This window comes from Lissotriton vulgaris, unplaced genomic scaffold (genome assembly GCF_964263255.1).
Source record: "Lissotriton vulgaris unplaced genomic scaffold, aLisVul1.2 SCAFFOLD_1642, whole genome shotgun sequence".
Classification (NCBI taxonomy): Eukaryota; Metazoa; Chordata; class Amphibia; order Caudata; family Salamandridae; genus Lissotriton; species Lissotriton vulgaris.
The window spans coordinates 159,909-231,685 of NW_028248131.1; the positions used below are offsets into that span (position 1 = coordinate 159,909).

At 48.0% G+C, this 71,777-nt stretch overlaps 1 protein-coding gene across 1 annotated transcript; it reads left to right on the forward strand.

Annotated features, from left to right (window-relative positions):
* The first annotated feature begins 31,094 nt into the window (after positions 1–31,094).
* LOC147664924 (ornithine decarboxylase antizyme 3-like) lies at positions 31,095–60,425 on the forward strand. The gene is made up of 5 exons (XM_086949886.1): positions 31,095–31,117; positions 37,839–37,890; positions 42,143–42,315; positions 48,294–48,379; positions 60,116–60,425. Exons 1-5 carry the CDS (start codon positions 31,095–31,097, stop codon positions 60,244–60,246), a joined length of 465 nt encoding a protein of 154 aa, XP_086806012.1. The 3' UTR covers positions 60,247–60,425.
* Positions 60,426–71,777: the final 11,352 nt, after the last annotated feature.

Sequence of the window (71,777 nt, forward strand, 5' to 3'; positions counted from 1 at the left end):
CAATAGCTTACATTTTTGTAAATAACTTTTGGGAAGATTATGTTCATTGTATTTTATTGTGATGAAAATCAAAGAACAGCAGTGAAATATTAACATCTTTTTGTGACATTTGTAATAAAGCTTGAAACATTGAGAGAACATTTTAGAACCAGTGGTTGTTGAATGGTTGCACAGAGTGATGCTGTGGTGTTCAGTGGTGCTGAGTGATGCTGTGGCCTTCAGTGGTGCTGAATGATGCTGTGGCACTCAGTGGTGGTGTGGCGTTGAGAGGTGTTGTGGCGTTGAGTGATGCTGTGGCATTAAGTGATGCTGTGGCATTGAGTGATGCTGTGGCCTTGAGTAATGCTGTGACGTTGAGTAATGCTGTGACGTTGAGTGATGCTGTGGCGTTGAGGGATGCTGTGCGCTGAGTGGTGCTGTGGCATTGAGTGGTGCTGTGGCATTGAGGGGTGCTGTGGCATTGAGGGGTGCTGTGGCATTGACGGGTGCTGTGGCATTCAGTGGTGCTGAGTGATTTTGTGGCGCTGAGTGATGCTGTAGCGTTGAGTGGTGCTGTGGTGTTGAGTGGTGCTGTGGTGTTGAGTGGTGCTGTGGTGTTGAGTGGTGCTGTGGCGTTGAGTGGTGCTGTTGCGTTGAGTGGTGCTGTGGCATTGAGTGGTGCTGAGTGATGCTGTGGCGTTGAGTGGTGCTGTGGCATTGAGTGGTGCTGTGGTGTTGAGTGGTGCTGTGGTGTTGACTGGTGCTGTGGGATTGAGTGGTGCTGTTGCATTGAGTGGTGCTGAGTGAAGCTGTGGCGTTGAGAGATGTTGTGGCATTGTGTGATGGTGTGGAGTTGAGTAATGCTGTGGTGTTGAGTGATGCTGTGCGCTGAGTGGTGCTGTGGCATTGAGTGGTGTTGTGGCATTGAGTGGTGCTGTGGCATTGAGTGGTGCTGTGGCATTGAGTGGTGCTGTGGCATTGAGGAGTGCTGTTGCGTTGAGGGGTGCTGCGGCATTCAGTGGTGCTGAGTGATTCTGTGGCGCTGAGTGATGCGGTGGCGTTGCGTGGTGCTGTAGCGTTGAGTGGTGCTGTGGTGTTGAGTGGTGCTGAGTGATGCTGTGGCATTGAGAGATGCTGTGGCATTGAGTGATGCTGTGGCGTTCAGTAATGCTGAGGCGTTGAGTGATGCTGTGCTGTTGAGGGATGCTGTGCGCTGAGTGGTGCTGTGGCATTGAGTGGTGTTGTGGCATTGAGTGGTGCTGTGGCATTGAGTGGTGCTGTGGCGTTGAGGGGTGCAACACCAGCAATTCTACCAGCATAGAGCAGCAAGATTAATCCAATACAAACCAAAAGAAATAACAAAATCTACCCTACAGATTCAGATACACCACCAAGCAGGCTTGCAAACGGAACACTGAGCGTGTTCAGGTTATACCGGCTTCGAGGCCAGAAACGTGCAAATGCTACGTTCGGCGCACACCTGCTAAATGCTGTTCTCGCTTGACTAGGTAAGTTAATGGACACAGCGGTGGAGCCCTGCGTTGTCCGGAGAAGTAAATTGAGCTGCCTTTGAAGTGCGGCTCGGCCGTGAGGAGGCATAAAAGGTTGATTGTAGTAAATAAAAGCCCACGCCTGAATTGCTATCCAGTTAAGCGGAGCCCATGAGGAATGTGAATGAGTACTATGTAAAGTAAACTGCAAATGACATTTCGCAAATAACAATTCGCAAGAATGAATGTTTATGCACTCTGGTGACACAAGAACATATATTTACACATAAAATGTATGATGCGTTCATTATGGCTGCAGATTAAGCTCGCATGCGTCGTAAAACTATGAGGTAACATGAGGAATTGTAGAAGTGCGGCTCGGCCGTGAGGAGACATACAAGGTTCATTAAAAATGAACGTTAGCAAAAAAAGCGCACACAATGCTCGTAAAAGGATTGTGTGAAACGCACAGTAGTTGGATACGTAGCTATAATGACATTTCCGCTGAGGTGCGCGAGGAGTGGACGCCGAACATGAAACGCAACCTTCCAAGCTTCCATCACTCGCAACAGAAAGCGCTACTCCAGAAAGAAAATTCAGCAACTCTTCAGAGCAAGATGGTGCTAAACAGGTTAACTCGGGATTAGGAAGGGACTGGGCTCAAGTGTTGCGAAAGGGCTGATGGGGTTGAAGGTTAACTGTGAAGCGTATTTTACATTGAAAGGTAAATAAAAAAAACTCTTACCCTCGGAAGCATCTGGTGAGTCAGGGGGCGGGTGAGCGCGAGGCATTCCTTTGTAGTCTGGTGGGGGGGAATGCAAGGCACAAATGGTGTAATGGTTGTGTGATGGGGGGCAGGGGAGCGAGCGAGTGGGAGGGAGGAAACTAGGCATTCCATTGAAGTCTGGCGCGAGGCTGATGGGTTTGACGTGCACGCGCATCACATGAACTGCACGTAATCCGCGCTTGTTCAAAGAGTTTGTTTCAACTTCTATAGAACTCGACATCTGAAATGCGCAAGCGCATTGGCAGAGTTCGAGACCTAAAAAACAGGTCTTGAGACAGGTTCCTACAGGGCCCTCCGTTTCTATCATCGCTGCCCTCCCAGGAGAATAAAAATGCGAAAGACAGAAAAAAAAGTGAGTGGTAGATTTGGAGTCTGTCTGTAGACATGGCTGACCCCAAAGTGAAGGGGCTTTGAGGCATGGATAAAGGAGAAGAATTAGAAGGAGGCACGGGGTTAAGATCTCCAATAGGGAATGACGCCCTGGGCCAATTCCTGTGGGGGGGCTCCACGGCGAGAGTAGCATTACGAACCTGTATGCAATGTACATACTGCGGGGGAATTGTCACGGCCGACATACACTCCTACTATGTTGCATCACAGCTACAGATCCTGAACGAATGGTGGTATGGGCCCAGGGATGAACCTGCCTATATATGTTGGAGCGCTGGGTCATGGGGGAACCATCCTTATACCCCCTCCTGTACAGCAGGGCTGTCCCGCGGGTACTTTCTCCTGCCACATCGGTGGTCCTTCTGTCCCGATGGCAGGCATCACAGCATATGGTTTGGTGGGGACGCCTCACTCAGAAGACCCCATTGTGACAGAACCGCCTACTTCCTCAGGTCGCAGACTAGCAGGGGTTTAGCAGCTGGGACACTATTGGTATCTCAACCATGGGTGATGTCATTCGGGGTCCCACCATGAAGTCCTTTCGAGATCTCCAAGAGACATTCTCTATGCCCCATTCTCAATTTTATAAATACTTACAGCTGTGCCATGCTTTACAGCCCTACATTAGAGGCCTGTCAACCTTGCCAGAGTTCAGCAGTCCACTAGAGGGCAAGCTCCTGATGGGGGACTTAGGGGACAATAGAATTTCTAAAATTTACCAAACACTAGTTACACACAGCCCTACCACCCAAACATCCTTATGGGCCTCACGGGACAAAGATATAGGGCCCATTGACAATGACGATTGGTCCAAAGCGCTCCAATCACCGCGGTGTGCCGCTATCCCCCCCATCTCGTTACATACAATTTAAATACCTACACAGAGTGTACTACACTCAACATAGATTATGTCGGGCGGGGTTGATCGCCTCTCCCCTCTCCCCTGTCTTTGCAACCACATAGATGAGGGCACCTTCCTGCATACAGTCTGGACTTACCCCACCCTGGACAGATTTTGTCGGGGGGTTATACAATGTTTATCAGACATATTACATTGGAATATCCCACGATCCCCCAATCTCACACTTCTGCATTGCACAGATGAAATTGGTGGCGATATCTACAAAAGGCACCTTTTATTTCTGGGCATGATACTAGCCAAAAGGGACATTGTACAACACTGGAAAGCCAAAAATCCCCCTCACCTATCGACTTGGAAGGGGGCTTGGACTATGCCATGGAACTCAAACGGCCGGTGTTTACTGCCTGGGCTGTCCCCACAAACACACCAAAATCTGGAAGCCGTGGGCCGCATACATCCCTATACCCTTTGAGACACAATCTACGGGGGTCCCTTATCACTTCCAGAAACGGGTGCACATAGCTAATACTGTCTCAATTCAAGGCTACTTTACACCCGCTATAGGGGCACATCTTACCATGAGACGTGGGCACGGAAACATGCGCAGGTTCTTGCTTGGTACGATGCGGTTGATGATGTTTTTGTTCAAAGTATTTTTTCCTTCGATACTGGATATGCAGTGGAATGCCATTTCCGTTAACTCACAAATGCCATTATTCATATGTCCTGTATCGTACTGTAATCTTGTATTGATCTTTATAAAATCAATAAAAATATGTTTATATAAAAAAAGATCTCCAATAGGTTCAGTACCCCCGGGAGATCTAGGACCAGGAGGACAGTAAAAACCAGATCAGAAAGACTATAGCAAAAATACCAAGACTAGTAGCCAAGAAGACCAGGGCCAGAAGGCTGACAAGGAGGACCAGGAGCTTCTTATAAGATGGCTGCCACCCAGTTGAGGATGTGTGAAGATCTGATGTGATCAGCATGTGTGAAGATCTGATTTCACGGTCTGGTAGGACCGGTGTTAGTTGAGGTATTGATGTTGCTCTGGATATTTGTGGTTTAAAAAACATAAAGACTTGCATTCCAGCCCTGTGGAGGACACTTTCCGAGGCCTCAATATCTGCAAGCTGAAGGAAATGTTCTTGTTCCAGATGGCAGGAAGCAGACGGAACTCCCATCAATGTCTGAGCAAAAGACTCTCCCTTTGGGATGAGCGACCCCCAGGGTAGGCAGCCCGCGTGGGCTCCCTACCAGCTCTCAGATACACTAGAAGAACAAAGGAACATCTTCCCGCTCATTGACAATCCTGCCACCGGTTCAAGCCAGTCAAGAGAGCGCAGATCCCAGGCTGCGGCAGATTCTCAGAGCAGAGGTGCAACATATGACAAGAGGCTGAATTTGTGGCCCAGCAACTAAGCAGACAAAGAAGGCAGCAATATCTGGAGCGATTGCCTAACTTTGGACACCAAACCCTGTGAGGAACACTCAGCAGTTGCCTTTGACAGGTGGTGGAGCAGCAACAGCGGACAAAGGGTGGAGCGGTGCATGACATAGTGGAGATTGATGATGGTACACCGGGCCAAAGCGGCCACTCTGCCATTTGTCCAGTGAGTTGCAGACAAAGGGGCAACTTTCAGAGCATCAATGACACAGCAGTGCTCCCATGGCCCCATTCCAGTCACTCTTCCTGCACGGTGGGTCTGTTTGAATCTTTTTGCAAGGCCTGATCTTAGTTTCCAGTACTTTCCTGAGAATAAGGAATGGACTGGTATGGAGAACTCTATGTCTAATGAGTGGAAGAGATTGTTCTGTGAAATGCAGACTTCAGGACACAGTGGTTGCCTGCTGAAAGTAACCAATAAGTAACCAATGTCTAGAGAGTTTAACTGTAGTGTCAGTTGGTGAAAGAGAGTAGGCACAGGCTGGACTTGGGCCTGCTGACACAGGTCTACTAATCTTCATGTTGAAAGCCTTCTTTAGACGCTTCTGGAGGGTTCTATGATGGACGTAATCAGTACAAAAAAGAGGGCTGCGTTGTGGCTTTGTGCCTGCTAAAATAGCTCTTTAATAATTTGCAATGATAGCCTTTTTGGTCCCTGGGCTCGCCCCTTGAAAGGTTTTGATTCAGAATTCAAACTTGATTTAGTTCATATGTCAGTGCACATGAGGAACTACATTTCAAGTGGGATTTTTTGAGTTGCAATATGAAAAAACTCGAGGAGCTTGGTGGAAGAAGCGTTCACGAGTCGGCCATCTTGAAAAGTGACCTTAAGAAGCCATCTTGAGAAGGATAGTTGAGTTATTGGAAAATATTATCATTAAATCAATTCTACAAGCTATGAGTTATTTAGTAAAAACTCAAGACAGACACAGGTTCAGAAGCTTTTTAAAGGATTTAACTTTGATGAACAGTAATAATGTATTGTATATTCCTGTTGTGTTGTGCATAGTAAGTAATTAATGTATTGTTTCAATTGGTACAATAAGCAATATGCAATAGATTAAAACATGTATACATTATGATTTAATAGCAACAATAAGGTCAAACGTAATTTTATTTTATTTTTATTTTAAAGGTTTTATATAGCGCTGACTAGACCCGGAGGTATCAGAGCGCTTTACATGAGCATCAGATCATAGTTACAGGTTACATTGTTACAAAGGTTACACAGTTATTAGAGAATGACAACATAGTTACTTGTAAGGTCGCGATAAACAATAAGCACAAATACGAAGGAAAAAAGCAGACAGGGGGAAAGATTCAGGGGAGGGGGAAGGAGCTGGGGAAGTAGACAGGTAATGAAGGCAGGAAAGAGAAGGGGAGGGTGAAGGACACCGCATGAAAAGAGGAGGGGAAGGGTGACGGGGACACAACCGGTAGACGAGTCAAAGCAACGTCCAAAGTCCAGTAAGCAGTGATCCCAGGGGAAGTGGTATCACTTCCCTATCTCTGTTGCAGAAGGCTCCCTTTACGCAGTGGACTCTCTCAGAGGGGTCTCTGAGACTCCAAGGCCTATGAACAATTGTTACTTACCTGTAAACAGGTGGTTCTCCAGTATTGGTGTCTTTCATAGATTCACATGCCCGAACACTCCCCGTCGTCGAAGCGGGAGCCCCACAGCAAACATAATAGCAACAAAATCCCAATAAAATACGCATGCAAAAACACACAGCCAGTGCAATTAAATACTACTAGCAGCCCATCCCAACGTTGTCCGGGTATGAATTGCTGCCGGCCAGTAGTATATTGTTTTGTAGGATTTCGTTTTGATAGCATTTCTTATCTGTGACAGGCCTGTGAAACGCTCCGATTCACAGTGCACTGCTGATGCACTTAAGAGTGCGCGTTCAGTAGTGTGTGAACTCTATTTTCCCTACTTTCTTTTTCCTTGCAATATTATATAGCGCGAACTCGACAACATGGCATGAGCAAAATTTACATTACAGAAGAACACTTTCATTTGTGGAAGGCACAGGGAGACAAAGCGATTTGCCTGGAATCACAGGATGTTAAGCTGATGCCGAGATTCGAACGTAGCTCCCCAGCTCTAAAGTTCGCAATTCTAGAACTTGTGGCGGGAGGTGTGTCTAAAAGTGTATGTCGGTGCTGGCCATCAATGAGAGAGACCTGTGCATTTTTCAAATGGGCGGTGAAAAAATATGAGTATGTTGCTGGAGATGTGGGCCGCCGTGCCACCAATGTACTTACCGAGGGAAGGTAAACACCCATTATTCCGCAACTTTCTTTCCGCATACCATCACTCTGCATACTTTCATTACGAAAGTACCATGACTCCGCAATGCCATTATAACGCATGGCATTACATTTTATATGCTTTTACCACGCATACATTTACAACTAAATTCGTTGTAAATGCATGAATGGTAAAAGCATGTTTTTTATGTTTGGATAAGGTAAATATGGGTATAGGGGTATATGTTTTGGGGTACTGGGGTATATGTTTTAGGGTGTTTGGGTATTTTAAGGGTTCAGATATAGTTTTGGGTTATGGGGTACAGGGGTAGGTTTAGGGATAGGTATGGGTTTTGGGGTACAGGGGAATATGTTTTAGGGTGTTTGGGTATTTTAAGGGTTCAGATATAGTTTTGGGTTATGGGGTACAGGGGTAGGTTCAGGGTTAGGTTTGGGTTTTGGGGTATAAGGGTGAAGGGGTATTTTAAGGGTTCAGGGCTAGGTTTGGGTTTTAGGGTACAGGGGTATTTTTACGTTTCAGGATTATGTTTGGGTTTTAGGGTACAGGGGTATTTTAGGGTTCAGGGGCAGGTTTGGGTTTTGGGGTACAGGGTTATTTTTAGGGTTCAGGGCTAGGTTTGGGTTTTGGGGTACAGGGGCATTTTTAGGGTTCAAGGGTAGGTTCTGGTTTTGGGGTACAGGGGTATTTTAAGGGTTCAGGGCTAGGTTTGGGTTTTGGGGTACAGGGGTATTTTAGGGTTCAGGGGTAGGTTTGGGTTTTGGGGTACAGTGTTTTTTTTAGGGTTCAGGGCTAGGTTTGGGTTTGGGGTACAGGGGTATTTTTAGGGTTCAGGGGTAGGTTTGGGTTTTGAGGTACAGGGGTATTTTTAGGGTTTAGGGATAGGTTTGGGTTTTGGGGTACATGGTATATTTATAGGGTTAAGATGGGTTAGTGTTTAAGGGTGTTGGGGTATTTTAAGGAGTAAGGGTGGGTTACGATTATGGGGTGCAAGGGTATTTAAAGGTAGCAGGGTGGGATTTGCACACAATATGAGACATGGCATGAAGGGCAGAACGTACCACACGCCCCCAACGTTTGTCACGCCCCTGGCACACGCCCACAGCACAACGCAGACACGCCCACAAGGGACTACTTTGCTGGCACGGTTCTTTTACCTTTTAAATGTATGTGGTGGGAGTCTGCATAGCCTATGTCCTTCGGCTGCACCTGCCCTTTCCAACGCTGTATTGGGTGTTGTGATTGGTGCTGTGGTTCCTGAGATTACCCGCCTCAAAGGTTTGGGCTCTCTCTTTATTATATTAGTATGGATTATAAAGTGTTGTACATAGTTCTTAAGTTTATTATGTCCAAATATTATTTTCTATGTGTGCTTTTGTTTTTTATGCTATCCAAGTAAAGAATAGAAATAAAGGAACCAAATAAATAAATGAAATAGAGTCATGGTAGTTTTTCTCATTGCTTGCTTGGAAAATGGGCAATACAATGGACGTACAAAAATCCACGACTTGAACAAGCAACTTTCTCTTCTTCAGCCCAAGCAGAACTTTATGGAAAACTATGCACCCCCTTCCCTGTATATCAGGAGTCTACTGAGATGCAACCTTCTCTCCCACCCCTTCGTCCACCTAATGTAGCATGTGCACTGGTCTAATCTCTTACTCGCGCTGAGATACACCACTTAGCAAGGAGGTCGTTTTCTTTGGTGCAGCAGGTGCAGTGGCACCGGGGCCAAGGAGGCCACTGAATCATTGCGGTATTTTACTATCCCGACAACAGTCACAGGGGCCAGGTTCCTTGCTCGCACCTGGCACACTTGCTGTGCTGCTGCGCCTTAGTATATGGGTTGAAACCCTTTAATTCTGGATGCTAAGTGGTACACCCCCGTTCAGGGCAAGAGATGGGGGTGCACGCAGGTGGACGATGTCCACCCACTATTTTCACAGGGTGGATGCCATCCACCCTGCCAAGAAGTTGGGCCCCACTGAAAAATATGCTGAATTCGTTTCGGTGTAATTTGCAAAGACCAGGACACATTCTGGAGCGCCTGCACGTTGTCTGCTTTCGATACGCAACAACGTGCAGCCGGGGAGGGGGCTTTCTTAGTTCAGACTCCTGCTGGGCCCATAACAAAGGCTAAATCTGAGGGGTCACCAGGTCTCCTTTTGTTGGAGTCTCCTGGCTGGGAGAGGTCAGGAGCCTCACACCCAGAAGCAAATGCAGCAGATGGGAAACAAAGGCTCACACCTTGTTAGCACCTCTCACATACTTATGAGAGGCAGCTTTTCACTTTGTTCAGTCCCTTTTTACAAGATATGCTTTCACAATAAGAAAGTCAGATGTGTTGGTCTTTCCCTGTATTTACACAAAATAAATGTAATTTATATAGTGCTTACTACCCCTGAAGAGGTGTTGAAATAACTTAAGTACCACTATTTTTTCTTGTAAAGCACTATGGGTAGAGAAAGTTTATGCAGACAAACGGCTACATGGTTTTATGTATAGCTTACAAAAGTGTAAATCTTCTGCCTAAATCAGGAAGGTTTCCCTATATACTCGCAATGTGCTCCAATGTACTCATGATAGACATGTTAAACATATATGTAAGGACTTAAGATCTGATGTCACTTCCTATGATGCCACTTCCTGTGATGTCACGCGCCATGAGTCACGTGCTGTGGTGTCACACGCCGTGATGTCACGCGCCAGGATGCCATTTGCATTCTGATTAATTAGGTTAGTCCCCCCCCACTTCTTTTTTAGGTCTCGCCTAAGCAGCGCGCATGCGTTGCATAGGAGGACCTTTAGCCGTCACTCTGGTCAATTTCAAGCACACACTCATGCTTGTGGCGTCATCCACCTTGTGGGAGCGAGCAAGGGCGCGCCACAAGCATGAGTGCAGTGCTTGAAAATGAGCAGACTGCTAGCGCGTGCGCGCACCACTCGCGGATGCACTCCTCCGCCTCTCTCTCCCTCTCTGACATCCCTACTGCTGCAGCCTGCACGCCTTTTTTGTTTTACTCAGCGCGAGGCGCGCATGCGCTTGTTTTACTAATCCTCCTTTTCCTCTCTTACCTTTCCCTCTCATGTACACTTTTTCTATTTCTTCCTCTGTTATCCCATATTTTAATTATTCCTTCATTCCTGTTTCTCGCTTTCCTTTGATCTGCATTCCAGCCCACCACCCACACCTGCATGCATTGTATTACCTAAATTTCATTTATTTGCGTATTGTCTGAAGGCAGAAGAAGCCCACATATGTCTCATCAATGTTTTATTGGGAGTATGACACAGTCCATAAGCCTCTCAATCCCAGGGACAGGCCTTGCTTTTTATGCTGCTTTCAGTGCTTACTTGTCGCCATAATTCACTGTACTTTCCAGAGCCCTGCTGTCTGTTATGTTGTTTGGATGCCAAGTTTTCTCTTTCTTTTTCTGCGCAGTACTTTCCTGACAGAAGGGTATAAATAAGGCTGCGCCTCGAGCTGTCACACTCAAAGTACGACTGGAAGCTAAGGACACTCAGCCTTCGATCCGGAAGTGATCCCTTGACTCCCGAGGACCACCGTCTGCCAAGCCGAAGTAATGGCCTGCGTCCCTGCCTTGAAGAACGAGGCAAGTAGCAGAGATCAGCCGGCAAGGCTCGAAGTAATATTCAATATGCAGGAAATATGTGATCTTGGATGCAAGTGGCGGGGGGCACCAGGGGCGGTGATAGACAGGGAAGACTAAATACCTTGCAAGTATTTTGCTGGTCCGATCATCTGGAGAAGTGTGGCTCAATGATTAGAGCGGCAGACCCTGATGCAGAGGTCAGACCTGGGACCAGGGTTCAATTCCTGACGCGGCAGGGTCTTGAGCTCAAAATGTCCACAGACTTGATAATTCTTGCCTCGGTGCCTACTCAAATCATGGGTTCACACTCTGCAACTCTGGGCAATAGCTTGCTTAATCTCCACTACGGCCCTACCGCGATGGGATGCCTGGTCTTCACCTTGGGGATGCCCAGTAGGGGTTATCTCGCAGGGAAAGCCAGGACGGGTTCCCAAAGCAAGCGCTAAGAGACCTGTCAGTGATTTGGCGCTATATAAATCGAAATTAACATAACATAACATATACACATGCTTAGAAAATATTGGCTGAAACTGCCTACTTACGGATAGTTAAACATGTATTTCTGTTTTTTAAAACACAGATTTACGACATTGAATCACTTACGTATAATTTAGGAAACTCCCATTTTGTAATCTCCAGTCTGTTAATTCATTCTTGAGATGGGGCTATATCATGAATACGGCAACCCGTAACATACACCTTGCAGTCGAATCACTGCAGCAGGTGCATTAACTCACTGCTTGAAGTCCTCCCGACTGGATTCTGTGGTCAATAGATTATATACAAATCTCTGCAACAGGTACCCTAACACACTAACCAAACTCTCTTTCTCTCTCTCTATCTCTCTCTCGCTCTTAATCTCTCTCTCACTCTTGATCTCTCTCTCTCGCTCTTGATTCAGTCTCTCTCTCTACCCCCTCTCCCTCTGTCTCCCTCCGTCTCTCTTTCTATTCCTCTCTCTCGCTTCCTTGATCTCTTTCTCGATCTCTCTCTCTTTCTTGATCTCTCTCTCTCTCTATTGATCTTTCTTTCTCTCTCTCTGTCTCGCACTCTCTCTCTTGATCTTTCTCTCTCCCTGAATTTCTCGATTAGGATTGGGACCCATGAGCTGTATGTGGGTCTCTACAGGTAATATATAATCCCACTGAAATACTGCAAGTCATGTAACCAGTGACCTGCAGATTACACACAGTGCTTTAATATATACAGCTTGTTTACTTTCATCTTGTTCGCCCTTTTCATAAGTTTTTTGTTAGACCTGACATCATTGGCTTGAGTCTCTCCTCCATTTTTTCTGTTTACCTCCACTGTTTTACGATGTTTTTGCTGGATAATGCTTTGGGCACTGTGCCACTGCTGATCAGTGCCACGGTGCAAGTGCTCCCTATGTTAAATTGAAGTATCGATTGAATTCCATGTTTGGCTTATTTGGTTTACTGTCAGTCCCTAGTCTAGTGCACCAGGAGTGCCGGGGCTTGTAAATACAAATGCCGCTCGTGGGCTTGCAGCACGTGTTGTGCCACCCACCAGAGCGGCCTCGTAAAAGAATGTCTACGGGTCGGTCATTGCGAGACCTACGCGCAGTCTGGTACTGTCACGCTAACTGCGCAAGTACAACTACTTGCCAGTCCCTAAACCTTCCCTTAACTTCATGTTAGTCACCCCTATGGTAGGCCCACGGGCAGGGTACATTGTAAGTATAAGGTAGGACAAGCCTGACCAAGTTGGCATGTCCTAATAGTGAATTACAGCCATATTCGTTTTTCACTATTGCGAGGTAACCTGCTCTCCATTAGTTAGAATGGGCTGCCGGGATTATTAATGCTATGATCCTAGCTGGCTCGGGGAGCATGGTGCAATGTCGAGTTTGGTATCCCTGAACTCGGGGTTTAATTACGCATCCGTTGGTGTGGATGGTTTTTGGACTCTGGGTTTGAAAATAGCACTTTTAGAAAGTGTCTATTTTCTTGTCTAACCATTTCTGGTTTCTGCTGGTTTTGCGTGTGTGTGACAGGAGCTGGGTGGCTCCAGAGGTCTGGATGAGTCAGTGTGGGATGAGTGGGACATTTGCGTTGAGAGTAGGGGGAGAGTAGTTGCTGATAGCCTGCCCTGCCTGATACAATGCTGGCTCCACCTCCCGCCAAGCGACTGATGGCTCTGTGCCTGCCATGGACGATCCTAGCCCCACCTCCTACCAGGAGGCCGATAGCTCTGCTCCCTGCCAGTGACAATGCTGGCTCCACCTCCTGCTGGGCGTCTGAGGACCCAGCCCTGCTCAGTGAATAGGCCAGGTGCCTCTGCCTGGCTCCACCCACAACAGACCCAGGATGTTGGGAAATTCCCCTGCATGGACAAAGGAATCAAAGCCAAAAAGGGGTATAAGAGAAGGACCCCTGAACCAAGAATTTAGATCACTTCTGACAAGGAAACCTGAACCAAGGACAAGAAGCCTGCTGATCCAAGGACTTGCCTACCCCTTCTGCCAGTGTGCTGTTTGCTGGGGGGAATCCTGCAGTGCTTCTTTATTTTTGCCGAGGAACCAGGAGAGAGGAACTGTGTGTGTACTCTCACGCTTTGCTAAGAAAATCTCCAAGGACTGGAAGAGTGCCAGTCTCCTGTTGAAGTCACAGGGCTAAAGGACTTCATCTGCTTAAAGTGCTATTTGCTGGAACCTGTGAATCCGGCACCTCTGAAAGAACCAGCAATCTCGACGCCGACGGACGTCGCTGAATCCAGCTCGACATAGTGATTAACGGCTCCAGTGTCCCGCTTCCTCGACGCCGGCCGCCGGGCCCGATCGACGCCAGCAGCAACGCCAGTGAGTAGTGAGTTCGGCTCCAGCTCCAAGGGACCTCGTGTCTGCACCGCTGCTGATCGCATCGCCCTCGTGCCCTCTCGACGCCGTGAGCGCTGCTCACTCTTGCAACAGAATCATCGACATCGACGACTACTGAGGCCTGATCGACACCGAAGACGCAACGCCGGATTGCTCGACGCCGCTGATCATCGTGTGCTTCACTTTCCTAAGGTACTGTGCTGTTGGGGGTCCGTGTGACTCCGGACTCGACGTAGCGCTCCTCGCGGTCGACGCCGAACCTTTGGATTAACTTTGCCTCGACGTCGTGTGACTCCCGTGTGGGTTACATTGTTGCCAAGAACTGTGTTTCCAGGAAGAAGAGTTGCTTTTGATACGAAAGACTTTGTGCTAAAGAAGAAACTACATTTGAACTATTATTTTCCCTTCCAAGAGTATTTATTAAGATTGTGTATATTTTTGTCGTTATTTGGTCTTGTGCTAAGCCTTATATAAAAATCCTTATTTTTATAATACTACTGTGTCGTGTCCATTTGTAGCGTATTCACTTTATTACTGTATGTGGTCATAAATGCTTAACGCACAGCCTCTGAGATAAGCCTGTCTGCTCTGCCAAGCTACCGAGGGGGTGAGCAGGGGTTATCAAAGGGTGTGATCCCCTTGCCCTGACTAGAAAAGGTGTGTCCCTATTTGTCAGAAGTGTATACCTCTGCCAACTAGAGACAGCCGGTTCTAACATTGGTGGGTCAGCGGTGAGGATTTGAACTTTGCATTTATGACCCATGTGCAGTGATTAGTGTGCGCTACATAGTGAAAGCAGACCATAGCGCAGCCACAATCTAATTTGGAAGGATCCTATTTTTGGTTCTCCGCTTTTCTGAAGCTTGATTTTTTTTAACACTGCCAGTTTTGACCATGAGTGAAACCGGAGTCACTACCCCTGTTGTTGCTGTGGAGGGATTTGAAAGAGCAAAGATAAAGAAATACAGGAAGAAGCAGCTGCAACACTTTTGCGAGCAGTTTAAAGTTCCTACCACAGGCCTCGAAATTAAAGACGATTTTCGCAAAGCTTTGGAGGCCTGGTTGGAGTCCAGAGATCCCTCTGATGCGGTGGTGGTACCGCCAGGGGAAGGGGATGAGGAGGCGCCAGTGAATGGGCCTGTGTCCTCTCCCGGTAGCAGTGTTTCCTCCAAAGGTCTTTCCCCTGAAGAAAGAGAAGAAAGGGCGAAGGAGCGTGCATACAACATGGAATGGCAAGGCTAAAGATAAATGGGCAGTTGGAGTTAGAAAATGCAAGAGGTAGGAGAGAAGCTGATTTGGAGACCGAAAGGTTGGATTTTGAAAGAGAGAAGTTAGCTTTGGAGCGTGATACCAAGTTGAGGGAGTTGGACATCCAAGCTAAGAAGTTAGAATTGAATCCCTCTGGTGGCAGCATCCCATCTGGGCCTGCAGAAAGTAGGTTTTATTTTCCCAAAGATGTGATAAAAGATTATCATAGGAACGAAGATATTGGTCAATGGTTTAAAGCGTATGAGTTAGCATTGTTGGCCCACCGGGTCCCTGAGAAGGATTGGGGAGCGGGGTTGTGGGGTCGCTTTGTGAATGAGGGAAGAGATACCCTGTTAGACATGCCTGTTGAGGATAGGATGTCGTATGCTCATATGAAAGATGCTTTAATGTTGCGGTATGGCCTAACCCCCGAGAAGTACAGACAAGCTTTTAGAGAATGTAAGAAGTTGCCTGGTACGACGTGGGTTGAATATGTGTCTTATTTTTGCAGAGCCATGGATGGTTGGGTAAAGGGCAGCAAAGTGGAAAGTTATGAAGCTCTTTATGATTTGTTTGCTTGGGAGAATTTGTCTAATAACTGTTTTCCAGAGCTGCGCCAGCACCTTATTGATAGCAAGATATCTAACCCTAGAAAACTTGCTGAGGAGGCGGACCGCTGGGTCAGTATCAGGGTCCACAAGGGTCCAGTGGGAGACTCAGCCAAAGGTGGGCAGGTTCCCCAGCAGAAGAGTGGGGGGGACAAGGGTAAACAGAAGGAGTCCCAGAAAGGGCCCCAAAGTAATCCCCAAGGGAACCAAGGGAAAGGTTCCCAGCCTCCCCCTGAAAAGAAGCCAGGGGCCCCGACGGGTAAACCTGTTCATAGGGGCCCCCTCACCTGCTACGTTTGTGGGCAGGTGGGACACCGGTATTATGACCCCCAGTGTCCCATGAAGAATTCGAATGCACCGCCGCGTGCACCCCCCGTCAGTTGGCAAGTGTAGCCCTGGGAGGGGAGGAGATGGTTGTCCCTGGTGGGAGGGGTCCCACAGAAATGTCCCTGGTCTCGCTAGGAGACATGCAAATGGTCCCTCCACCCCCGTTGCCTAGTAACATTAGTAAATATAGGCTGTGGGTGACCATTAATGGCCATAGAATGGAAGCTCTCAGAGACACCGGAGTGAGTGTGACAGCTGTCAAGTGTCACTTGGTGTCCAGAGAGCAGGTGGTTCCCCACGCATTCTACCCCGTGATAGCTGCTGACAACTCCCAGAAAGAGTGCAAGGTAGCTCAAGTTTCCTTTGAATGGGGGGGAGTTTCAGGTACTCTTCAGGTTGCTGTGAGGCCCGCCATGCCTGTCGATTGTCTCCTGGGCAATGATTTAGAAGACTCCCCTTGGGCTAAGGTGGAGAGGGAGACGCATTTGAAAATGTTGGGTGTGCCAGAGTGGGTGTGTGCAACCACTCGATCGATGACAGCGAGTAAGGGTGTTGATGGGGTCCCGGAGCCTGAAAATACGGCCCAGGACCCAGCTGTGAAGAGAAGAGGCAGGAGGTGCGGGAAACTGGCCCCCGTAGTTCCCGTGGTCCAGGAGGAGGTAGACCCTGAGGGGGATGCCCTGGAGCCCACAGGGGAACAAATTGCTGAACTGGGAGACCTGCCCGAGCTGACCCATTGGCAGCAGGATGGTGGTCCCTCCAGGGAGGAATTCTGTGCGGAACAGAAAGTGTGCCCTTCCCTTGTGGGTATGAGGCAGCAGGCCTCAGCCCAAACTTCCGGTGATCAGTCAGGGTCACATTTTGTGTACTGGGAGAACGACCTCCTGTATAGCGAGCCTAAGGCTGCTGAGACTGGGTCAGCCCGTGTGCTGGTGGTACCCCAGTGCTTCAGAGCCTTCCTACTGGGTTTGGCTCATGACGTTCCGTTAGCTGGACATCTGGGGCAGGACAAGACCTATGACAGGCTTGTCACCCATTTTTATTGGCCTCAGATGCGAAGGGATGTAGACATCCATTGTAAGACTTGTCACACTTGCCAGGCAAGTGGGAAAAGCGGAAGGAAGCAGAAGGCCCCCCTTTAACCTTTTCCAGTGGTCAGTACCCCCTTTGACCGGGTGGGGATTGACATTGTTGGGCCCCTGGACCCCAAGACAGCCCTGGGAAACAGGTTTATCCTGGTCTTGGTGGACCATGCCGCACGGTACCCGGAAGCCATCCCTCTCCGAACAGTGACGGCCCCCGTGGTGGGACGGGCACTGATGGGTGTTTTCTCCCGGATGGGGTTCCCCAGAGAGGTGGTGTCAGACCGGGGCACCAACTTAATTTCCAACTATATGAAGTCTCTGTGGAAGGAGTGTGGGGTAACCTACAAGTTCACCACTCCTTACCACCCTCAAGGAAATGGGCTGGTTGAAAGATTCAACCGGACCCTTAAAGGCATGATCATGGGTCTTGAAGAACCAATGAGGCGGAAATGGGACGTCCTCTTGCCATGCCTGTTGTTTGCTTACCATGAGGTGCCGCAGAAGTCTCTAGGGTTCAGCCCCTTTGAGCTTTTGTATGGTCACCCGGTAAGAGGGCCTTTGAGTCTGGTCAAAGAAGGCTGGGAGCAATCTCCCAGGAAACCTCCCCAGGATGTATACAGTTACATGCTGGCCTTCAGGAACCAGACTCGGCGCTTCAGAGATCTTGCTCAGGCAAATCTGGAGGCCAGCCAGGAGGAGATGAAGCGTTGGTACGACCGGAATGCCACTCTGGTAGAGCTTCAGCCTGGTCAGGAAGTTTGGGTCATGTCCCCTGTGGAACCTTGTGCGCTCAAGGACAGGTGGACTGGACCGTTTAAGGTTGTGGAGAAGAAGAGCGATGTCACCTTCTTGGTGGACTTGAAATCTCCCAGGAACCCCTTGAGGGTCCTGCATGTCAACCGTTTGAAGCCCCACTTAGAAAGGTCCGAAGTGGGCATGCTCCTAGCTACAGATGCTGGAATGGAGGAGGAGAGTGAGCCTCTTCCCGACCTCCTGTGTGCTAAAGAGCAAGATGGGTCAGTGGATGGTGTGGTCCTCTCTGACACACTGACCCTTGAGCAGAAGCAGGATTGTCGCCAACTGTTGGGACAATTCCCTGATCTGTTTTCCTTGGTTCCGGGTGTCACTCATTGGTGTGTCCATGGCGTTGACACCGGAGACAGCCCTCCTGTGAAGCACAAGGCTTACAGGGTGACTGACAAGGTCCGAGCATACATTAAGGAGGAGGTCTCCAAAATGTTTGTGTTAGGGGTGGTTGAGTCCTCTAGCAGTCCTTGGGCCAGCCCAGTGGTCTTGGTCCCGAAGGCTGCAGCGCCTGGTGCTTCACCAGAACTTCGGTTCTGTGTGGATTACCGAGGACTCAATTCAGTCACGAAGACTGACGCGCACCCTATCCCCAGAGCTGATGAGCTCATCGATCGGTTGGGGGCTGCCCGGTACCTTAGTACGTTTGATTTAACGTCTGGGTACTGGCAGATCGCCTTGACTGATGGGGCGAAGGAGAGGTCTGCATTCTCCACACCAGATGGGCTATACCAGTTCCGGGTGATGCCCTTTGGGATGAAGAATGCCCCTGCCACCTTCCAGAGGTTGGTCAACCAGGTCTTGGCTGGACTGGAGGATTTCAGTGCCGCCTACCTGGACGACATCGCAGTGTTCAGCGCCAGCTCGGAGTAACACTTGCATCACCTCCAGGAAGTGTTGTTGGCCCTGCGCAGAGCAGGCCTCACAATCAAAGCCAGTAAGTGCCAGATTGGGCAGGGTTCTGTGGTGTACTTGGGGCACCAAGTAGGGAGCGGCAAAGTTGCCCCCCTGCAACCCAAGATTGATACCATCCTGGCTTGGGCGCCGCCCAAAACCCAAACTCAGGTGAGAGCCTTCTTAGGACTCACGGGTTATTACAGGAGGTTTGTCAAGGATTACGGTAACATCGTGCACCCCTTGACTTCGCTGACTTCCAGGAAGCAGCCACGAAACGTGATCTGGACTGATGCCTGTCAAACGGCCTTCGATACCCTGAAAACTGCAATGTGCACAGCACCTATACTCCAGGCACCCGACTTTTCGAAAGAATTTATTGTCCAGACGGACGCTTCAGAGCATGGCGTGGGGGCTGTTCTGGCTCAGGTGAATGAAGAGGGCCGAGACTTGCCTGTAGCCTTCATCAGTCAGAGGTTACTTCCCAGGGAACAGAGGTGGAGTGCGATAGAGAGAGAAGCATTTGCTGTGGTCTGGGCACTGAAGAAGCTAAGACCCTACCTGTTTGGGACTCACTTCCGGGTTCAGACAGACCACAGGCCCCTCAGATGGTTGATGCAGATGAGGGGCGAGAATCCAAAACTGTTGAGGTGGTCCATTTCTCTACAGGGGATGGACTTCACGGTGGAACACCGCCCTGGTACAGATCACGCCAATGCTGATGGTCTGTCCAGATTTTTCCGCCTTAGTGATGAGGACTCCCTAGGTCAAGGGTAGTTCTCCCCACATTTCAGCTGGAGGGGACACGTGTTAGACCTGACATCATTGGCTTGAGTCTCTCCTCCATTTTTTCTGTTTGCCTCCACTGTTTTACGATGTTTTTGCTGGATAATGCTTTGGGCACTGTGCCACTGCTGATCAGTGCCACGGTGCAAGTGCTCCCTATGTTAAATTGAAGTATCGATTGAATTCCATGTTTGGCTTATTTGGTTTACTGTCAGTCCCTAGTCTAGTGCACCAGGAGTGCCGGGGCTTGTAAATACAAATGCCGCTCGTGGGCTTGCAGCACGTGTTGTGCCACCCACCAGAGCGGCCTCGTAAAAGAATGTCTACGGGTCGGTCATTGCGAGACCTACGTGCAGTCTGGTACTGTCACGCTAACTGCGCAAGTACAACTACTTGCCAGTCCCTAAACCTTCCCTTAACTTCATGTTAGTCACCCCTATGGTAGGCCCACGGGCAGGGTGCATTGTAAGTATAAGGTAGGACAAGCCTGACCAAGTTGGCATGTCCTAATAGTGAATTACAGCCATATTCGTTTTTCACTATTGCGAGGTAACCTGCTCTCCATTAGTTAGAATGGGCTGCCGGGATTATTAATGCTATGATCCTAGCTGGCTCGGGGAGCATGGTGCAATGTCGAGTTTGGTATCCCTGAACTCGGGGTTTAATTACGCATCCGTTGGTGTGGATGGTTTTGGGATTCTGGGTTTGAAAATAGCACTTTTAGAAAGTGTCTATTTTCTTGTCTAACCATTTCTGGTTTCTGCTGGTTTTGCGTGTGTGTGACTGGAGCTGGGTGGCTCCAGGGGTCTGGATGAGTCAGTGTGGGATGAGTGGGACATTTGCGTTGAGAGTAGGGGAAGAGTAGTTGCTGATAGCCTGCCCTGCCTGATACAATGCTGGCTCCACCTCCCGCCAAGCGACTGATGACTCTGTGCCTGCCATGGACGATCCTAGCCCCACCTCCTACCAGGAGGCCGATAGCTCTGCTCCTGCCAGTGACAATGCAAGCTCCACCTCCTGCTGGGCGTCTGAGGACCCAGCCCTGCTCAGTGAATAGGCCAGGTGCCTCTGCCTGGCTCCACCTACAACAGACCCAGGATGTTGGGAAATTCCCCTGCATGGACAAAGGGATCAAAGCCAAAAAGGGGTATAAGAGAAGGACCCCTGAACCAAGAATTTAGATCACTTCTGACAAGGAAACCTGAACCAAGGACAAGAAGCCTGCTGATCCAAGGACTTGCCTACCCCTTCTGCCAGTGTGCTGTTTGCTGGGGGGAATCCTGCAGTGCTTCTTTATTTTTGCCGAGGAACCAGGAGAGAGGAACTGTGTGTGTACTCTCACGCTTTGCTAAGAAAATCTCCAAGGACTGGAAGACTGCCAGTCTCCTGTTGAAGTCACAGGGCTAAAGGACTTCATCTGCTTAAAGTGCTATTTGCTGGAACCTGTGAATCCGGCACCTCTGAAAGAACCAGCAATCTCGACGCCGACGGACGTCGCCGAATCCAGCTCGACATAGTGAGTAACGGCTCCAGTGTCCCGCTTCCTCGACGCCGGCCGCCGGGCCCGATCGACGCCAGCAGCAACGCCAGTGAGTAGTGAGTTCGGCTCCAGCTCCAAGGGACCTCGTGTCTGCACCGCTGCTGATCGCATCGCCCTCGTGCCCTCTCGACGCCGTGAGCGCTGCTCACTCTTGCAACAGAATCATCGACATCGACGACTACTGAGGCTTGATCGACACCGAAGACGCGACGCCGGATTGCTCGACGCCGCTGATCATCGTGTGCTTCACTTTCCTAAGGTACTGTGTTGTTGGGGGTCCGTGTGACTCCGGGCTCGACGTAGCGCTCCTCGCGGTCGACGCCGAACCTTTGGATTAACTTTGCCTCGACGTCGTGTGACTCCCATGTGGGTTACATTGTTGCCAAGAACTGTGTTTCCAGGAAGAAGAGTTGCTTTTGATACGAAAGACTTTGTGCTAAAGAAGAAACTACATTTGAACTATTATTTTCCCTTCCAAGAGTATTTATTAAGATTGTGTATATTTTTGTCGTTATTTGGTCTTGTGCTAAGCCTTATATAAAAATCCTTATTTTTATAATACTACTGTGTCATGTACATTTGTAGCGTATTCACTTTATTACTGTATGTGGTCATAAATGCTTAACGCACAGCCTCTGAGATAAGCCTGTCTGCTCTGCCAAGCTACCGAGGGGGTGAGCAGGGGTTATCAAAGGGTGTGATCCCCTTGCCCTGACTAGAAAAGGTGTGTCCCTATTTGTCAGAAGTGTATACCTCTGCCAACTAGAGACAGCCGGTTCTAACATTTTTTATTTTATTTTTGCTGTTGTGACGCTTGTGATTTTTCTGGCTAGGCAGCGCTTGCGCTGTCTCTTCGAGACATGCTGTTTACAATTCGTAGGCTTGCCATTTGTTCGCTTGAACGCCGCTCGTGTTTGCCCCCTCTTCTCCCTTAGAACATTGACCAAGTACCCGTGTCTATCCGCTGCTCCTGTTTTTGGAGCTACTTTTTTATTTGGATTTATGCATCCCATATCAGTGTTCATGTTTTCACTTGCTCCGTCCCCTCTCACCCACCCGCTCTGTACCCTCTCACCCTCCCACTTCCCTGTTGTTTGAACCAGGTTCGAGTCTCGGTGCTGGATATGAGTGGAGGTTCACTCACGGTCCGGTCTTACAGGGTCTAGGGTTAGAACCCCGGAGACAAGAGCATTTGATAGCCGATAGGTCTCGCCTTTGGGACCTTATAAGTGTTTAGCCATGCAACAGTTGATGTTGTTGCACGAAGGATATTGTGCTGCATAACTAAATACTTATAAGGCACCAAAGGCAAGACCAGTCCTGCCAAGTATCACGCATCAGGTGTGACACTAACGCATTTCAATGTGGTGTTCCGCATCACCGCACTGAAATGAATTGTCACACATTTTTAATGCTACTCTGAAACTCGCCATGCCAGGGTGCTAGCGCACGCGCCGGGGCCTGTGACAGCTGTGTGCCGGCTCAGTTGTTCCCTGCTGTAGACTCACTTGCCAGCAGCTGGCTCAGACAGTTAACAAACAGTTAAAGGTCTGTCTACTGAGCGCTGGCTGTGAGTGTGACAAATGTTACAATCTGCCCTGGCTGCATTTAATTCCCAGTCCCGCCAGCGGCGCTGCTGTTAATCACTGACTGACACTCACTGCCCAATTAGACTCGACGGACCCAGACGGGGCCTGCCCTCAGCTCAGCAGAGGTTGCTACTGGCTGTGCCACGGTGCCGTGGTGGTGGGGGGGATCATTCGGATCATGTGACACCACGTCCTGGAACACAGGAAGTGAGGTTGTCAGAAAAGACTGGGGACTTGAGGCTGAGAGAGACAGTGAGTTGAGTGCTGCCTCAGCCTGCGCATAAATGAATAAATACCCCCGGCCCGACGTGGTTGGACCCGCCCGGTACCGTCTTGGTGATTGCTCTGGCACAGCTAGAGTTACTGCATTCATTGCAGTCTGGAATAGTTGAGGTCCGTCCCTTTTAAAGCGGAGGATCGATTCTCTGACCCGCGACCCCGCCCAGGCAACTACGGCGGCCGAGTCCCAAGATGTGAGATTCCAGAGCTGTGCTTTCCTGTTACAAAATATTGATTTCAGGTGAGATTGTCACCTGTCAGCTTCACGGATCACTCTGGTTTGTTTGTAGTGCAACACGCATGGTAGTGATTAAATTGCAGAATCATGGTTTCTGATGTTATCCTTAAAAAAGGCTTAATGGTTAAATAATTGGCGTTCATAAACTTATTTGCTGTGAAGTGGATTTTGACCACAGTGTTATTGAAAGCAACAACAGTATGATGCGTGTGGCCTGGTATGGATCTGCAGTGTGAAATAACTGTGCCTTGTGAGGCTGAGGTTTGCCCTGTTTAAAGTGCATCTGTTTGTCAGTATTTGCCACTGCAGCTTTAGTCTGCAGTGGGAGTGACACATGTTGGCTTTGGGGATTGCACTTCTCTGGGCACTGGAGTCTGGGCCGGCTTTAGCTAAGCACTTAAGCTTGCTCTTATGCTTCTTCAGAAAGCAGGTAGAGCTGACTTCTTGGCACAGTAGACAAATGTGTAAGAACCAGGGAGAAGGGAGAATAATGCATATCTGCATTCACATCCATGCCCTTTTCGGGGGTATACACCTGTTACAACGCATTTGTTACAATGCACTACCGTTACAACGCAACTTTTACAACGCATACCATTACAACGCATTGCGCTGGGGGGCGCTCTAGGATAGGGAATAAGTATAATTTACTATCCAACACCTTCCCTAGGGTCCACGGGGACTGGAGTTAGAATAGTAAATTATACTTACCACTATCCAGCACCTCAAAGCGCTATGCGTTGTAATGGTATGCGTTGTAATGGTCGCGTTGTAACGGTAGGTAGTTGTAATAGTATGCGGAGTAACATGGTACATCCCTTTTCGGGACCAGAAAGCGACGAGCAGCAGAGGTGTTACCTACGTGAACATGTCCGCATCTTCAAACCACAACACTGAATAAAGATCAGTGACAGGGTTTGAGGTTCTGCCGTGGGTTGTAGTGGAGACCAGTCAGACTCTAGGTATCAGGCCCGGTGGGCAAGACTGACAGGACACCCCTCTGTGAGCAGGATCTCTGTCCTAGGTACATTGCCCCACGGAGTACTCTGGTTGGTATTATAACCTGTGATTTGCAGGCTCTACAGTCCTACGGTCCAAAGTTGCACAAACGTCGCTGTAATAGGGGAATTACCCCACTAAGCACTCTAGTTGATATTAAAACCTGTGATTTTCGGGCCCTACAGCCTTGCATCCTAGAGTTGCAAAAAAAACATGTTGTAAGTACTCCACTAAACACTCTGGCTAGTATTATAACGTGTGATTCTCAAGATATAAATCTATAGTCTATAATAACCTCCAATGAACTATCCGTCCAGGTACTGGTGACCTAGTGCCTACAGCAGTCTCCAATATTTGCATCAAACTTACTGTGGTTTCCTGCTCACATTTTAACCTGCAAGTTTGATTTTTTTTTTTTTTTTTTTAAATATATTTTTATTGCAGGAATCAGTAAATCAATACAGTAACGACCAGCATGGTATCATAAGCAATAGTAACAGAATAAAGCCCTCTGGCCCCCCTCCATAAAGTCTGTACACAGCCAACCAGCCCACAACCCTGGGGTCGGGCGGCGAATTGCAATGGGGGTCAGTAGGATGCTGGAGCTGGTCCGGATAATGCACTGTCCGTCATCTGCTTTTCCAAACAAGCCTAAAACCCCCAAAATAAACACCCTCCCCATAAACGTCTACTAACTAAGAGAAACCCCCCCCCCACCACCAGCGCCGGGGAGCTATCAACATAGGATCTGCTATCGGACCCACGGGGAATGCAATAGGGCTGTCAGTATTAACGTTCACCGGGACTCGGGGTGAGTCGCTTCTTCGCTTTCAGAGTCGCTAGGGGCACTATAATCCCTGAGGGCCTGCACCAACATTTCCCACTCCAACGCGGCCTCCTGCGCCTTCTCATTACCCTGCCTCCAAGCCAGTTGATATCTCAGTGCGCTCTCTCCCGCCGCCCACTTCAAAAGCTCACTGTGCCATCTGCCGCCCGCCGGACCAGCCTGTGCCTTCCAGTTCCTAGTCACCTCTCGTTTAGCAAGGAGGAGCCCCAGGTCGATAAACTTACTAGAAATTTTATTCCTGGGGGTATGGGGAAACCAGTGTAGGAGCCCCACCGCCGCATCCAATGATAAGAGTCTCCCTGTCACCGAATCCAGGGTCGTCGCTACCTCCTGCCAGAAGGATGTCAGTCCTGGACAGGCCCATAACATGTGTAGGAGGTCCGCCTCCTGAGCCGGGCATCTAGGGCATTCCGCCGAGGCCGTGGCAAAATAACGCCTGACTTTCATCGGGGTCAGGTACGCTCTATGGAGAACATAATAGTGGACCAGTTGGAAACGGGCATTGCGTGTGCCCTTCCAGGCCCGTCTCACCAACTGGGACCAGGTCGTTTCCGGGATCTCCCTACCAATGTCCTCCTCCCAGCGGGTCCTCAAAGTGGTGAGAGGAGCCGATCCCTCGGTAATCAACCTGCCGTATAGGCAAGTAACCGCCTTCACCGTGCCCGCCGACATCATTACGTACTGGCACACCTGAGATAAGTGGGGTTCCTCCTGCCCGTTCTTCCAGTGTGCCTGGATCGCTCGTACAATGGCCGAGTGCAGCAGAAAGTCGCCTCGGGAGATCCCGAAGCGGTCAATGAGATCCTGGAAGGACAAGAGCGCGCCGTCCTCGTACAGATCACCAACGAGCTGTAAACCGGAATCCTCCCAGGCCGCCAAACGTGACCAATCCCCTCCGTGGGGGAGGGCCGTCAGCATCCCCAACGGTATTTCAGGCGCATATGGTGTTCTCAGTTGGCCTCGGGCGTGGGCCCGATTCCAACACATATTTACAACAAGGGGTGGTGAGGGACAGAGTCTCTGAATTAAACAGAATACTCTCACCCAGTCAAGAGATCAGGGCTAGATCCAACACCGTTTTTTAGCTCACTGCACCATCCCAGTTTCAGAACCTGGCTGTATGCAAATTAGTCTGTTCCTGTCCCAGTGCATGATGGGAACAGGGCAAACCAAACTACAAAAGCCAATTCTTACACTGGGAAGGAAACAAGCTACCGGGGACCGGTTTCTGGCATTTCAGCCTCTTCGGCCCGGCTTGCTTGAATCCTGATGGTGCAATGAGCAAGGGACTCACATCTGAGTATACCCTTCCACGCTTAGGGTGGACAAAAATATTTACAACAAGGGGTGGTGAGGGACAGAGTCTCTGAATTAAACAGAATACTCTCACCCAGTCAAGAGATCAGGGCCGATTCCAACACAGGCAGACAGTCCGCTCCTCCATCGACAAGTCCCTCAGGACTAAACGTTGTCGCAGCGCTATAAAGGAGAGAACATGCCTGGCCATACCTGTCCCTCTTCCGTCTTCCGGGCCCCGGAATTCCCTGGCGATCTCCTGGGTGAAGGTCTGGAGCTGTGCCGCCAGATAATACTTTTCGAAGTCCGGCACAGGGAGCCCCCCCTCGTCTTTCGGCCTCATCAAGGTATTGAGGGCCACCCGCCGCCGGCCCGTTCCCCAGAGGAATCCGACCACCATGGAGCGTAATCGACGGAACGTGGCCGGTGGGACCCAGATCGGCAAAGTCCGGAAGTAATATAATAACCGGGGAAGCGCCACCATTTTGAGCAGGGCGATACGTCCCGCCACTGAGAGCGGCAGCGTGGCCCAAAAGTCCATGCAACCTCGGAGTGCTCGAATGCAGCGGGCAATGTTTCCATCTAGGAGGTCGGGTTGTTCGTGGTAAACGAATACCCCAAGGTACTTAAAGCAGTCGGGTTCCCATCTAATCTCCCTACTCAGCGCAGGGGCGGGGGTACCCCTGCGTATCGGAAAGAGACAGGTCTTAGACCAGTTCACTCGGAGGCCCGAGACCTCTCCGAACTCCGTGAGCGCTAATTCCGCTCCCCGTAAAGCGTCGACCGGGTCCTCTAGGAAGAGCAACAGGTCGTCCGCATAAAGCGAGACATGATGCGGGCCCGCAGACGTCCATAAGCCCGTATAGTGGGCTCCCGAGCGAAGGTGCAGCGCCAGTGGCTCCACCGCCAGCGCAAAAAGAAGCGGGGACAAGGAGCACCCTTGCCGCGTGCCTCGTTCCACCGGATATCGCGATGAAATCAATGGGCCCGCTCGGACCCTGGCCGATGCAGAAGCATAAAGAACCGTGGTCCATCGGACAAATCCCTCCCCTAGGCCGAATCTCCGTAACACCGTGCAGAGGTAGTCCCACTCTAGGCAATCAAAAACCTTCTCCAGGTCCACCGATAAGACTACCGGGGACGGGGCATCCACAAATGGCTCCCCTAGCAAACGGAACAACCTACGAATATTCATAGTCGTGTTCCGCCGTGGGATGAAACCGGCCTGGTCCTCATGCACCAGAGAACTCATGTGTCCCAGCAGCCTCGTGGCCAAGATGCTGCTCAGTATTTTGTAGTCCACCGTCAACATCGATAGGGGACGGTAGGACCCCGGGTCGGATGAGTCTCGGCCCGGTTTGAGGAGAGGAACCACCAGCGCCTCACACATCGAGCTCGGGAGTCGCCCCAGCCTCTTCGCCTCCCTGTAGACCACCAGTAATCGAGGGGCTAGTAGGTCAGCGTAAGCTGCATAAAACTCCACTGGTAGGCCATCTAGGCCCGGGGTCTTGTTTCTCGCCATCCGTTTAATGGCCCCGCGGATCTCCCCTAATTCAATGTCGGAACCCAGAGTTTTCGCCACTTCCTGCTCCACCGTGCGGAGCTCCAGTGGGCGAAGGTAATTATTAAGCCGGTCTGGGTCACGTGCGGAGCGACTGCGGTATAAACATTCATAATAATGCCGGAAGCAACTAAGAATCTCCGGTTGGGTGCATACCTCGGTTCCGTCTGCCCCACACATATTTGTCGTCGTTTGGGACTGGCGCGTAGGGTTGGCCAACCACGCCCACAACGCACTCGCCCTGTCCCCCTCCGCGATAGACCGGACCGTATAGGCCTTATAATCAAAACAGCGGAGCCGTTCAACCTCCACTGCCACCTTCTCCCTCGCCTCCGCCGTTTGTGCTTGCAATTCCGGGTGTCCGGGGCGTCGAATCTCAAACTCGCGGAGTTCCCGGTCCGCTGTGTCTAGATCAGCCAGGATGACGCGCCTCATGCCCACCTTCTTGGAGATACAGTAGCCCCTCACCACTACCTTAAAAGCGTCCCATTCTAACGCCCTAGTACTCGCGGAGCCGCCGTTGGACGCAAAATAATCCGATATTCTCTCCCCCAAGTCCGCCTTGAAGACACTGTCCTCGAGGATCTCGGGTCGCAATTTCCAGGTGGGCACCGCCGGCGTCCCCGGAAACCAGCGAAGGTCCAGTAGGAGGGGGTTATGGTCCGAGATGGTCCTCGATAAGTACTCCGATCGGACCGCTGCCGAAACCAGTTCGGGCGATCCAAGAAATCCGTCTAGTCTGACATGCAACTCATGGAGGCTCGAGAAATATGAATATCCCTAGTTGCGGGGTGATGCGCCCTCCAAATGTCCGCCAAACCCCAGCGGGTCTGCCAATCCTGACGACCCTTAGCCGTGCGACGGACCGGGGAATCGGGAAGCGGGGGATGCGAGCGGTCTATGTCCACATCCACTACAGAGTTGAAGTCTCCCCCCAGCAGGAGGGGCCCGGCGAAAAAGTGGGCCAACGAGCCCGATAACCTGGAAAGGAAGGCAGTCTGGTCCACATTAGGAGCATATACACAGCAAACATTCAGGTCCCTCCCCCCTAGAGTGCCCGAGATGGCCACGAAACGCCCCTCTGGGTCCAATACTGTCCTCGTGACTTGGAAGGGGACCCCTGCCCTGATCCATATTAGCGCCCCCCTGGCATAAGCAGAGTACGACGTGGAAAAGACCTGCCCCCGCCACCTACGCTGAAGCGCCGCCCCTTCCGCCTTGTTCAGATGAGTTTCCTGTAGCAGCGCCATTTGCACTCCCCTACGCACTAAATAAGCGTGGACCTTGTGGCGCCTGGACATAGTGTGAAGCCCCCTTACGTTCCAAGTAACACATTTCAAGTTAGCAACATCAGCCATTGTCCCAGATTGTTCTTGCACAGTCCCCCCATCCGGGTCCCCTCAAAGAAAAGACATCAATCCTCCCAGCGCTGATGGCGGCCATTTTCCCCAACCCCAACCAAACAACCCAAAAACCAACCAAACTCCCCCCCACCCACCCCAGAACAGGACCCAAACTGCACCATCTAGATCCCATCCAAACCTCGTCCTCTATCAACCCCAGAACCCCCTCTAATCCTACGGTCGCCACCGTAGGAAGGCCTTATGGGCCAGGTGCGGGCTGGGCGGAGGCAGTGGGCCCTCGTTGCCCAGGCCACCAGGACTATAACAAGCCCCAAACAGTGCCAATACCTCCCGGGGCAAAAGCAGAGGCCCCCCAACCCTCTCCCCCTCATTGTCATTAGTAAGGAACGGCAACCGCCTCCCCCCTGCCGGGCCCCCACCCAAAACAAAGCAGTATACCCCGTTACCCTTGTCCGTCCCTGCAAGTTTGATTTATAATATTTTTCACTTGCTATGTTCTTTCGTTTCCCTTTTCTCTCTTTTAAACATGGTTTCCTTATGGTGGTAATCTCTCATTTTATGTATTTGTCTTATATGTGATTTGTATCTCTTTTTGCAGTTTCATTTTGCCATTATTTTCTGTTCTCTAGCTCTGTTCCCTTTGTTTTTTCTTCACCATCATCTTTTTCCATCTCTTAACCTTGGTGTATGTATCTGTAATTGACTTTTAATTCATGTTATTTTGCCCTTTATCTCTTTATTTGCTGCCTTTTTCAAGCTCTGCACATTATTATACTAATTTCATATACTTTATTATATTTTTCTGCCATTCCTTGCTGCGCTCATTCTTTAATTTCCGCCCGTCTCTTTCCATTGTATTTCCTCCTCCCGTCTCTCCATTCTGCTCCTTTGTATGTATCTTGACCCGTCCGTGATTTGTCACTGCTGTTAGTGGTGTATGTACAGCAGTCTGCTGATTGTAGAGAACACACACATGGACAGGAGTGCCACAAAAGAAGCTTGGAAGAATGTGACAGCAGACAGATAGGTGGGTCAGTGCAAGTAACCCATAGAGCATCTCTTTCCGCACCTGAGAGTTCAGGGTTTGCTCTTCCTACTCTACAGACGCCCTGGACACCATAGTTAGGGTCCGTAGTCTGCAACTGTGGTGCACTTCAAGCTCTTTTACTTCAATAAACCAGCAATTTGGCATTCATGTATCACTACTAGGCCCTCCTGCGAAGTTTCGGCCCTTCCATTCCTGGTGCTTTGCAGCAGTTTTAAGATGATCTTAGAGCTTCTCTGCTCAAATGGGTGTAATTTCTGATATTTATATGTTTCCCCTGTCTTCATTGGTTGATTTTGCTCGCAAGAAAGTGTCACTCATAGTTGTTGAATGTCACTTATAAATACACTGAAATTATGAAAACGTCACACATGAGCAATCTGAAACCTTGGCAGCTATCGAAGACATATTGGCGTTCCCAATGCTTGTTTAGGACATGTGCCATGCCCCCATTACATCTCAGTTGATGAAGTCCTCACTTCGTCTGTCCATCATAATGTCCAAACCGCGCCCATTTTCAAGAATCAGTTTCCCTCCTCTTTCGACAGTTGCCGCGGCCAGGGGCGTAACACAGGCCCTCCGCCTGCACGGAGGGCTCCGTGGTCTCCGGCCCGTGACACCGCCTCGGCGTCACGCGTGTCACGCCTCTCCTGCTCGGTGTCACAATGGCCCTGTCAGGGCAGGCGGCGTCGGGCGCAGGCCTCCCCTGGGCCCAGTTATTCGGTCAAGGGGAGGCGATGTGACTGCTGTGGGCCGCCTCTGCTCTCCTGCGCTTAGTTCCCTTCCCTGTAAATCTCCTTGGGAGACGGAGGCCAAGTCGTTCTCGATGGTGAAAACAGCCCCTCGTCTCTAGGCTCTTAGCAATAACGGACTCTCCTCTGACACCTTCTGCGCCCCCGGAACCATGTCGTCACCCGAAAGAAAGAGGTAAGGGAGGCTGACCGAAGGGGAACCGGGGAAAGGCCGGGGGATGCCGGAAAGGGAGAGGGGAGGCTGCCGACCTTGGAGCCGGGGAACCTTTGTTCGAATCTCGGCGTCGTCTGCTCAATATCCTGTTATTCTGGGCAAATCACTTCATCTCCCCGTGCCTCCAAAAAAAGAATCTGTCGATGTGTAATGCAACTGGTGCTCATGTAAAGCGCTCCAATACCTTCGAGTCGAGTTTGCGCTATATTAATCTACAAAAAAAAAATACAAATAATAAGGGCATATTGGTGGATAGAAGGATACGAGAGAATGGTATATCTGGGGGCAGTAAGTATGCAGGAATTTTTCTTAGGCAATCCCTCGTTTTTTTCTTTTCTTAATTAACTCAAAGCTGTAAATGGTTTAATGCTGTTTTATCTCGTCTTTTTAATTATTTATTAAGTGTTTTAACTAATAACATGAATTGTATTTTTATTGTTATGTGCTTTTAAGATATTTCTATATCGAAATAAAGCTTTGAATGAGAAATGCAGGAAATTGTGGGTATTTTAGAAGAGCTATATCGGGAGGACTGGGGAGCTATATATAATATTCCTGATATATCTCAGTCCAATATTGGTTGTATACAACTCCCATTGATGCCCTTGGACACATATCATGCGTGACACCTTATGTCTCAGATTTTTTAGCCAACAGTATTTTATATACTACACATCAGAAGCCCACGATTAGAACGGCAAGGCTGAAACTACAAATCCCAGCATGCAAATTGACTGGCTGAAGGTACTTTGCATAACATGGCTTGAACTATCAGCTACGCTTTAATAGTTACTGTTGTTGGAATGCACACGTCTGCCATTGGTACCACTTGTTTCCGATGCCTCTCTGGAACGTGCGTTGCTGAATATTCTGGTCCGGAATGTGTCTGGTTGCAGGCCTCAAGGCTGTTCCTAGAGGCTTCAGGCCTTTCTGGGTTGTGTGACGCTGTAGTCTTTAGAGGTCAGGGATATTTTGATGGCCATTTTGCTTTGGGGATCTGTAAGGAATAATGTATTCTTTTTCATTCTCTAGGCATCATTTCTATATCCTACTATGGTATTGGAGGAGTATGTTATCCATTTTACGATTTGATATTCTCTGTTGAGGTTGCACAGCACCTACTCTTGTTTGTGGCTTCCTTACCCTTTTGTTCTTCCAGAGTCCTCTTTCTATGCTTGTGGAATGTAGATGTCTTCTCACTTAATGGTCTCTCAAAGCCTTTGCCGAGTCAGCTGTAGAACATTTCCACTTTGTGGGGGGAGGCGTGAATTGATGGTAGTTGAATGCTGACAGGTTGAGGTTCTTCTTTTCTCAGGAATACATTTTGCCACTTTTCCTCTGGTAATTGTTCTGCTCAGGAGGATCACAGGAAAGGAGACAATGTGATGGTCCCTCCTCACTAGTGGGGCATTTCATGTTATGACAGTGAGTCCCAGCACAGTGAGAGTTATGTAGAAAGTCTGATCAGCTGCTTGTGTCAGCCCAGAGACTAGTTGAAAGAGACTAAGGACCTCTAGATTTCTCTTGATTCATTTTATTTTGGTGAGGTCAGGTTGGCCAAACCAGATGCTTAGATCTCCCAGGATGCACACACATTTGTGTTTTTTTTGTGCTCAAGGCAGCATCATAGTCAGGCATCAGTAAATGCTCAGTTGTTTGGCGTCGATTTTATATTAATGCATGTTACAAAGAATGGAAGGGAAGAGGAGCAGCGGATGAAAACATTTGTTTTTAATGAAGTCTTGAAAGTTTGTCGTTTAGGGTGTTTTTGATGACCACAGCAAGCCACCCCCAGTCTTTTTGGTGGTTTAATATCAGGATTATGTATCCTGGTGGTATGGCCTCATGCCATGTTGGTGGCGCATCATCACCTAGCTAGTCTTCTGTGATGACCATGAGGTCAGGAGAGGAGTTTGAGTTCAGGGTTTTTGTTTGTAGATCGTGTGTTGATGAGATAGTTCAGTTTCCGACAGGAGAACATATGGATCTGGTTAGCATTCCAGGAGTGTTAGCGAAGCGGAGCAAAGTTTGAGTCTTTTTCAATTAGATGAGTAGGTCATTGAAACGACAATGTTTATAGCCTGTTAGGATATGTTTAACATTACGCTGCTATTTTATTGTTACTCAGGCAAAATTTCGGGGATAATTCAAGTATGTGAATCTATGAAAGATCCAATGGTGGAGGACATGGTAAATTTGGCTACTGTCTGCCTTTGCGGAATAGTCCGCTTCTGTTCCTAACCTGCGGTGTGGCCTGGGTGGATACAGCCGCATCAAGTATTGTTTTTCCTTCCTCCCCCGGTCTTTAGAGAACTCTACAAGTGATGGTGAAGGACAGTCAACACACAACATACAAGGAGAGACAAAAAGAGTGGTACCAGAGGTGTACTCTATCCAAGGTAGGGAGAAGCCATGGAAGAACACCAAAACAAGGCAATAGATATGATCTTGAGGTGGCAAGGCACTAATAGTGGTGCCTGCCCTGCCCTGGTAATGTTTCTTAAACGCAGCACCTGTTCTGGACATATAGATATAGTTGAGTTATGCCGAAAGATTCTTGATTTTCAGATCTAGTTCTTGCTTCCAGGCAATGGAGTGCACCGCGTATTGGCAAAAATGTGGCCCCAAGCAATTAGGGTTGTCCTTCTCACTTGGATGTGAAAACACACACTATGACTAGACAAAACATGCACTCTGCTGAAACTGCAGTAAATTCCTTGAACTTGGTCCTCGGAATCTAAAGAATTGGACTGAGGATGTGTCTCAGTGGTTGAGGGATGAGAAAATGGGATGGGCAGAACCCTCCCCGTCTTGATGGACCAGACACTAGTGCTTGTGGCCTCGTAAATCACCATGAATCTTGAGTGAGTAAATGTCACTAGAATCCCTAGCAGTTAGTGTTGGGACAGCATATTTCTCAATTTGTCTCTTATACTGCAGAATGTTTCATAACTTCTTTTAAAAGACACATGACTTAATTGTAGAGAAGAAGGCTCTAGTGGATTTCTTATTTAGACCCCGCCAACAAAGCTGAAATAAAAGAATAATTAAAGATCAGTGTGTTTAATGTTAGGTTTAGAAAGAGTATGAAAACCCAGTCTTCCTTACTGTAGGAGGCTGGCTTAGTATATGGTGCAAACATATTTAAGTGAAGCACCTTGCACTAATCCAGACAAACCTAGTGGTGTTTTTAGTGGTCTTAAATCTGTGGAGAGCAGCTTTCAGGCTTAGTCCAGAAGGAGTGTTAAACAGTTTGTTTTACCAGTACTAATTCTGTAGCGTAAGTGAAGCGGAAAAGAACCACACAGCATAGTTATAAAAATAGTAATATTATACACACTCACTAACACATTGGTATATCTCCTACTCAGAGATATTAACACAATACGCACAATATTTCAAAAGGAGAACAGGTAAGTAGCACAAATACACAGTGGTGTCCAGGGAGAGACCAAACCATATACTAATAAAGTGGAATGGGTACAGCGACTGAAGTCGAGACTTGACCCAGAAGACTGATAGGAGCTCAGGACCCAAGGAACCACCAAGGTAAGTACCCAGGAACCCCACAGAGGCAGTGTGCGGAGTGAAAACACAGCTGCATACTCAATGCAAGTCAACGGGGAAATCAAGTTTGCAGTTTTCAAGAAGGACCCTTCCCAGAGGACTATGAAGGAATCCCTTGGAAGATGGAAGGTTAGAGAGTCACCCCACCCGTCTATAGCCCAGGAACCAGGATACCTACACCAGGGAAGCCGGGTGCATAGGTGCAAAGTGATATTGGAAACCGCCGTAGACCACAATGGAGGACTTCAGTGAAGATGCCGCTAGTGAAGAAGGTGAAGGAGTTCAGTGGAATCCAAGGGTGGATTCTTGAAGAGGAGTACCTGCAAGCAAAGCAGAGGGGACATAGTCTATGGCACTCTGGAGTGACCAGGAGGCAAGGAAGACCAATACCACAGATGAGGGAAGATGGTGGAGAGTTGACGGTGGCCTTGTCGCTGCAGCTGTGAGAACCAGGCAACGCTGTGGAAGACAAGGAGCCATTAACGAGCTGTTCCACGTCGAAAGTCGAGAGCCAGAGGGTCAGTGTCTGGCGGGAGCACCAACAAGCCTTGGCAGCAGCAACAGACAAGGAAAACAAAGAAGGTGCAAGCAGGGGAGCTAACTGGAGCCAAAGAAGACCCTCAAGAGGACCCACAGGGCAAAGACACAGGAGTGGCCCTCGAGCAGCTCACCAAGGATGCAGGCCCACGGTGCAGATGATGTGATGAGGACGAAGATTTTGGTAGCAAGAGATGCTGGAGCTTCTTGGAGCCCAAAGATCTCTGGAGGAGAGCGTCAACAAGCCTTGGCAACGACAAGTTGACGTGGTGCACAGGGGTGCTGTTTCAGTGGTTCCGACGAGAGATACTGGCTTCAAACTCCGTGAGAAGACCGCGTAGGCCTCAAGGAAGTTGCAGAACCACCACCTGTGTTGATGGGCCTTTCAAAGTTCGGAGGGCGTCGGGAGCAGCAGACCAGTCAGCTTAGTTGTGGTGCCTGCAGATGCAGGGGAGTAGCTCCTTCACTCCAAGAGAGATTCCTTCGGATGCCTTTGATGCCCACAGGCCTGGAGAAGAACCTGTATGAAGCACAGGCACAGACGGCGCAGAAGACTGGCAGGACAACGAGACCAGGTGCAGCACGAGTCTTCCCAGATGCAGTCTCGGGTCCCAAGGCAAAGTCCAACAAAGCCATAGTGCCCAGACGGTAGAAGTAGACTTGGTTTTGGATCTGAATCAAGATTCCCATGACGAATCGGAAGAGCCACTCACAGGTAAGCCTTTAAGCACCCTAGGGAAAGGGTTGGGACGATTCAGGGGTCCCTCCCAAGGGAGGGGCTGGACAGAGGGGATGATGCTCCCATGTTCTTTGTCCAGGAGCCAACAGCTCACTGAGCTGGTTCCTACTGGAGTATGCGAGGAGGCACCAAATGTGCCCTTCAAAGCAGTCTAGTGGCGCTGGCATGCGCCCCACCCCAGCCTAATACACTAAGTCCGGTCTGGAAGGTGTTTACAACTCCCTGTGAAAGAAAAGCTATTGTTCTACCTTCCCCTGGTCGAGCCTGGCTCGGAAGCAGGAGGGCAGAATTGTGTCTGTGGTCCCTGGGGGAGCCCCCCAGTACTTTGGACCCTACATCCAACACTGAAATCGGTGTTGGGGTAGGATTCAAACATGTTTGATACTAAACATGACCAGTTTCGGTGCAGCTAATATATAGTTAGACATCTAGTAAATGACTTGATGTCCACTATGTGAGAAGTTGTCCTGGTACATGCTGTTCACTAATGATAGTGGGCACCTTGCACCAGTCCAAACTCCCCCTTAGAGGTGATAGGTTAAAGACAGCCTTTATTGAAAGCTATCCTAGTGATAGCTATGGAGAGCAGCCTTCAGGCTAAGTCTTGAAGGAATGTAAAGCAGCTTGTTTTACCAGCCTATATTCTTATGACTGACCAAGTGAAAGGAGAACAACACCAGGTGTATATATATATATGACCTCGGATATAAGGAAATATCTGTTGTGAGGGGTGCTAGCACCAGCTCACACAGGCTGCAGAGGCAGGACTGTAGTAATTGTTTGAGTAGTCACATGGATGGCATAATACACGCTGCAGCCAATGGGAGACCCCTGGTGTACCTATGCCCTGGGTACCTTAGTACCACATGCTAGGGACACAAATAGCTAATTAGTAAGGTACCAAAGTACTTACCATAGTCCAAATTAGGGAGAGAGCACAGTGACTGGAATCCCAGTAAAACTAGTCCAAAGCACACCAACACAGGCAAAAAGTGGGGGTAACCATGCCAGAAGCATCCTACCTTCCCACACTTACCACACAGAAATAGATGTTCCAAGCCCCGAAAAAATGTGTGAGTACCCAGTCAGCTAATTGTATATTATTATATTGTTTGTGTCATTTAACGTTAACACCTCCATAAAAAGTATTACAGGTAACTTTACATTATGGTTCTATAATGTTGTGTTTTGGTGCTGGTAACGTATATGAAACACTGGAACTTTGGACTTGTGCTTTATTATAACCCTCCTGCCCTATGGCATTTTGTTAACAAAATGCATGGTGACTTGTTAGGTACCCTACACAGCACTGTTGTGCAATGTTGCGCTGACAAAACCAAATGTTACATTTTAGCGTAAGCCAGGACCTGTTGATCAGGAATGCTGCCTAATGGCTCTGTATAACTTTTGCTACTCTGTATATTCACTTACGAAAAGTGCTTAAACACCCCATCAGGGGTAGCACGCACTATATAAATGCAAGCCCTCCCCTCTTCTATCCCTCCACTATCCTTTTCAATCCAAATAACACTAACATGTCCACCACTCAAATTCATTCAATTTTTCCCTGTACTAATTCACAACTAATCCTTTTTGGGTTCAGGAGTAGTGCTACTCGCCGAAAAAGCGATTTGACGCCTCGTCAGGAGTAGTAAGCGCAATATAAATGCAAGTACAATACAATACATGCTTGTTGCAGTTAGCTATTAATACTCAGTGTGTTTTAATGCTTCTCTTCTGCCTTGCAGCACGTTACCGTCCCATTGTGGACGTGAACGGGTGACGCCCGGGCCTCGGTGCTGCCCCTGGCGTTCCTGAGGCTCGACAACGGCGCCACAGCGGCGAGGGGAGTGAACATGAACAGCAGAAGGACTTAAAAGAATTGCATTCGGTGAGTGATTAGAATCTGTGCTCCTGCATGCCAGATCCACCACAGAGCAGATCACCTGATTAATGCGCCAGTAGTGCGTCAAGAGATTTATTTGAACCCGATATTCCTCTGAGTCAGGGCCTGATATAGATGTTGGTGGACGGGTATTTACATCATCAGGGCGATGGAGTAAAGTACTCCGTCACCCTGACGGAGTCCCCATCTGGCAGATTCTGAGATGTCCTCCAGCACTGCTGACATCTCTTGCATTGGCAGGAACCACCAGACCGGAGATTCCTGTTGAAGCATTGCAAGTACGCTTTTTTTATTTTTATATTCAAAAACACAAAGTGGGACCTTGTTTTGTAAAATTAAAAAATCAATGCCTTCCTCACCATTTCTCCCAAGGCGAGGAGAGCATTTTGCAACTTTGACTTCCCACTGAAAACTGGCCATGTGTGCGCCACTCTAAATCTGGTGGGCAGACACATGCATGAACCTCTGACGGCCCGTAGTCCGTAGGGCTGTCGGATGTTTATGTCTGCGTAGAGACCGAGTAATCTCCCCATGTTAAAATATTGAACGTCTCCCTTTTTCGGTCGAGGACCGGAAATGCTGGCTTGCCAGCATTTCCGGGAGGAGATCGTATGCTACTTAGTAGGGATCTGGAACCCGCCTCCCTCGCCCGTCTCACCTCCATTGGCTGGCTTCCTAAAAGGAGGCCAGCCATTGGAGGAGAGAGCCGTCCCTCCAAATAAGCTCCGTCTTTTTCGGATTCGGGGGCGTGATTTTTTGCATTCTTTAGCCCTGTGACGTCGTCTGTCACTCAGGGTGCAAAACCACGCCCCCAAATCCGAAAAATTTCAGAGCTCCCGGACGCCATTTTGCTGCTCGAGCAGCGTCAACTGAGGACATCAGGTAAGCCTCTGCCCCCCTGTTTGTGCCGTTCTTAGTGAATCCCTGCCACCCCTCAATGCCCCCCCCCCCCATGGCTGACGCCCCGTGCCTGCAATCCCGGGCTCCGGGCCCCTTTTCCCCGGTCCACTCTCGCGCTCCGAGGGCGGGAAGGGCCTCCTGCAGGGAGCGGGCCCTGTGGCATGCATTAAATCGCATTTTGTGACTAAGACCGTAAGCGCACTTTTTGTTGCCGTTTTTTGATAATTGGGGATTCATCAATGGTGTCCGCGTTAGAGGCTCCTTTGTGGCTGAAGCCAGGCAGAGGCGCCTTGTTTGTGGCGTCTGCTGCGGGCTCCGGCAAGGATGAGCAGGTCCCGGAGAGGACGAGGACTCCCCTGTGTTTGGGTGAGAAGGGCCCTCTTTCTGGCTGCTGTTTGTCGTTCTGCCCTGCGGTTGAGGAGAGCCCCCGCCCCATCCCCTACCCGTTGGACACCGGACATGAGAACTTTCTATCTCATAGCCTGGACTAGCGCCTAGCGCAGCGAGCGCTTGACGGAGTAGCCGCAGCACCCCCCTTCATATGTTTGTTAATGTCACCAAAGGCTCGGCAGACACGAGGTGGTGCAGGGGCAGTCCCGGGGGTACCCCCCCCCCAGCCTGGGAATGAAAGGCAGAGAGGGCGTCAGAGGCTCGCGATGGGCCCCTGGGAAGGAAGGCGCTGTTTCTAAAGAGAAGGCACTTATAACACGTCCTCGCGTGGGAATGTGAAGTTTTGTCTTGGAAAGTTATATGTGGAATATCTTTCAGTGCTGAATGCTTTAGAGTCCGAGGTAGAGAAAATAATGACCGCCAATCGCAAACCTTTGAGTGAGAGAGAGGCCTCAAGGAGAAAAGAGCTCAGAGCGAATGTTAAAAGGAAGATGGGATGAGAAGACAAGGTGCGGGGAGGCTCGCTCCGCACAGCCAGCGATAGAACATGAGATTTGAAGCTCCGAATACATAGGAGAGCGGGCAGGGGGGCAGCTCGAGCAGGGCAGGGGGGCAGGTCCGACACAGAGTGCTTTAGTATTGGAGGTCCTTAGAGTGTGGCAGGTGAAACGGCGGTGCGTCCCAGGGGGTCGAGCTGCCCGGCATCTCTGTTCTGTGCCCCCCCTCCCCCCATGCGCGCTTGTCGGCCCCGTGCCTGCGCTTCGCATCTTCACCCAGCGACCGCCTCCTTCATGGTAGCTGTTCACCCTGCTGGCTGCTGCCTCTATCTGGAGTCCCCCATTTTAGTTTGTGCCCTGCCAGTATGTGACAACCCCTTTCCGGTACCGGTACCACTCTCCCCACCACCCTCCCCATGGTCCTGCCCTGGCCCAGTGTCCTTTATCTCCTCCGTCACTCCACGCCCCCACCCCCTCCTTTCCCCGCATGTCTTTGTCTTAGAGGGGAGACCTGCTCAGATTTCTCTGCAGATTGCGCCGTGTCTTCTTTCCGGTTCTATTGTGTTGGTGTTGTTGATTTGCTGGGGGAATTCAGACCACTTGGTTATGTCATTATTAAGGGGAATTAACGGGGTGGTACGTATTTGGGGAGATCCCTGGAGTATGCGTGATACGGAGTGGGATTTCAGTGGGTGACACACAGGGGGCAACAGACGGAGGTGGGTGGCGTGTTATCATGGGGGGGGGGAGCATGCGCGAAGCTCAAGCATGACTTGGTGTGTAGTCGGAGATCCTGGGTGGGGTTGCATATACATTTGGGGGTCTGGTATAGAAGGGGGCGAGGTAGGGGATACACGTGTGTCCTTTCTCCATTTATGCACCCGCAGTGGCTGCAGCTGGAACAGACAGCAGCCATTAGCCTGGAGATGGTGCATTGACAGAAAGGAGCCGGAGGGAGGGGTTAGGTTAGAGAGCAAAGAGAGCATTGATTGGGGTAAAGGGCTGGCATTGTAGGGTCGTTTGGGAGGAGACAGGGGATTTGTTGGGGGAAGAGATTGAGCAGAGACATTACATTTACTCGTTATAGGGAAGGGGCGGTCCAGGGCATGGTGTTTGTGCAGTCGGTATATTTCTAGGGTGTGGGCACAGCTCCTTTGTGTGCCCCGTGAAGGGGTGGTGTGTACCATGTCGACCTGTGACAGAGTGCTAGCTTACGACACTCAGGCGGCAGCGAGTGCAGTGTGGTGGTGTTTGTGAAAGCGCGGGTCAAAGTGGGGGTTCAGGGCCTGGTGGAAGGTAAATGTTGTGATGCCTGTGCTCAGTGTAGGGGGGGTTGTCTGGGATGCTGTGTGAGTGCGGTGTGAAGATGCAGGTTCATTCAGGGCCTGTATTTGATAGTAGTGGGTAGCTGAACGTAGCTGTGGTGTTGGGGGTCGTGCCTAGCAGTAGTGTAGGCCTTAATGAAGAAGTTGCAGGGCCTTGGGGTGTTCTGGCAAGTGCAAGAGTGCTTGGCATCTGTGAGGGGGCATCGAGTGAGGGGGCTGACAGTGCAAGTGTTAGGTGTGAGGGCGGTGGTGTCCACACTCTCTCTCACACACACTCTCTCTCGCACACACTCTCTCTCACACACACTCTCTCTCACACACACTCTCTCTCACACACACTCTCTCTCACACACACTCTCTCTCACACACACTCTCTCTCACACACACACTCTCACACACACACTCTACTACTCAACATTACTCACTCATAATTAGTCACTCTATACTACTCACTCTTTACTACTGAAACTAAAAATACACTTTGTATATGTAAGGGTGTGGCTGTGCATGTAAATGTGTGTGGCTCTAACACTCTTTACTACTCACTCTCTCACTATTTAATACTCACTCTTTCACTTTGTACTGCTCGCTCTCTAATACTCGCTTTCCTAATAACTCTCTCCTACTCACTATCAACTACTCACTCTACTACTTACTCTGTGTGTGGGTACTAATGCAATAGGTCTCGCATATGCAAGCTATTGACAATGTTAATGATAATGCCATTTATTTATGATTTAAAAAAAAAAAGAAATGTCATGAGCAATGCCAATAGCTCTACCTTTAATAATGCCGAGACCATTGCATTGTAAATGCTTGTTGTAAATGAGGCAGGCGGACCTTCAGTTTGACGGAGTGTACCCTGCCGCCGCTACAACGGAGTAGCCTCTAAGCAAATTTATTTTGCAATTTTCATGCAAAGAAGCAAACCTTGCCCACCATATCGTGCTGTCCTATGTGAAAACAAAGCACTAACTCAGAGAAATATAGGGTGAAATGAAAACACTTTGTGCTCTGCAGGTGCATAAAACTGTTCGCATGCTATCGCTATGTTACAAATGTAACACCCTTTTGTTTTGATCAGTGATTAATCTGCCCCCTCCTCTGTTTCATGTTACTCTGCAGGCTGGTAATCTGACTGTTCTTGGGGATACCTCCCTATCCAATGATCCTGTGCGGCTGGATTTCCATTTCAAATTCGGTAGCCGAGGAACTGCGTACTGGCACGGGACACTTAGTCGCCAGAAACTCTTCTTAGAAACTCCCAGTAGGGTACTAGAGCAAGGTAACAGAGAAAGGTAAGTTTGTGGGCCAGAGCTTTGCTAGGGCTTGAATACCCTTGTGGGTGGGGCGTACGGAGAGATAAGGTGCTTTGCTTAGGATCACAGTTAAAGACACAGGAATTATGTCTTCTGACTTACTTTCCGAAGTCAATAGTTTTGTGTTCAGACCACAGCTCCCAAGCCACTGGGGTAGGAAAAGCGCAGCGGCTTGTCCATGTCTTTGGCCATAATGCCCACGTTTCGAGAACTAAGTCCCATCTCGCGAGATCTGTAGACAGGACTGAAAAAGGTCAGCAGTCTTTTCTAGAGCATAGGTCTTACCCCATCATAGGAGGTACAGGGCATATGTCTGCTGATGGCCCTAAAAAAGGCATGGCCCAGTGCTTCAGGTGGCTGTATCAGAGATGTAATCCTTGCTTTATCTCCTTGACCTAACTCTGTGCGCTTTGGAAAATCACTCTGTCATCCTCTCCCACTCTGTATAAGGCACAGGGATAAAAAAAGTAAGAGAAGTGCCAGAAGATGCACACACTGAGTAACTTAATGAAGATTAGGGACAAACCTGTTGAACTTTACCAGCACTCACAGTCAAAGCGGTAGCTCAGCAAATACATCTGCTGCACCACACGACAGCCAGCCAGCAAAGTAATTTGCATTAAAGCGCAACACACTTTGCACAACACTGCCCTACACAGCCCTGCATGAAGTCAGCGTCAGTTGCTAGAGATTCACAGCAGAATTAGCCTTATGAGTGATCAAATTCAATTTACAACACGTCCTGGCAAAGCAAATATGTGAAGCCCAAGAAGTATATTGCCTTTGCCAATGCTTGTTTTTATACGATTCTGACACAATTTTCCATTACCTTAGAATTGTAAAGAATACATTAAAAATAAAATAGCTGTTGTTTACAGATGGAAATAGCAGGTATGTTGGAATTCATTTTTTTAAATAAAATACATTTTATTCCAAGTTGGCTGTTTGGACATAGGCGGCAACCATCTTGGGATGGTTTTTTATATGCTTTTAGAAAAATCATTTCATGATGGCCGCCAAGCCATTGCAAGCATACGCAGCAGCCTTCTAGTGTTTGTTCTTTTAGGTTATTAATATACCATTCTAAAAGAACAGGCGCCCACCTTAGAACTATAAATTAAAAAAAATAAAAGTATGTATGTGTTGCAGGGCAATAGAGGGGAAGGGAGCAGCTCGGTAAAAAGGTGCAGAAATCAATTTAAAAAACTGGAGTAGAGGGGCGAAGATGCAGAGAAGGTAGATGACGATGCAGGAAGCAAGGCCCAATTGCGAGCATCCTGGAGCAGTGTTCAGCTGCTGGGCAATCAAAAACATTATTGAAATAAAAAGTAGCCGACAGATGCGCACCTTTTAAAAACTCTCCAGCAACGGGCCCCTTATGCCGTTACTACTCCGGTGATCAACCATTTTTCAGCGCTTTCAATTGCCCACTATCCCGGCACTCTCGCCCCCCCTTCGCATGCCTCCCAGTGCCTCGTCCGCTCTCTCCTTTGCCCACGATACTGCACCCACCCCTCCCCCACCTCGCCTCACACTCTACGCCGCACCTCTTCTGACAATTCCCCCAGCGCCCATGCACGCACATAGACACACACCCCCGGACACACACACATACACGCGCGCACAAGCACACACACACGTGCACCAAGGCCCCCCATCGCACACATACATATACACACACAAGCGCCCTCCCCCAAGTAAGGGCACTTACCGCCACTCCGGAGATCTGCAGCCTCAACCACTGCTTCTCCGGCCAGACACTCGTGGGTGCGGGCTTCGCGCACAAGGCGGAAGTCCCGCCCCCACCATAGCTTTCGTTTTCAGGAGTGCGCGCGCCGTAGCAACAATAGTAAGACTTTCATTCTCAGCCAGCCCAACCACTGCTTCTCCGGCCAGACACTCGTGGGTGCGGGCTTCGCGCACAAGGCGGAAGTCCCGCCCCCACCATAGCTTTCGTTTTCAGGAGTGCGCGCGCCGTAGCAACAATAGTAAGACTTTCATTCTCAGCCAGCCCATCATAGGAGGGTCACGCAGAAGGGGGCGTGCTTTGTGCTTCCTCCACAGCCACGCAGAGGAAATAAACACGGGGCCAGCCGCGTAGCTGGGGGGGCGGGCTCATCGTCTCGTCATTTAATGGTACAAGTATCTTATTCAGGACTTTTGCAGTTCTGATCCACATTTCAGTTGTCTGCCTTTCCCCACAGTGAGCCATTGCGGGACGGCAAATGTCTTTCATTATGCTGCTTCCAGTAAAGTAAGGTGAAACTCATCAATTCGATTTTTTTCTTCTTTCAGCACTATATATGAGCTGATACGAGATGCTTGTCTGCAGCAAGCAATTGTTTACTGCATGACTGGGGGGAGAAGCTGCAGTACAAGCGAGATCCTGGACAAATCGGGGACACATTCGCCTTTAGAAATACTAATGGGGAAAGTGAGACCCTACAGTTAAACAGCCCTTGATATGGTTTTTGTTTGAGACCCAGAGAATGACGTTCAATACCGGGAGTAGTACAGATCAAATCCTAAGTTAATACTTCAGTTTTCTCAGAAACACTATGCTATATTGCATTGCTACACTTGCCCAGTAAAGTTGCCTTCAGAGATATTAAAAAACTGGAGAAAAAGTTTCCGGTTTATCAAACAGATAAAATAGATTGAGGCTACTGCGAGTGTTATACATACAGCAGCTAAGGGATCCTTAAGGCACTTTAAGGCAGTCAGCTAGAACTGACCAGTTGAAGGAAGTCTCCTTATTCCATCTCCTTAGCCACAGTAAGAGCAGTTGTAATTTGATTAGGTCATTTCTATAATCTAGCCCCACTCCTAGGTGGCAAATCAGGGTAGAGGTAGGTTTTGGTACAGCCAACGCCCCATATGTAACGTTTTAGCCACACTTTACATTCTAAACTGTCATAAGCCCACACGTAGGTCTGCCGCCAAATCTAGAGGTGAAGCTAAGTCATCCTCCTTACTTGCAAGAGCCGCAACTTTTGGCGGTGTTCAGTGGGCCCCCTATCGTTAAACAAAATCCAAGATACCGTTATGAAGGGGCTGTACTCATTTTCATATTTTTGACAATGCCCCAATTAACTGCGAGAAGGTTAGCCATGAAAACGCATAACCCCTCTAATATGCACTGAAGGCCAGTTGCAGTCCTGGCTAAAAACTGTCATCAGCATAAATCGGCGCCAGGCACAGCGCTTACCTACCCGCAAACAGTCAGTGTTACAGTAAAGCAAGTGTTTGTCCAGGCCGTTGATATATATAGAAATGGAGCCAAAATGCAACCCTGGTGTTCACCTCTAGCTAGTCAAAAGGTTTGGGTTGTCTCTACACTGGGCCAAACCGGACACAGATGTTACTTCAGAGTGTAGTTCCCTCAGAAAATGAACAGTGCTAGCGTCAACCCCATTTTCGGTCATAATACCCCAGAGTTTGTATCTGTTGACCGAATGCTGAATTGAGATCTTTAAAAGTTAGCTGTAGATTCCCTTCCTTTGCCACAGTATATTTATCAAGAGATAAAGGTTGAGACATTGCTCAATTGTCCCAAGGCCAGTGTGCAAACCAAAGTGCAATTGAGAGAGCATATTTTTTTCGTGGACCCAGGTTTGCACTCGCACTAATACAATCCTGCCCATTATTTTGTTGTAGAATTAATGATTGATTTGGGGCGATAACATTGGGTACTCTCTGTATTCCTTCTTAAAAATGGGCACTTAAATATTGGCAATGTTAATGACAATGCCATTTATTTGTGATTTAAAGAAAAAAAAAATGTCATGAGCAATGCCAATAGCTCTACCATTAATGATGCCGAGACCATTGCATTGCAAATGCTTGTTTTTTAATGTAAATAAAAAATAAAGGGCAGCATGCCAGTGGAGAAGAAAGCGATGTACTCCGATGAAGGGCTACCCAGCAGAATAAAAAAAACTATATTTTCTTGTCACCATTTGGAGGTAACCATTCAACCAATCAGAAACATGGTAAAGCGGAAATGCTCACGGGGTGGGATAAACAGGAAAAGGGGAGAAAGCCATTGCATAAGGAGCAGACACACAAGAGAGCCATCCAATCATAAGCATGGGGCTGCCCCACAACCCACTCTATGTACACTGTATTAAAGAAAACAAGCATTCAAAGTTGTAGATCTAGACTTGAAGATGGTGAACAATTTTATCTTTATAGTTTGACATTAGAAACCAGTGTATACATCTGCTATCGAATTCATGAAGAGTACAGGATCACTGCCATAAGTATATGCAAACTTTTATTTTGGGGGCCCACGCGCAGTAAAGAGCAACCCCATCGTAGCTTGTCCCAGAAAAGAGTACAGTGCCTGGGAAGCAAAAGTTCAAGGGTTTTGGAGTTAAGTTGAGAATAGGGCCAGTGAGGTCCTAAGTTTGAGGCCTCTCTCTGGGGTGCAGGTGTGGCAGCCCCTCCTTCCTCTGATATTGTCTGGGACATCCAAGGGTGGGGCTGTAGCTGAGGAACCGGCCCAGAGCTGAGTGAGGCCTTCCTCCCAAACAGCAAAGAGGCACACCCAGGTGCTGGTCATTCTTGCCAATCATCGGCTGAGTGGCAGCGTCAGCACAGGACGTTGGGTGTAGGGCGCAGTCTTTGGAGGCCATGGATGTGGTCACACTTTTCTTCCTCTCCTGGGTTTAAATAGTATTTGAGAGTCTGGGCGGCCGACTCCAGCTCTTAGGTCTGCTCCTGTTCCGTCTCAGGCTCTTCTGGGAGCTCTCATCCTCTCAGGTGGGATTGCGTGGCCTCTCTGGACAGCCTCCTCTTGCACGGGGTATCCCCCGCTCTCCTCTCCCTGCAGGCCAGGTGAGCACTAAAACAAAGGCAGTCCTGTGGCCTTCATTGCAGCTTCAGGTAGACTTTCCAGGTGACATCTCCTCCCCTCTGGCAGGCTGGATGTCATTTACACCATCATCTCAGGAGCCCCTCTGATATTCTGCAGCTTTGAGCGGATTTCTGGACACAAATGGAGGGGATATGGTTATATAATTTGCTCTCCCTACCAAAATGTGCCATGGCCCAGGCGATAAGGATAGAGACTGGTTTAGAACCGCGGTCAATGGCTGCTCTGGTTCGTTCATTGAGATTCTGGGTTAAATTATTGCAATCTGAGCACCCAAAAGTAGTCTCTTTTTGTGGAGATGAGATCATGAAAAGTGAATTAGGTTGGGCTAGAAAGGTTAACAAGCTTTTGGTTAATATGGCGGAGAGATTGCAAATAAACAATTATAGTGTTGCTTACTCTACCACCCTAACAAAGAATTAATTAAAAATGACGTGGGACAGGGTTGGGAGGGAAAAAGATTTGGAATACTTAAGGAAAAAGGTTTCTGTGGTTGATATCTGTGAAGTCTGGGAAACTAATATTCCTCTACCTTATTTGCATAAGCTGCATAATCAGGGAATGCTTTAATGTATTTCTGAGGTTCAGAATTGATTTGCACCCGCTGCAATCTCACGCAGCTGGGATAGCATTTTTAAAAAAGGGTGAATGTTTTTGTATTTGTGGGCTAAATATGCATTTAACGACCCAACATATTGTATTAGATTGTTTCCATTTTTTAAATGTACGGTGGAAAATTATAAAAAGTATTTTTGCTTCAAATGCCTAATAATGGATGTAGCACGAGATTTGGCTAGATGTTTTATGGTTTTAAAATGTGCCTGCGATAAGTAATTTATAGCTGTGTAGATGTTAATAATGTATTAATATTTTTATCTTGGAGAGTCTTGTAATAGTATGTTTGTGGATTTAATATTATGGATTAAGGAACATTGGGCCAGATGCATCAAAGGGTTTTGCCCATCCTGTGTCTATGGGAAAATGTGTTCATGCATATGGCCCATTGTCTAAAAAAAAAAAAAAGGTTTTATGAACCCCGACTGTCTCCTAAACATAAACATTTTTGTATATTTCACTGTAGCCTGACTGCAGCTTTGGATTTTGTGGAAGGGATGACAGATGTCAATTTCGTCTTTGTGAACTTCGGCAAAACCAGACACGATCGCTGTAAGTACAATGGTCGTCCCATCTGTTTTTGCGGGGAGGAATAGGCAGTAGCTAGATATGGTTTAAGAGAGAACATCAGGGTTTCCATTTTCATAAGTTTAGGGGGCAGTGCATTCAGGGGGATACTCGCGTTAGGAGTCAGGAGCAAGCCAGATGAAAGGGGTGATAGATACTAGCAGGACCGACTTTATTGCTGGGGGCACCCGATCGGACAATCGTTTTTGGCGCCCCCTCCCAATGACCGCCAAGGATTCCCTCACAACCAGGGCTCGAGTCGAGGCACCACGCGGGTGGACGGCGCCCCCCCACTTATTTTACCAGGTGGACGCCGTCCCCCCTGCCAAACAGCTGGACTTCACTCTTTGCCTTGGACGAGATCGGAGCTCACAGGACGCTGCACACGCGCTGTCTTCGCAGATGCAATTGCATCTAAGGGGTGAGTGAGGGGAGGCAATGAGCCCGATGGTGCAAGCCACCTTTCGTGAGGTCACTTCCTGTCGTGACGTCACTTCCGGTTATAGCGTCCCCCCACTTCTTATTTTAGGACTTGTGCCCTGCTCACAACCCTCCTCCAAAAGTGTCACTTACCTTTTCATAGCTCCTCTCTCACATGTATTTCATTTGTTTTGAAACGCAGGTTGGGGGTTGGCCTTACTAATAAGTATGTATATTTACCCACATTATATCTAACTTACCCTTGTTAGCAACATTAGGAATACATAATGAAAGAATCAGGGAAAAAAAACAGAACGTCCTAACTTATATTATGCAGTTTCATGCAGCTCTTGGATGCCAGTTCATAAATCACTGTTCTATATTAGGATTGTAACTTATGAACTGCTGTAACAAAATGACCTCTATGACAAAAGCAGAAATCCACTTAGCTAGCCACATAAAATTCAGTTTTGTGATCTGCATGGGGATATATGTTGTTAGCACGCATACTTTTACCACGCATACCATTAGCACGCAATTTTTACAACGCAGGATCCCTTACAATGCATACCTTTACAACGCATGACATTACATCGCAGATACTATTACAACGCATACCATTACAACGTAAGTATAGGTAAGTATATAATTTTTTTAAATAATGTAATTAATAATTTTATAAATATATATGTAAAAAATACCCCTATACCCCAAAACCCTAACCCAGCCCTGAACCCTAAAAATACCCCTATACCCCAAAACCCAAACCCAGCCCTGAACCCTAAAAATACCCCTGTACCCCAAAACCCAACCCCAGCCCTGAACCCTAAAAATACCCCTATACCCCAAAACCCAAACCCAGCCCTGAACCCTAAAAATACCCCTATACCCCAAAACCCAAACCCAGCCCTGAACCCTAAAAATACCCCTGTACCCCAAAACCCAAACCCAGCCCTGAACCCTAAAAATACCCCTGTACCCCATAACCCAAACCCAGCCCTGAACCCTAAAATACCCCTGTACCCCATAACCCAAACCTAGCCCTGAACCCTAAAATACCCCTGTACCCCATAACCCAAACCTAGCCCTGAACCCTAAAATACCCCTGTACCCCATAACCCAATACCCCTAATAAATGTTTAAAAAAAAAAGATAAACTTACCTATGTATGCGTTGTAATAGTATCTGCGTTGTAGTGTAATGCGTTGTAAATACATGCGTTGTAAATACCCTTGCGTTGTAATGGTTTCGTTGTAACAGTACTTCGTGGTAAAAGATGCGTGGTAACGGTTGTATACCCTGCATGGTATGCATACTTTGCAGCAGGCATATTAACCCTCTGTGCTACTTTGTGATGTGTCAAAACTGCCACTAGACACAACTCCAACCCTCTCAAGCAGGAACAATAATCCCCAGACTTGATATTTTTATTGCTGCCGTAAAACAGCAGGACACACAAGGAACTCTGCAGCAGGTGCCTTTAAAACCACAAGTTAATGCTAAACACAGAGCCCCCTCCACCAAGGTAAGTGGCAGGTGTGACTCCACCGGTTGCACTGCTTTAGAGCCGGTCCTGAATGCAAGAGACACCTTCTTAACTTCAAATAGTTAAGAAGACACATCCAGTCCCTCTCCGATGCTTCACTGAGGCGCAGCAATGAATGTCCCAGCACTGACTGCTGCTTTCAGATGAAGCAATGCACGCCCTCTGCATGCAGAGGATTTTGGCTTTCAGGGGGTTTGGGGAGGCAGGTCAACAATGCATTGGCAAGCTCCAGACTGCACCATTGGGAGCTGGCCCAAGGCACACTTGATTTTGGGGACTGCAGGCTTCTCTAAAGATTTCCTGCTGAACAAGCAATGTAGACCAAACTATACACTGTCATGTCATGAAAATGGTTTATGTGCATCACCAACACCTACATAACCACACTCTGGCTTCTTGGTGCAGGTAAGAGTGTGGAATGGAAGTGTTACCTCAGGTTAGAGGAGGTGTTTGTTCGTCTTCCTTTGGTACGTTTAGTTATGTTCAGTTTACTGAAGGTGGAAAAAGTTTGTTGTTCCAGCTACAGACAGTGAAATGAATAGTCCTCAACTCTTTCTCTACAGACATATGGTAATAATCATTTCTTCTTCTGACGATAAAGTATGTTCTGCTCTATAGCGTGGGCACAAATCTATATAAAAAGAGATATGCTTGATAGCAAGCACAGTACACTACACAAACTGCCTTAAAACACACTTGGTGCCCTATTACAGGAAGGGGGCACCTTTAACTAGGCAAAAACAGGGAGAGTGCGTTATCTTACTAATATTACGCTGCCCTCTGGGAAGCTGTGCATTTGCGCAGCCCTATGCGCACACGTAAGTGAAAAGCAGACTGGCTGATCTGTCTTTTTCAGTGCAGGCTGCACCTGGCCTGCACTTTAGTGAGGGTCTGAGATCCCACTGCAGACAGGGACACTTGAGTGACTGCTCCTACCTGCAGGAGCATGTTTGGTTGGTGAATGTTTCCCCCTTTTTAGGTTTTGCCTCGCGAAAAAGATGCGCTCTGCGCATCTTTTTTGCGCAGGCAAAAACCTAATGAGTACTGTGTGTGGGTTTGGGTCGGCCCTCGTCATTCATTGGCTGGCTCCATAAATGGAGCCTAGCCATTGGACGAGGGGCCTGTCCGTCAATGCCGGACCAGACACGGGGGCGTTCCCGAGATTCTTTGGCTTTTGCCGACGTCACGCGACGTCAGGCGAAAGCCGGGAACGCCCCCGAATCTGTTCCGGCATTGCCGGCACCCGCCTTCCTGCTCCGGCCGTCTTCTGCGTCTCTCCTCCCCCTTTCCCGCCCCCTCCCGCCCTCCCGCTCATTGATACCTGCTGCAGTTCAAGAATGCTTCCGAACCTGGAGGCCACATTAATGACAGGCCATTCTACGAGAATCCTATCAATGGAGTGCTTAACTTTCTGTAGATTTAACATCTGAAAGCATTTGATCATATCACTGGGCAGTGGAGACAACGGGGTCCGGTTTGCAGAATACACCATTTAAATCAGAATTTCGCCTTTGACAATAAATTATGACGTAATGCAGCTAACACAAATGTAACGTGTGAAACTGCAGACTGTTATGTTCAGCCAGGATTTTAGGACTGTTACTCTGCACTGTGAAATACTTTTTTTCGCATCAGAGTGGAGCTTCAGAGTGCAGAGTGGAGCTTCAGAGTGGAGCTTCAGAGTGCAGAGTGGAGCTTCAGAGTGGAGCTTCAGAGTGCAGAGTGGAGCTTCAGAGTGGAGCTTCAGAGTGCAGAGTGGAGCTTCAGAGTGCAGAGTGGAGCTGCAGAGTGGAGCTTCAGAGTGGAGCTTCAAAGTGCAGAGTGGAGCTTCAGAGTGGAGCTTCAGAGTGGAGCTTCAGAGTGGAGCTTCAGAGTGGAGAGTGGAGCTTCAGAGTGGAGCTTCAGAGTGGAGAGTGGAGCTTCAGAGTGGAGCTTCAGAGTGGAGAGTGGAGCTTCAGAGTGGAGAGTGGAGCTTCAGAGTGGAGAGTGGAGCTTCAGAGTGGAGCTTCAGAGTGGAGAGTGGAGCTTCAGAGTGGAGAGTGGAGCTTCAGAGTGCAGATTCAGAGTGGAGCTTCAGAGTGGAGCTTCAGAGTGCAGAGTGGAGCTTCAGAGTGGAGCTTCAGAGTGCAGAGTGGAGCTTCAGAGTGGAGCTTCAGAGTGCAGAGTGGAGCTTCAGAGTGGAGCTTCAGAGTGCAGAGTGGAGCTGCAGAGTGGAGCTTCAGAGTGGAGCTTCAAAGTGCAGAGTGGAGCTTCAGAGTGGAGCTTCAGAGTGGAGCTTCAGAGTGGAGAGTGGAGCTTCAGAGTGGAGCTTCAGAGTGGAGAGTGGAGCTTCAGAGTGGAGCTTCAGAGTGGAGAGTGGAGCTTCAGAGTGCAGATTCAGAGTGGAGCTTCAGAGTGCAGAGTGGAGCTTCAGAGTGGAGCTTCAGAGTGCAGAGTGGAGCTTCAGAGTGGAGCTTCAGAGTGGAGAGTGGAGCTTCAGAGTGGAGCTTCAGAGTGGAGCTTCAGAGTGGAGCTTCAGAGTGGAGCTTCATAGTGCAGAGTGGAGCTTCAGAGTGGAGCTTCAGAGTGGAGCTTCAGAGTGGAGCTTCAGAGTGGAGCTTCAGAGTGGAGCTTCAGAGTGCAGCTTCAGAGTGCAGCTTCAGAGTGCAGCTTCAGAGTGCAGCTTCAGAGTGGAGCTTCAGAGTGGAGCTTCAGAGTGCAGCTTCAGAGTGGAGCTTCAGAGTGGAGCTTCAGAGTGGAGCTTCAGAGTGCAGAGTGGAGCTTCAGAGTGGAGCTTCAGAGTGCAGAGTGGAGCTTCAGAGTGGAGCTTCAGAGTGCAGAGTGGAGCTTCAGAGTGCAGAGTGGAGCTTCAGAGTGAAGCTTCAGAGTGAAGCTTCAGAGTGGAGCTTCAGAGTGGAGCTTCAGAGTGGAGCTTCAGAGTGGAGCTTCAGAGTGGAGCTTCAGAGTGGAGCTTCAGAGTGGAGCTTCAGAGTAGAGCTTCAGAGTGGAGCTTCAGAGTGGAGCTTCAGAGTGGAGCTTCAGAGTGGAGCTTCAGAGTGCAGAGTGGAGCTTCAGAGTGCAGAGTGGAGCTTCAGAGTGCAGAGTGGAGCTTCAGAGTGCAGAGTGGAGCTTCAGAGTGAAGCTTCAGAGTGGAGCTTCAGAGTGGAGCTTCAGAGTGGAGCTTCAGAGTGGAGCTTCAGAGTGGAGCTTCAGAGTGGAGCTTCAGAGTGGAGCTTCAGAGTGGAGCTTCAGAGTGGAGATTCAGAGTGGAGCTTCAGAGTGGAGCTTCAGAGTGCAGAGTGGAGCTTCAGAGTGCAGAGTGGAGCTTCAGAGTGCAGAGTGGAGCTTCAGAGTGGAGCTTCAGAGTGCAGAGTGGAGCTTCAGAGTGCAGAGTGGAGCTTCAGAGTGCAGAGTGGAGCTTCAGAGTGCAGAGTGGAGCTTCAGAGTGCAGAGTGGAGCTTCAGAGTGCAGAGTGGAGCTTCAGAGTGCAGCTTCAGAGTGGAGCTTCAGAGTGCAGCTTCAGAGTGGAGCTTCAGAGTGCAGCTTCAGAGTGCAGATTCAGAGTGCAGAGTGGAACTTCAGAGTGCAGAGTGGAGCTTCAGAGTGCAGATTCAGAGTGGAGCTTCAGAGTGGAGCTTCAGAGTGGAGCTTCAGAGTGGAGCTTCAGAGTGGAGCTTCAGAGTGGAGCTTCAGAGTGGAGCTTCAGAGTGCAGATTCAGAGTGCAGATTCAGAGTGGAGCTTCAGAGTGCAGATTCAGAGTGCAGATTCAGAGTGCAGAGTGGAGCTTCAGAGTGCAGCTTCAGAGTGCAAAGTGGAGCTTCAGAGTGCAGATTCAGAGTGGAGCTTCAGAGTGGAGCTTCAGAGTGGAGCTTCAGAGTGGAGCTGAGCTGCAGAGTGGAGCTGCAGAGTGGAGCTGCAGAGTGGAGCTGCAGAGTGGAGCTGCAGAGTGGAGCTGCAGAGTGGAGCTGCAGAGTGGAGCTTCAGAGTGGAGCTTCAGAGTGCAGAGTGGAGCTTCAGAGTGGAGCTTCAGAGTGCAGAGTGGAGCTTCAGAGTGGAGCTTCAGAGTGCAGAGTGGAGCTTCAGAGTGGAGCTTCAGAGTGGAGCTTCAGAGTGGAGCTTCAGAGTGGAGCTTCAGAGTGGAGCTTCAGAGTGCAGAGTGGAGCTTCAGAGTGCAGAGTGGAGCTTCAGAGTGGAGCTTCAGAGTGGAGCTTCAGAGTGGAGCTTCAGAGTGAAGCTTCAGAGTGGAGCTTCAGAGTGGAGCTTCAGAGTGCAGAGTGGAGCTTCAGAGTGGAGCTTCAGAGTGGAGCTTCAGAGTGGAGCTTCAGAGTGGAGCTTCAGAGTGCAGAGTGGAGCTTCAGAGTGCAGAGTGGAGCTTCAGAGTGCAGAGTGGAGCTTCAGAGTGAAGCTTCAGAGTGCAGAGTGGAGCTTCAGAGTGAAGCTTCAGAGTGCAGAGTGGAGCTTCAGAGTGAAGCTTCAGAGTGCAGAGTGGAGCTTCAGAGTGCAGAGTGGAGATTCAGAGTGCAGAGTGGAGATTCAGAGTGCAGAGTGGAGCTTCAGAGTGCAGAGTGGAGCTTCAGAGTGCAGAGTGGAGCTTCAGAGTGGAGATTCAGAGTGGAGCTTCAGAGTGCAGAGTGGAGCTTCAGAGTGCAGATTCAGAGTGGAGCTTCAGAGTGCAGCTTCAGAGTGCAGATTCAGAGTGCAGAGTGGAGCTTCAGAGTGCAGATTCAGAGTGGAGATTCAGAGTGGAGCTTCAGAGTGCAGATTCAGAGTGGAGATTCAGAGTGGAGCTTCAGAGAGCAGATTCAGAGTGGAGCTTCAGAGTGCAGAGTGGAGCTTCAGAGTGCAGATTCAGAGTGGAGCTTCAGAGTGGAGCTTCAGAGTGCAGAGTGGAGCTTCAGAGTGCAGAGTGGAGCTTCAGAGTGCAGAGTGGAGCTTCAGAGTGAAGCTTCAGAGTGCAGAGTGGAGCTTCAGAGTGCAGAGTGGAGCTTCAGAGTGCAGAGTGGAGCTTCAGAGTGCAGAGTGGAGCTTCAGAGTGCAGAGTGGAGCTTCAGAGTGCAGATTCAGATTGGAGCTTCAGAGTGGAGCTTCAGAGTGCAGAGTGGAGCTTCAGAGTGCAGAGTGGAGCTTCAGAGTGCAGAGTGGAGCTTCAGAGTGCAGAGTGAAGCTTCAGAGTGCAGAGTGGAGCTTCAGAGTGCAGAGTGGAGCTTCAGAGTGCAGAGTGGAGATTCAGAGTGCAGAGTGCAGCTTCAGAGTGCAGAGTGGAGCTTCAGAGTGCAGAGTGGAGCTTCAGAGTGTCAAGAGCAATGCCAATAGCTCTAACTTTAACAAAGGCAAAACCATTGCATTGTAAATGCTTGTTATTTTTGAATAAGGCCTCATTCCCATGCAAATGAGGAAACAAGGTAGTGCCCCTTTTATCACTTTGTATTGCAGAAGGGGCAGCACAGCGATCTGTGGTCACATCTGTAATACCAAAGTGCATCCGGGGGCACAGGAAGCGGGCAAACGCGCCCATTTTATGAAATGCAGGCCCAGGCAATAAATCAACAGCAAATGTCATGTATTATACTGTATTTAATCCCTTTCCCTTTGTGTAGGTAGGTAGATATATATATATACATACATACATACATACATACACACACACACACACACATCTATGAATATTTTCACTGGAAAAAAACTAAAGTTAAAGCTGAGTTAAACAGATGTAAGGCACTATGAGTGTAACTTACGTTAAGAAACCTTCGAAAGATCTTGTAATAATACAAAAACGAACATTTAAAAAATAAACAAAACATGTAATTCACCAGGTATACTTAACTGACCAAAGTATAACTTGCACCCCCACAATGCACTGCTTATGACTTCACTTATGACATCAACCAATGATTATGAGTTTGCCGTAGGCTTTTCTTACTGTGAGGTGGCTTGGATAAGCTCATCAGTGACATGATCAATTATGTAATTTGAGATGTCATCAGTAATGTGATTTAAGATTTCATGAGTGATGTAACATGTGAACACCTCTCCTCTCCTACACACATTCCTACACCCATTCCGGAGTTTCCATGTGCCTGATATGATGCCTACCACCTGCTGCTGTAAAACATGGAGCATTAACCATGATGCCAAATCAATCATCGTTTGCCTTATACCTGTATGCCTCGAGGTAGCTAATAATGTGTTGGGGTACCTTCTGAAGAATGCCTGTTATGGGATGAGCAAAGTGATAATATATCAAAGAGCTTTAATCTGTTCCTAGTAATGATCAAGTTCACAACCTCACCTCCAAAGCACAGTAGAGAATTGGAGAATACCACTTTATTTACAAGTTTCTTGTTGCTTACTATAGAAAGCTTTAAGGGCCATTTGAAGAGGAAGTGCAATATTAAGTAATCCAGACTCATGGCTATGTTAATAGTTTTCTTTAGGTGACAATATGGCTCAATTTCCTTTCGAATGGCACTGTGCCTTAATGAAAAAAGATAAACTGTATCCAAGACCATTAAACACCACAACAGAAGGCGAAATTTAGAAGTTTAGTAATTTCAGTATCGCCCCAAAATTATACCTGCGTTTTACTGGGGGCCAAGTTTACATCGGATGAAAAATACTTTTTCACATTATGAATGGAGAGTTCATATTTTGTCTCCTCAAATCTGCCGTCATGGGTAAGCCATTTGATTTCAATTCTTCTGGTTAGTTGATTCTCTTCAGGAAGGTATGTATTAAACTAATCATGTATTTGCTGGACATAACAAGATTCAATGGTACCAGTTTCAGTGGACAATGTATAGAGCAAGCTCTAAAAGGGGCGGGTTATTTCCTCTAGAAGAGTTGAACTATCACTCACCCTATTGTGGATCACACTTTTAAGTAACAATAGGGCAGGAAAGGGTAGTGGAGTTTCCTCTATCTCCTATCATCTACAACTTATAGTATGGTCCACTATAAAGAACCTCAGCAATGCTGGGGAGAAGCCCTCAATTTACATTGCTGTGAGAAGCGCTCTCCAGCATCTCCCTTATGCAAGACTCTTAGTTCAGGAGACCAAAATACAAATGCTGCACACTCCGTCCATATAAATTGTACTGCACACGTATACACCACACAGAAGTTGCACCTATGTCCCGCATGGATGGAGTGATGAACTTGTTTGTAAGGGACTATCAGAGCAATTTAAAATAAGGAAAGGCCATTAGGCGACTCTTCTGGCACGCACAAGATAAAAAGGTCTAAATAAATGTTACGTTTTAAAATTTATTGCAAGGATCACATGCTGCATGTATAGACAAACACACAGCCCGATAGTGTGGTGGTGGTCTAAGCATATCCATTTGCATCAGGTCCAGTATACCTCCCTCTTATCTGACACATACGTTCCAATCACCTGTATCATATGTTTGAATAAAGAGATTGGGTTTGACTTAAGGGACAGGCAGATATGGCGCTCCAGCAGATGCGATTGTAGTTAGGCAAGTCGTTCAAATACACAGTGCCAACAGGTCAGGGGCAACAAACCCAGGCAAGAAACAACCCCTGTAAAGGTGAAGGACAAGTCCCACACCATACAATGAGTCCAATTCCTGTGCACACGTATCAAATTTCAGGTTCCAGTGTTAGAACCCAGTGAGTCAATTAAAGATCGTGCAAAAAACATAATGAAGGTCGAAATCCAGGGTTGCTAATAGAATATATTTAGATGTCACACTTGATCAGTACAAATGAAAGTAAAGCAGCCGACACGTGTTTCGTCACACCATGTTGAGTAAGGTGTCCACACACAACAGCACATATCCGTGCCTTTGTCGCTTCTACAAGAGTTAACGTACTGGTGTTATCGGTCCTAACCTCGTACACATCCATCCGTAAGTTGTCTACCCTGCCAGCCCCTTTACCGGCAGGACACCTTGCTCAACACGGACCTTTGTCCGCAACTACTTCGTTCCGCAGCTGGTTTTTGATAGGTCACCGGTCTGGGTTACCGTTTTGCCTACCCTTGAAAACCCTCAGGCCTGAAGAGTTGCATCCCCCACACGGTGTGACGAAACACGAGTCGGCTGGTTTACTGTCATTTGTACTGATCAAGTGTGAATTCTAAATATATTCTATTCGCAACCCTGGATTTCGACCTTCATTATGTTTCTTGCATGATCTTTAATTGACTCATTGGGTTCTAACACTGGAACCTGACATTTGATACGTGTGCACAGGAATTGGACTCACCTGTATCATATGGTTCCTCTGAAGTCAAACCACCTCGCACACTTTCAATTTATTTTTATTTATGTGATGACCTTTTAAATTTGCAGGCCCCAAGGGGCTACCCCCTAGCATAGTAAATATATGCGGTACTGCAAAAGCACCATGGTTTACTTAAGAGCAGCACCATTGGCAAGGTTTCTGGCACTATAACCAAAACCTGATGATTTGGGAGGAAGTAGCCAATCCAGCCCCAGTAAATGCGACTGTGTCATTGAACTAACCAACTTTATACCTACAGTAACTTCAGTTCCACTGTGTACCTGACCTGGTGAGGTAGAAGTTCTACATCTGAACACTGATGAAATAAATACATGCCTTAAATCTCACCTTCAGAGTCATACGACCAAAAAGTTCTGGCCTCCCCTTCATCAGAGTTCTCATCAGTGGTACCTCAACAGACTAGAGTTACAGGAACCTTGAAAGGAAGCCCCCTTCTTGTGTCCTATCCTTTATAGTGACTATGTGGGCAATAAGGACCCACTGGGAGATATGTTGGGTTTCCTATTTCTTTCTCAACACTGGTTCATCTGTCAGACATCTAAGGGACTGCCAGCCCTGCAGGTGGAGGAACCAGGTTATTGTTGTGAATTCACAATTACAGCACATTTTGAATCCCGGGATTACTTATTGGTAAGAGGTTTCCACTGCAGGTTAGGTCTCGTGTAGGATTGGTGAGATGTGGTGTCAGAAGGGTGTCACTTAAGGAGGTTTGTATAACTCCCAAACAGCAGTCCTTTCTGTTTATCACATTTCTTGCTTTGAAGACAGTGTTTAAACTACAGTGGCCTTTTGGTCATTTTCAAAAGAAGCATGAAAATATATCTTAAAACACACATGCTCAGTAGAACCATTTTATAGTTCCACAACATGTTTCATAGTTCCGACACCTGTTTAACGAAAAAGGCAACATTGAAGAAACGATCCCTGCAGCGCCTCTTATGCACTGGGTGCCCTTGAACAAGTTGGCGTCAGGGAACACCCTGGGACATATATGGCACTGGCCACACATCATGACTGCATGAAAGTATTTAGTGACCCTGGCTTGGGACTGGGCTACTTCAAAGATAAACACTTCACAGGGAGCTCAATTGAGTGAAGTGTGACATACTTTCTTTGACCTGCATTAGGATGATGGCAATCCACAAACTACAGTAGCAAACAGAACACCATTTTGCGTCTTTAACTGGGCATCTTTCTGAAGACCAAGATCTTGAAGGGCCTTCTTTGGATCTAAAGCACTCCCTCACTCCTAGTTTGAATTGAAGACAGGGCTGTGGGTTATAGAATCTGGTCCCTATGATAAGTGAACTGCTTTCTTCTACAATTTCTGGGTTGACTAGGGATCCTGTGCTTTTCCAAAGTCAGACAGACCAGGTTGCAATGTTCGACACAAAGCTCCACGTAGAAAGGCTCACACGTATACATTTAGAGGCTCTCCAGTACATAGAGGTATACTCAGGATCCAGCCTTCGCCAGTACTAATCCGCCTCCATTCTTGCATTCACAGGTGAGCTGCTTCGGGCTTTCAGCTACATGGGCTTCGAAGTTGTGCGACCCGGCCACCCGTCTGTGCCAGCTTGGGACGATGTCATCTTCATGGTCTACTCACTTGAAAGAGAGCTGCCCTCCAGCACTTAATACAAGGGGGCGTGACCCCCCCCCCCCCCCCCCAGGCATCGGTAACAGGAAGAAAGGCCATGCAAAGAGGAGAGTTAGATGCAAGAATGTACATTAAGATGCTAATTGTCATGTAGCCCAATCATACCACCTTAGGTAGTCAGTCCCATGAGCAACTATAAATAAACCTATGCCACATCAAACAAAGTTGTGGACAGCATCATTGGTAACAACGCCATTATAAATGAATCAATATCCAATGCTATACATGCAAATAATAAATCCCACTGGTGATGAGGCTGTGGCTTCCCTCATTAAATGTACTTTGTGAAAACCTGGAAACGAATACCAGGGAAGTATAGTAAATGTAAAGACTAAGAGAGCACTCATCTGCAGGACGATCATATGATATTTTATCAATTGTGTATTTACATTCTGAAAGCAAACCATTTTTGCCTGTGTTTTCTATGTTGTACATAACGTTTCTTGTCTTTTTATCCCCCACAATCGAGTTTTTTTGCAAACTTTGGGACCTGCAGTACAAACAGAGTTCTGACACATAAAATCTTCAGCACTAATTTCAAATAACAATGTCCTAGTATACAACGTAGGTAGTGTCGATGGGTGTTGCCACTGAAATGCTCCTCTTGTGCTTTCTGGTTTAAACCACATTCTGAGCTTCTACTTGTCGCCTATTCTGCTTAGCTCCTTCAAGTGACCCCCGCCGCCCTTTAGAGATCTGGGTCTCCTCTAGCTCGCATTGACTGGGCAGACACCAACTGGGCTTGGTCAAGAGGCTTTCAGGCATGCTGGATCCGAAACAGGCTCTTGACTCCAACAAAAAAGCCATTTATCTCACCGGGCCAGGGATTGGCATCAGGGAGCTGTCGCTCAGCTTTGGCAAACTATGTTCAGTTCCACAAGGGCCCTTCAAGAACAATTTATTCCGCATGGTAGGGAGTCGACTTTTCCAAGGATGTTGAACAGCTTAGCATTATATGGTGAAAGTTGAGTGTGACCGGATGTTTTTGGTGCATGTGGACTTAATTCTGGAAATCCGACACATACCCCCATGATCTAATATTGTGTACTCATCAAAAGTGAGTATCATGTTTAAGTTATTTACTTGTCAATTATTTCAATAGTTTTTTTCTGAATATCTGAGACCTATTGTAAAATAATTTTATCTATACAGACTGAACACTGGCAATCCATTTGTCCAGTCCACGGCAATACTCGTAGTTTGATCTTTTTCCATATTTACGGACACTTTGACATTATATATCGAGGAGCTCCTCACCTATGGTGGATATTTCGTATTCTCTTTCTGAACAGCTCCTTGGACTTCTTTTTCTCCCCCTCCGTAGCGGTCTACTCTATTTATACCAATATAGTATTAATGTTAAATTTAGTAACCTTTTCTTTGACTTCACATATGGTCTAACAACATGGTTCCTCTTATCAGAAGGACTTTCATGTGCAATCTACTATCATTCTTTCTAATCATTCTCCAATTACTTGTTCTTATCCTAACCCGCTATTGGAACTGATGACTCCAATCCTTGAGGAATGGACTTTACTTTCCTCTCAAAAACTTTGCACTTGTATTTTTTCTCTTACTTTTCTGAGTTTCTCGGTTTTCTGTTCCTCTTCTATTTTCTTTAGAATAAATTGTGTTTGGGTATATTCTCCAATATAAACTATGTATGCAAACCAGATTTTGAATAACAGTGTCAAATTTGATGTGCTTTGACAGGTGCTCGGTTTTTCACCTGAAGTGCTGTCCTGGTGGATTATCATCATTGGATGTTAGGTCACTCCTGTTGAAGGTTTCATGTGGAATAGGTTTTTATGTCAAATCTTATTCCTAAGAGTATGTACTTACACAAAGTCAGTCCTGTCATATCGTATCTGTTCTTGTATGTATTGTATATAGTGTGTTTTTTAAAATTTTTACATATTTTTGTACGGATGTATATATTTGTTATTCTACAGCCCTGAAGAAGTCCAATCTCTTTGGACAAAACGCGTTGGCTGATCGACTTGAAAAAGTTGTTGGTTTGATTAAAATAATAAAGGATAATGTAAAGAACAACTCTGGATATCGTTTTCATATTTGTATGATATTACTTGTAAAGTGGTGTACCACTTGCTTTGTTTTTATTTGATATGGTGAAAGTTGGTCTCTGATTGGTGAAGGTAACCCCTGTGTTCGCCCGCCATTTTGGTAAAGTAACACCACCAACTCTTTAGGGAGTGTTATTGGAGGCCACAAACTTTTCACGCTCCGTGTTTGAATAAGAAAAGTCTCTTTCTGTCCTTTGAGAGGCCCTGGGTCTTTTTAGCTTCACTGAAGTGCAGTCGATAAAATAAAATGCATTACGTCTAAGGGTTACTTGCAACAGCTCCTCTGGTTACATGTAGAGGAAGAAAGAAGGATGGAAGGCAACCATATAAAATGCAGAAGCCACCTTGTGTAAGAACGATGGGAGCAAGTTAACTGGGTAAAAACTATGAAAGGGAACAAACCAACAGTGTCTGAAATTTTTCAACTCTGCAGGCTGCAGCTTTAGCCACCAGCAAAACTGTCTTCAGGGTAAGTCGTCGGCCAGAGAGACTATGCAGCAGTTAAACTGTTGATAAAATAAAGTACCCTCAAGATTTAAATCCCACTGAGGAACAATAAACTGAGTGGGAGGAAACCAGGTAAGCAAACCTTTAATAAAAAGAAAATGCTCTCAAAATCGGAACTGTTTATATAGAACATACCTGAAGGAAGACACTGCCCCCACCACCAGACCTTGCTGTACAAGGGACAATGCAAGCCGGTGTGTATCGTAAGGTGAGGTTTAAAGGGGCGGTGCCTTCCTACTCACACCACAAAATAAACTTGTTTCTATGACCTGCCTTGAAGGATTTGGCATCAGGCTTCCTGGCTCCAAAAATGGCATGTGCAATCTAATGAGGAAGTCAAAAGAACTTGCCTTTACCACGCAGGTGCCATTACCAGCAGGTGCCTTCACCATGTACCTTGTTAAAAATTGCGTGCTGATGGCTATGCATGGTAACAGCGTGTGCATGGCAATGCCCGAGTGGTAAAAGCCCTATGTGGAAACAGCTGCGTTGTAATGGCTGTTTCCCCTGCTCAAATACTGACCGATAGGAATGTGAGGATATTACATGGCTTGACAACAGACAAAATAATAATATAATGTTGAAAGGCTACTAGGGAGTGTTAGACGTACTGGGCAGGGATATGTGGTGAAATAGGTTTGGTCTGCATCTCATGTCCACCATAATATTTGAAATCTCTTTAATACAATGGTGATTCTTACATGATTTGCACAAGAATAGCCCACAGTGAAAACATACTTTTAAAATTCCATATTTTGTATATGTGTGCTAATTCTGGGGATACAGGGCAGGGTCCCTTCATATTTCCTCTCTAAAAGCAAGAATATATCTGACCGGTCTTTTGGACCCTATGCACTGTTTCATCGCTGTAACATTACTATAGAGTTCCTGTTTTTCTCATCCATGCAGGTCCGATGCTATCTCCTAGTGTCTCTCCGATTACATTTCTCAGCATTTCCACAGTGACTAGGTCATATGTCTTCTGAGAAATCTCCATGTCATGTCTGGGATGGAGCATGCTGCTGTGTTTTATGAATCCTATGCCTCCGTGCACCTGAAGGCCATCTTGGGCCGGGAGGCATAGTGGTCTTTGGCTAAGACCAGCAGGATGATGCCAAAGCGACCTAATGTTCTGATAGGCAAGTCTCCTCTCAAGGAATGACCTCCATATAGATGTTCCTCTAAAAAGTGCCATGGGGTGGAGAGGTCTTTTTCCTCAAGGAAACTGTTCTGCTAGTAGCTCCATTCTTAGTCCTGGTGCCAGTTTCCCAAGTCCTACTCTTTGTCATTATCGGACAAGACTGATGTGCATTAAAAAAAAAAAGATGAGACTGGAGTTTCTGGGTCCATTGGCAGACACCACACTACAGGGTATATTGAATGTATTTCGGATGAGCCACTGCACACTTTGGGCTGGTCGGAAGAGAAACGCATTCCTGCAGGCCTGGCAACTCTGGTGGCACTGATGCCATGAGACCATGGCATCCAGTGCCCAGGAAAAGGTCTAAGCCTTCAGCACAGATGCTGACTGTGATGCTGCTCTTGTAGCTGTCGGAGTAAACTATCTATGTAATGAGAGGGTTCCTCACTAATAACGCCTTGCAACTGGATTTCAAAAAATTGAGTGGCCCTGCTGTCTGCTCTATTACCCACCAGTGGGTCTTGTAGGCCAATAAGAGCATGCTGTATGGGAACTGGCTAAGCTTAGTGAACAGCTCTCCAGATTACATGAAAAATCACCGTCTGGACCTGGTTGCTGAAGGATTGAGTGTATCCAAGTAGATCTTTAATTGTAGCCTGAACTCTGCACAGTATTGTGCAGTTCATTGGCATGGCTGTTGACTTCACCAGCATGCTTGTATGCGTTCCATATGCTTTTCCGGAGATGTCCAAGCCACACTCATGGTCTGTTCAGAGCAAATCCATACTCCTCCCTAGAGCGCTTCAAAAACAAAAGCGCTGTAGCTCGTGCATTGGGGCTAACCTCCCTAATTCTTCAAGTACATCGACAATATAAGACAATGTGGTACAGTTGTGACAAAGACAGCTTTTTCTGCTTTTTTTTTAGGGCAGAGACGTTTGCAGCAGATACTTTCTTCTTCTTGCCTCGTTGCCTCAAATTCCTGTGATTTCCCCCCGCCTAGTCCTCACCCTTCCAATGCGGATTGAGTCTTTCATTTTCCACTAACTGGGAGACGATCGCAGTAGTTTACTGGGTCACCAAGTTATTCTGCAAGGGCCACAAGCTACACTTGTTCCTCCTTTTTTGGCCGCCCCTTGTCCCATTAGGCAATGTTAAAGGCAAAGACCTTTCCTTGCTGGACAAAGGATCCATAGAGGTGGTACTTCTAGGAGAAAGCAGTACTCGGTTCTGTTTCCTTTATTTATTAATCCCCAAGAAGGATGGAAGTCTGAGACCCATCCTGCATATTTATTTCTGAACTTGTTCATTGACAGGACAAGTTCAAGATGCTGTTCCTGAGACAGATCTTAGTACTGTGATGTTGCCACTTCCCACATGTTACATGAGGCTTGTTGTGTGATCCAAGCGTTTCACTACACGGTCTTGTCATTCAGACTGACAACAGCTCCATGCATCTTTGTGAAGTGGTGGTGGCTTCACTGCGACAATCAGGAATTCATGTATTTCAATACTTAGACAATTAGCTATTGAAAGTAGAGTCCACAGTGCTGTTGAAGAAACACCTTTGGGCAAGGGCTTTCGCCCTGACTTCGACTTCACCCACAATATCCAGTTGATTCATCTTCATTGGAGGCAGTACTGGATACAACGTGCATCTTCTCTGAAGATCGCAAATATTCTGCATAGAATTCCAAGGTTTCGGATTCAAAATCTGATCTTGTTTTTTTTGGTCTTGGGTATGCTTGGCCTTCTGCATCCTGTTGTTGCAACACAACAGACGGTGAATGACCGCCCTCCAGTGCCTGAGGAGAAAGTGGCTCCAGCATTCAGGGAGCCTTTCTGCTCAGGTAAAATGTCAGTCAGTTCACCTGGAACTCCAATGGTAGGAGACCCATGCAACCTTTGGGTTGCTCTTTGCTCTAACTCGCACTCCCCTGGCACTGTTTACTGTAGTCATGGACACCTTTTTGCTGGGACGGGGTGCCCATCTCTGTGTGGGGCCTTTGGTATGCGTCAAAGCAGCACCTGCACATAATTGTGATTGAGCTGTGGGTGGTCTATCTTGCAATATTTATATTTCTCGATTCCAACTTGAGGAGCAATATTCAGATTATGTTGGGTAACGCAACTACCTACCATCCATTATATAAAAAGACCAACTGACATGGGGTCATGGACCCTTATTTTGGAGATTTGTCTGTTGTCTTGCCAGCGGAGAAGTGTCCTCTTCGTGGTAGTAGTCCACCTCTCAGGCATCCTCAGTGTGAAGGTGTTTCCTCTGCCATCTCACTAGAGGACCACCAGTGAGAGATGTGCCATGAAATGAACGAGGTTATCGCCGCATTGGGATTTCCATTTGTGGATCTCTTTGCCACATTACAGAACAAGAAGGGTCCTCCATTTTCTGTCCTACACTTTCCTCTGAATGGTTCCCTAGGGGATATCTTCAGGTTCTCCTTGCCTCCAGGCAAGCTGTATGCATGTCTGCCAATTCGGCTTCTATCAAAAGTACAGATGGCTAAATTGGATTACCCCAGTGTGGCCTTGGAGGCACAACAATCTGTTGGAAGTCAGTATTCGGCTGCCTATTCGGTAGAATAGACAATCTCTCATGACTGGGAGTTCAAATCATCAACCCCAATCGGTATGGCTACACCCCTGGAGATAGTGATACCAGTTAGGAGATACAGCCAATACAACGCAGCTTTTTTCACGCAGGGCCTTTACCATGCAGGCATTTCCACGCACACAGTTACCACTCATAGCCATCACCACACATTTTTTAACAACGTACGTGGTGAGGGCACCTGCTGGTAACGGCACCTGCGTGGTAAAGGCAATTGGCATTGTTAGAGGACCGAAGAGGTACTTCCGCTTCCTCTTGTCGATGTGTGTGCAGTGCCTCGTCTGGAAATGGTAGGGGGGGGGGGATTGTTGATTTTAGTTTAAAAGATCTGGGGGCCAGGTGACAGATTTAGGGTTCAGGGCGAGGGCTGGGTAATTTTTATGAGCTGAAGGCGAGGAGGGGGTCACGCAGGGGTAGGAATTTAGGGAAGGGTCGGGTATTTATTAACAGGGAGGGGGTCGCGCTGGGGTCTAAAATTAGGGAAGGGTCTATTTTTTAACAGGGTGAGGGGCGTGCTGGGGAAAAGAATTCGGGTTTAGGGCAGTGACAAGTATTTTATAAATGGCAGGGTGCGTGTTGGGGTCTAGATTTAGGTATTAGGGCAGAGACAGGTATTTTTTTTAACAGGGCGCGCTGGGGTGTAGAATTATGGCTTAGAGTATGGTCATGCATTTTTAAAAAAGGGCAGATTTTACCATACATGCTTTACAACAAAATACGTTGTAAAAGCATGCGTGGTAAAGGTTATATATGGTGAAAGCATGGACGTTGTAACACATGCATGGTAAAGGCATGCGTTACAACGGAATACGTTGTTCCATCATACAACCTTTGAGCAGTGTCCCACAACGAAAGCATGCTTCAAGGTAACGAGTTTCTCTACATTTTTCTCTCTCTCTCTCTCCCATTATAGTTTTACATACCTTTTCTTCTTTAGAGTTTTTACGGTGCAGATTAGAGTTTACTCGCCAAGTCTCAAGTTTGCAAAGCCAAGCTGAAAACATCAAATTCACTGCAAACTATGCAGAAATACTAGTTATTACTCCTTTGCACCTCGTTAGCCGGTGAAGCTTGATACAAGGTGACCCTATAGAAGTTTTAGTTGTATCCACCGCTATTATGCAGAAAGTGAATGGAAAACTATCCTTTTGCTTAAGTAATGTAGAACAGATGATGTAAGCGAAGGGAATGTTTGTGTGTGCAAAATAGCAACAAGAAATAAGTCAAAAAAGAACAAGTTACTTAGCTTCAGTAAGCTCTTTGGTGGATACTCTAACTGCAGACTTCTCGGATTCGGACTACCCCTAGGAGCCAGACTGAATCTGAAGAATATTTTCTAACAATTCCCTAGCGCTGCCTGTAGGTTGTTTCAGCTCTATGCCAACTATGTCCAACCCGGATTTGATGACAGATCCACATATAACCAACCTACATGTTTTTTTTGTCAGTTTCATTCTGAACTCGGTCAATGCATTGGGACGCGGGGCTATTGACTGATCAGATTAGACAGTGTGCAGATTTCTAAATTGGGAACTTTTTAGACTGAGAACGGTGCTAATTCCACAGAAGTGGGAGATGGGATCGTCGGCGAGGAATCTGCCTTTAGAGAGTATCCATCAGAAAGTGTTACCAAATGTAACTTGTCTTCTGATACTTCTAACCATGCATTTCTCACTTGGTGAATAGATACCAAAACAGTATCGCCCAAGGTAGCGAGTTAGTGGAATCGCTCAGGCCAAAAGGCCCTGCTGGACTGAATGGGCACAATGTCCTTCCTGCCTGAACGGGCTATCAAAGCAGTAGTGCTTTGTGAAGGTGTGTACTGACACCCACCTTACAGCCTGACAAATGTCCAAGACAGGCGTGCTGCAAACAAGCAAATTGGTTGCATTCTCGGCTCTGGTGGACTATGATCTCAAGGCCTGAGGCAGCTTCTTCGCCAGTGCATAGCAAATTTTGATGCAGAGAACGATCCACCTTGAAATTGTTCTTTCCTACACTGCCTTACTCTTCTTTGCTCCTGTGAACCTCTCAATGAATTGATAGTCTACCTGATGGCCCTTGTGTGACTGATGTAAAAGCTCAAGGCTCATGGAGACACTGTACATTCTCTACAGTGGCAAAAAAGTCCAGCCAGAGTTCTCGCCATTTAAAGATCCTGTCCGGTGGTTGGCTACCCAGGAGATTCCCTGCCGATTTAACCCGTTCCAAAGAAGCAGGACCCAGCACAGAAGAGAGTGAGAGAGAGTGTGAGAGAGAGTGTGAGAGAGAGTGAGAGAGAGAGTGAGAGAGAGAGAGAGTGAGAGAGAGAGAGAGAGAGTGAGAGAGAGAGAGAGAGAGTGAGTGAGAGTGAGAGAGAGAGTGAGAGAGAGAGTGTGAGAGAGAGTGTGAGTGTCTGTCTGTCTGTCTGTCTGCCTGCCTGCCTGCCTGTACCTGAACCAGACCCCACCTGATGGACAGGAGGAAGGCCTTCAGTTCCAGACGAATCTCCTGCACCTCCAACAGACTGATTTGGCGGCAGGTCTCCACCAGAGTCCTCATATCGACAGCTCTCCCAGATAGCCTCCCCAACCAAGCAATGATGCATCAGTCCTGACCATCGACTCTTTGTGGCATAGGGAGAGGTTGTGCACTTGTCCGGTTGCAGTCATGCAGCTACCTCTGCAAGTCTTTCGCAGTCTCTTTTGGAACCTGGATGAATCCAGCAGGTTTCAGTGATTCGGATTCCAATGAGACTTCAGGTCCCACTGCAGAACCTGCATATGCTATCTGGCATGTTCTTCAAAAAACAATACAGGAGACGAGAAAGCCAAACAGCCTCACTGCTGCTCTCACCGAGACCCAGGACAGAGTCAGAAACATCAAAACCAGTCTGAATGTCCTGGACTCGCTGCACACATGGAAAGAGTACTGTATGCAGAACTGTTCCAATGAATGTGAGCCTCTGGAAAAGTCAGGTGTGACTATGGCATGTTGAACGAGAACCCCACAGATGTGAGATTTGCCGTCATCTGTGGGTGGTCTATGGTGGACTGTGGCGAGCCCAACTTCAGAAGTCAGTCATCAAGGAATGGGGAGTCCGGTCTTACCAACCTTCGAAGAAATGCAGCGACCCCGCCATTACTTTGATGAACACCCTAGAGGTGCTGGTCGGTCCGAAGGGAAGCACTAAAAAAGTAAAATGGTTACAGTCCATCTTGAACCGCAGGTAACACCTATGAGACTGCAGGATGCAGATGTGAAAATTGGAGTGCTGCAAATCTTCTGCACCATCCAGTCACCTGTATCCCGGTGTCAAAAGGATACTGTGTTCTTTGCCACAATTGCACAGGAACAGATTGATGACTATTTTCCCAACTCCACCTTCTGGATACTCCGAGTCCGTTATCTGAAAACTCAACTCTCTAGCACCCCAAAGGGGGAAAGGGGAATTGGATAAAATAATAAACAACAAGAAGAGGCTGCTCTTGATGCACAAGTTACGTACCTTCGGTAACGATATATCTGTAAGAGACATTAGTTAGTATTAGATTCCTTACCTTAGAATATCCCCAGGCGTCAGACTGGATATGGAAATCTTTGCGTAGCAGTACCCCTGCGCATCGGTAGGCGTCGTCTGCAGCTCCGCGTCAGTCGTCTGCGCCGAAATGGCGTCGCTGGAGTACTTAGACACTGCCCTCGTGCACGGACGTCAGTTCTTATACACAGCTTTTCCGCACCCGAAACGCAGAGCCATGATAAAAACCAACACTGGTGCCATGAAACTAGGGCCCTGAAAGGGGAGGACCTTAACCCTAGATATCGGTTCGCAGAACAGGGAGGATGGGTGGGGCGGTAAGGAATCTAATACTAACTACTGTTTCTTACAGATATATCGTTACCAAAGGTAAGTAATTTGTGCATCTGAAAGAAACAGGTTAGTATTAGATTCCTTACCTTAGAATAGATACCCAAGCAATCCCAACCCCGGTGGTGGGTCTGCGAAACAATGATCACACCAGAAAGTCCTGGAGGACGGAACGGCCAAAGAAGCCATCCCTCCGGACTTGGCTGTCCAGGCAGTAGTGTCTTGCGAACGCGTGCAGCGAGGCCCACGTAGCTGCCTGACAGATGTCCTGTAAGGGGACTCCCCGGGCCCAGGGCAGTAGTAGCCGTGGCAATGGGCCCTCAGCCCAACAGGAGGCTCCTTCTTAGCGAAAGAGTAGCATGCCTTGATACACAAGATGACCCACCGAGAGATGGTCCGTTTGTGCACCGTCCGTCCCTTCTTAGCACCCACGTAACCAACAAAGAGTTGGTCATACACCCAGAACTGGCGTGTGCGATCTAAATAGAAAGAGAGCACGCATTTTGGGTCCAGACGGTGGAGCCGCTCTTCCTCTTTAGAGGGATGCGGAGGCGGAAAGAAGGTGGGCAAGGTGATGGACTGCCCGATGTGGAAGGCTGTGACTACCTTGGGCAGGAAAGAGGGTCTTGTCCACAACACAACCTTGTCCGGATGGACAGAAAGGAAGGGAGGCTTGGAGGAAAAAGCCTGGAGCTCACTCACTCTCCTGGCAGAGGTGATGGCAACCAGGAAAGCAGTCTTAAGAGTAAGAAGACGGAGAGGACAGTTATGAAGTAGCTCGAAGGGAGCGCACATCAGAAAAGTTAGTACAAAGTTCAAGTCCCACTGAGGCATCACGAAAGGAACAGGAGGGAACATATGAGTGATGCCCTTTAAAAACCTATTAACAACCGGGGACTTGAACAAAGAAGGCCGATCAGGTAGCCTTAAGAAGGCGGAAAGGGCAGAAAGGTAGCCCTTGATAGTGCCCAGAGCAGAGCCCTGCTGGGCAAGAGAAAGAAGGAAGAGGAAAACCTCAAAAAGAGGGGCAGAAAGGGGATCCACAGCCTTTGCTGTGCACCATGCCACAAATTTGTTCCACCTGCAGGCGTGTACAGACTTTTTGGAGGGACGCCTGACTGCCAGAATCACATTATAAACTTCAGGAGGCAAGTCAAATGGCCTCAACTGTCGCCGCTCAATCTCCAAGCATGGAGGTGGAGACTGGACAGGTTCGGGTGGAGGACCGTCCCCCTGCTGCTGCGACAGAAGGTCTTCTTGAAGAGGCAGACAAATCGGGGGATCGACTGACATACTGAGTA

Bases quoted from the DNA above. Each gene is read 5' to 3' on its own strand.
- LOC147664924 (XM_086949886.1), top strand. From the start codon at position 31,095: ATGTCGTCACCCGAAAGAAAGAG. The intron at 31,118-37,838 runs GTAAGGGAGGCT...ACGGCGCCACAG, and splicing joins TCGTCACCCGAAAGAAAGAG to CGGCGAGGGGAGTGAACATG. The intron at 42,316-48,293 runs GTAAGTTTGTGG...ATTTCACTGTAG, and splicing joins GAGCAAGGTAACAGAGAAAG to CCTGACTGCAGCTTTGGATT.